This window comes from Silene latifolia, chromosome 6 (genome assembly GCF_048544455.1).
Source record: "Silene latifolia isolate original U9 population chromosome 6, ASM4854445v1, whole genome shotgun sequence".
NCBI lineage: Eukaryota > Viridiplantae > Streptophyta > Magnoliopsida > Caryophyllales > Caryophyllaceae > Silene > Silene latifolia.
This window is the reverse complement of record NC_133531.1, coordinates 5,103,617-5,175,167: the sequence shown is the minus strand read 5'-3', so window position 1 is coordinate 5,175,167 and position 71,551 is coordinate 5,103,617. Positions and strand designations below refer to the sequence as shown.

The 71,551-nt window shown below is 38.4% G+C and overlaps 4 protein-coding genes and 2 long non-coding RNA genes across 7 annotated transcripts; all 6 read left to right on the top strand.

Moving 5' to 3' along the window:
• The first annotated feature begins 6,612 nt into the window (after positions 1-6,612).
• Positions 6,613-8,799, top strand: LOC141658494 (uncharacterized). Its single transcript, XR_012549281.1, has 3 exons — positions 6,613-6,769; positions 6,867-6,975; positions 8,746-8,799. It is a non-coding gene; the product is annotated as an uncharacterized LOC141658494 (long non-coding RNA).
• Positions 8,800-12,606: 3,807 nt separating this feature from the next.
• On the top strand, positions 12,607-15,093 carry LOC141658493 (uncharacterized). Its single transcript, XR_012549280.1, has 3 exons — positions 12,607-12,763; positions 12,861-12,969; positions 14,736-15,093. It is a non-coding gene; the product is annotated as an uncharacterized LOC141658493 (long non-coding RNA).
• Positions 15,094-18,976: 3,883 nt separating this feature from the next.
• LOC141586111 (ferric reduction oxidase 2-like) lies at positions 18,977-24,728 on the top strand. Its single transcript, XM_074407243.1, has 7 exons — positions 18,977-19,228; positions 19,470-19,575; positions 19,961-20,146; positions 20,265-20,499; positions 21,552-22,120; positions 23,025-23,731; positions 24,326-24,728. Exons 1-7 carry the CDS (start codon positions 19,078-19,080, stop codon positions 24,463-24,465), a joined length of 2,094 nt encoding a protein of 697 aa, XP_074263344.1. The 5' UTR covers positions 18,977-19,077; the 3' UTR covers positions 24,466-24,728.
• A 4,870-nt stretch (positions 24,729-29,598) lies between these two features.
• On the top strand, positions 29,599-39,093 carry LOC141586110 (uncharacterized). Of its 2 annotated transcripts, none has more exons than XM_074407241.1 (14): positions 29,599-29,882; positions 31,156-31,214; positions 31,574-31,682; positions 31,818-31,927; positions 32,007-32,075; positions 33,195-33,779; positions 34,383-34,912; positions 35,012-35,076; positions 35,817-35,896; positions 36,131-36,235; positions 37,078-37,217; positions 37,307-37,435; positions 38,014-38,166; positions 38,646-39,093. In XM_074407241.1, exons 1-14 carry the CDS (start codon positions 29,702-29,704, stop codon positions 38,788-38,790), a joined length of 2,460 nt encoding a protein of 819 aa, XP_074263342.1. In that variant the 5' UTR covers positions 29,599-29,701; the 3' UTR covers positions 38,791-39,093. The 2 variants fall into 2 exon arrangements, with proteins under 2 accessions (XP_074263342.1, XP_074263343.1); XM_074407242.1 differs by having other exon boundaries at positions 29,868-30,657; positions 30,958-31,214.
• A 5,768-nt stretch (positions 39,094-44,861) lies between these two features.
• On the top strand, positions 44,862-49,347 carry LOC141586109 (putative E3 ubiquitin-protein ligase RHB1A). Its single transcript, XM_074407240.1, has 5 exons — positions 44,862-45,101; positions 46,707-46,809; positions 47,872-48,298; positions 48,408-48,517; positions 48,956-49,347. The coding sequence occupies exons 2-5, from the start codon at positions 46,744-46,746 to the stop codon at positions 48,989-48,991; spliced, it is 639 nt and encodes a 212-aa protein (XP_074263341.1). The 5' UTR covers positions 44,862-45,101; positions 46,707-46,743; the 3' UTR covers positions 48,992-49,347.
• Positions 49,348-51,154: 1,807 nt separating this feature from the next.
• Positions 51,155-54,076, top strand: LOC141587384 (protein DETOXIFICATION 34-like). The gene is made up of 5 exons (XM_074408862.1): positions 51,155-51,466; positions 52,162-52,787; positions 53,332-53,388; positions 53,533-53,771; positions 53,934-54,076. The coding sequence occupies exons 1-5, from the start codon at positions 51,155-51,157 to the stop codon at positions 54,074-54,076; spliced, it is 1,377 nt and encodes a 458-aa protein (XP_074264963.1).
• The last annotated feature ends 17,475 nt before the right edge of the window (positions 54,077-71,551 follow it).

Here is a 71,551-nt window from a genome sequence, read left to right as displayed (position 1 = left end):
GCTGTTTCTTCATAGAGGCTCGCCGTGGCGTCTACCACTTGGAGTGACTGCGACGGCGTCAAACCTCTTGGGGTGATTGCCGTGGCGTCTACTACTTGGGGTGACTGCGACGACGCCTTTGTTTCTTCGTAGAGACTCGCCGCTCTTGTCGGTATGACAGTGTGGTGACATCACTTCGATAAAGATCTGCCGCTCTTGTCGGTATGATGACAAGTGTGAGTCGGCGTCTGCTTTTTTCTTTCCTAGTGACTATGGGAAGAGCGAACATTCTGATGGAAGGCTTGGATGATTTTTCATTTAGGTAAAAACATGCGTCGGGGTGCCCACAACTGTTTTGGACACCTCCGCCGCTACATAGATTATTCCCGAGATTACCGGGCGTCCTAATGGCCTAGTCACCACTAGTTACATCCATGAGGTCGCCCTCCCGTTGTAAGGATAGACCTTCCCCTTTTTCTCGATTTCTTTGCGCTTTGAGGGATTGCATGTTGCATCCTCCGGCGCTATCCGGACGTTGACCACCTCGTCATTCTCGTCTTTGGAGACGAGCTTATGCGCTTCCCCCCGGTCCGAGACATACATCAGTGTTAGGGCCCGGATGGACATCACTGCGTCAGCCTCGCTCAGGGTGACTCGGCCTATGAGAACGTTGTAGGCGGACGAGCCGTCGATGACCACGAACTCGCTAGGACATTCTTAGCCGCTTTCTTTTCGCGAACGTTACGGAGTCCGATCGATCCCGTGGTACCAGGCCGGCCCCGAGAAGTCAGTATAGTGGGTTGGTGCGGGGCTCAAGTCCTTGACTTTCAGCCGAGGCCGAGGAAGCACTCCCGAACATGATGTTCGTGTACGCGCTGTGTCAATCGGCACCTCTTGACCAGGTGGTTGGATATGTCCAAATTGACTACAAGTGGGTCGCTGTGAGGAGCGATGACTCCTTCGTAGTCCTTCCTTCCGATGGTTATATCGGGGATGTTGGAAGCGGGGATCGCTGTGTTGGGCACAAAGTTGATGGCCTGATATAGCTCGTTCGGTGTCGTTTGTGCCCATGAGCAGACCCTCCGTTCTCGTTGCCCCCGATGACAACATGGATCACTCCTATCCGTTCGAGGACGGATTTCTTACCCGTGTCCGCCGGCGTCGGTCTTTTGGCCTTTGGCAACGTACTTTGCCGAGGCTCCCCTTCCGGATCGGCTCTTCAATGGCATTCTTTAGATGCCGGCGATGTTGGTTAAATGGCCGGTGTGGCCGTGGTACTCACAAGATCGCTCGTGTCACCGTCACTTTTTGGCTTGGGGGTTTCTCCCACTTCGGCCCTCGCTTTTGCTCGGGGCAAAGACCTCGGCGGGCGATACGACGAGTGGGGTTTTATCACTATACCGCCTCTGGTGGTACGTTCCCGAACTCCACCCGGTGCCCGTCGAGTCCTGTCTCCTGGCAGGTTTGTCCGACCGTGACCTATTATTCTCACGGCGTCGTTCATCGGACCGTGACCTATTGTCGTCACGGCGTCTCTCATCCGGATTATCCCCCCGGCGGCTCTTCTTTTCTGAGTGCTCAGCCTCGCTGGGGCCTACCCAGGTCTTGTGGTAGTCCTCCACCTTAATGGCTTGGTCGGCCATCTTCCTGGCGGAGTCTAGTCTTTGGCCGCCGCACTTGATGAGCTCATTTTTTAAGTCCCCTCTCGGGAGACCTTTCATCGCCGCGAAGGCGGCGATTCGCTATTCGGATCCCGCACTGCCGAACTTTGGCGTCGAACCTCTTCACATAGCTTCGGAGAGTCTCGCCTCCCTCCTGCTTGATAGTCAGGAGGTCCGATGTTTCGACGGCCCTCCTCTTATTGCAGGAATACTGGGCCAAAAATCTTTCTCTCAGGTCGCCATACCCGTATATCGATCCGTCGGGGAGTCCTTTGTACCAGCTTTGTGCCATCCCATGCAAGGTTGTGGGGAAGACACGGCACCAGACCTCATCAGGCTGTTCCCATACCGACATGTGAGACTCGAAAGCCTCCGCGTGGTCGGATGGGTCGCCCTCTCCTGAGTACGATATGGGTGGCAATTTTAGCTTAGTTGGCACCGGGATTTCTAGGACGTAGTCGCTGAGGGGCTGTCTGACCACGTGTCGAACGGCACGCGGCGATCGGCTCCTCACGTCCCTAGTTCGGCTCCTCTCCCCGTGGCGGGAAGGACTTCTTCCCTGACTCTGGCGAGTCGGGCTTCTTCTTCTCCGACTCTGATGAGTCGGACTTCTTTCATTTCTCCGGGGCAGGCCTCGTGGCTGCTGCGGTGACGCTGTCCTCCCGCGAGCGCGGTCAGGACTTGTGTCCACCACTTGCATTCTGGGCTCTTCCGGCGTTTTGACAGGGCCAACTTCTTCTAGCGCTCCATTCAAGTCTCTTGGAGTCACATTCTGGGCCCTGGTCTCCTGTGCGGGTTCCGCCGCTCTTGTCGGTGTGACAGTGTGAGCCGACGTACTACCAATGAGGTCTAGAAGTTGCTTTAGTAATGCCACGTCGACCACATGTCCCATGAGGGTGACTTGGTTGGCGGGCAGCGGCGCATCTGGTGTTATTGGCATCCCGAACTCCGGTTGGATCACTCCGCCGGTGGAGGGCTGCATGACTCCAGAATTGTTGAAGGTATCATCTGGGTGGAGGGGCTCGTCGGTCACGACTGCGTCTTGTTGTTTCGACATTTTCTTAGCTTTTTGGGTGGGTTTTTGTTTTGTGTTTTTAAGGGATTTTATTAGCTTTTAGTATGCTTTTCCCACAGACGGCGCCAATTGTTCCGGGTGTAATTCCAGAGCAAGTATAGTTACCACCCGTGGCTTGTTGAATTATGTCTTGAGTTAGATTCTCCCTTGGTCTTAATCGTTCCTCTCGGCCTCTCCTGCAACAATGAACGAACTGAGGGCTTGGCTTTGAGCCAAGCGTACCCACTCCGACGCCCAAGTCGGAAACTTAGATGTATAAGTTGTATGCTAATTGGCTAGGAGTATATTGTAGAGAGAGATAAGGAAGATTATACCAGATGAATAGTGTATTTAGGTTAAGTTGTGTATTTCTGGATTGGATCCTTTCCTCAATGAAGGTTGAGGAGTATTTATAGACTTCACATTTTGTCACGTAGTGGCCAAGTGGCCAAGTGGCTAGCAGGTGGAAAGACGATCTACCCCTCGGCCGAGGGACCTATGGCAGGCCGGCGGGCCCCGTTGACTCACCGCCGAGGGGTCTTGGATATGAGTACGCGGTATGTGTTCCGGCCGCGAGTTGTCATGCCGGACCCAGTTGGCAGGCCGATGGGCCGCATCGGCTAGGTCGTCTAAGTCGTTGACTTGCTGTGGATATCTTTGACCTTGCTCAATATGTTGACTTGGTCAGCGGTGCAGAATATGCCCCATCAATGATAATTGTTGTTTTACGTAACATCATTCAGTTTTACGTAGTTGTTGTTGGTTAAAATAATTTAGACCCATAAAGGTCTGTCTCGGTTATTAAGGATGCATTTTGGTGAGCTACACCATGTTTACAAAGAGAGCGTTTTTTATTGAATTAAAACCAATTGTACTCGCGACAATGAAAAATCAAAGTACATATTATAACTAAATCACTTAATGTTTTAAAAGTTAAATTTTTACGCTAAAAGCACTAATAATTCATTAATCAACTATACCAACCCTGATTTTTTTTTTCATCAATGATTAAACATAATTGGACTTTTTTTTAACTTAAGATTATATTTTTACAGATAATCCTAATAGGAGCCCGTGCATCGCACGGGCTTTCCAACTAGTTATTGAATATTTGAGAGTAACATCTTAGCAAACCCTTGACTAGGGATGGCAACGGGTTGGGTCCACCCAAATCCAGACCCGGACCTGGAATGCCAACCTTAGACCCATACCCGACCCAGGCCCGTCAGGGTCCAAAATCAGCAGACCTATACCCAGACCCGACGGGTTTGGATCAGGTCCGGGTCTACCGCGGGTCCAATCTTCAAGAAATTCACTAACAAATACTCAAGATAAAATCCCCAATTTCCACAACTAACAAACCTTAATTTATCAAATTTCCCTAAATCGCTCAATTTCATACCTAATTTTGACAATTTCACTCATATTTATACAAAATATAAACCTAATTAAAGTGCAAAATCAAACAAATGAACAAACAATAAGCAACTTTGATGCAATAAGCTCCTCTTCAACAAGAATTTCTCTGTCGCCCTTGTCTTCTCCTTGCTTCTTTTTTTCATTCTGGATTGAATATGACAGTTTTCTCATTTTCATAAAAGCATTTTGTGTATCAGTGTATGCGTTTGATTGAGGGTTAATAGTAATTTGGGGAAAGACTAGAATAAAGTGAGTGTGGTGTTTTTCTGGTTTTGAATTATTTTAAGAGTAGACTTGGGTTTCTTTATGAAAAATGGGTGTATAATTATACGCGTTTAAGACTTTCAGTGGTTTAGTTTTAGTTTTTTTTAAAGGGTCCAGGGGTCGGATCCGGGTCTCCTAATTGGCTTTAGCGACTAATTTTTGAGCATTAGCGACTAATTCAGTTGGTCGCTAACTAGCCTTTTCCTTGTAGTGCTTACTCAGACCTATACCCAGACCCGTTTTATTTCTTGAAGACACATACCCGCCCTATCAGGGTTGGACCCTAAGGGTCTGGGTCGGGTCCCCGACCTGACTGCCATCCCTACTCTTGACATATTCATATATTACCTCCAAATTCTCATAATCTGCCATTGATTTATATCTGACAAGTGACAACTAGGTGCTAGATTTACGGATAAAAACAAATAATAATATCTACAAACTTTCTATTCTTCTGTTTTTTTTTTTTTTTCAAAAAAACAGACAAAAAATAAAAAGGGATAAAGCCCAGACATGCAAGATAATAAACAAGATGCATGCATGCTTCTCGATTACGTTCCTAAGCAACACCACATACTATCCAAAATTAACAATTTACCTACTTGGATCCATAAATTCAAGCTAAGAAATCATGAACAACAATGATGGAAAAACAAAAACGTACTATATGTTATCCGTTAATAAGCCAGGCAGAGATACTAAGAAAACAGTGCTCTTAGATTCTTATCTTTTATTTATCTACTCCATAATGCAGACAATTAGAGGATAGACAAGACTATCCGTTAATTAGCATCCGAGTCAGTTCATATGCGACTAGATTCAAAATTTCTGCTATTTAAATACAACTTTAGATTGTTAGAAGTGAGATATCGAGTATTAATAGAATAAGAATATATTTTGCAAATGAACTGATTAAACCATAGAAATAATACAATGGCAAACATATTTTAGTAAATATTACAAGTATATAATATGTAAAATAGAAAGGTGAGATCTTATCTGGATAATAGATGGACAGTGGACAGAAAAGAGACTAGTCGTGGCGTGATAAAATCACTGCCCTAAAATTGTATTTGCCCCGCTCGATATACACGGCCTTTTAGCAACCAACTTCCAAAGGTTACACGACTTTCAAGTCTAAGGCGTACGGCAAAGACTCAGAATGAGAATTACTAACAGAACGTTGCCAAATCGGCTATGAATGAAAAGTATTATTAAGGTAGAAGTAGATTGAGAAGAGTAGATGTGAGAATCTGTTGTATGTAGAAAATGGCATAAACATGGAGTATTTATAGGAACAATTAGTCTTGCTATAGACGGGTATATCCGTCTATTGCTAAAGACGGGTCAAATACAATGAAAGTGGTGACATTTTCTACCCACCACCCCACTTGTTGTTTGTCTTACTAGGAAAGTGGTATTGTATTTGACCCGTCTTTCATTATAGACGGATAGTTTAGTCCGTCTATAATGAGAATTTGTGTTATAGGAATAGAAGGAAGGATCTAGAGGTGTATTAAATATGGTCTTGTAATTTGTTTCATAGAAGACTACACAATTAGCATTGAGAGGCCAATAATCAGTTTAGAAGACCGAGTAATCCGTATGGAAAAATCGTGATAATCAGTATAGAAGATTGAACTATCAAACTTGAAAATTGTGCAAAAACCGCATAGAATTCCATCACTTCCAACAATCCCACCAATTATACCAATGTGTGATAATAAGAGTTTCTTTTGAAGTAATACTTCCAACAACAACTACTCGTGATGTCTTGTTTGTAACGCCCCGTAAATTTCGGACCGTTAATATGTTTCGAAAATAATTAATTAATCAAGTAAAATTTGACAATAATGTATTTAAAGTAAAAATAATTCAAAGAAATATAATTTTATTATATTTTGAAGAAAAGTATTTATTTTGATAGTTTTGAAATGTTTAAAAATAGTTTAAACCGTGTAAAATCTTTTATTTCGAAATAAGGGCGTATCGGGGGAAAATGACAATTCGTTTGAACGTTGGGTAAACGAATTTGGAAATGGGTCGTATGAATACTCAATTTTATTGTAATCTCGTGTTTAAAGACTTTGGACTTGACGGAATTTGCGTTTGACTTACGGATTTAATTATTATTGAAACGAGTTAAAACCGACTCGTAAAAATCCCGACTAAAAATCCCGCACTCCCTTTTCCTCCTTTCTTTCTCCCTTACGCGGACCACACTCCCCCTTTTCTTTCTTTTTCTGGTTTTGTTCATATCATCATCATCAACATTTCACTAAAACACCATTTATATAATTTCAAGCTCAAAATCGACGTAATTTCTTCGTTACTAGTCCGTTTTTCGCATAATTTACCTTTCCGGAATCCCCTCGACGCGATCTACAACTTGGTACAATTTAATTTCAGTTTTCATTAAGTTATTTTAAGACCAATTTTCGGAAATTCGGTATTTTTGCTTAATTATCGTGTTTTAATTGTTTATTTAGGTGAAGGATTGGAAGACGAGTTCGGGGACTCGTATATTGTAGAGGATAGCGGCTAGTGTCGTTAGGGTTTGGGTTTTCAAGGTGTTAATTGCTCTTTTTCTAGCTTAAGGTAACATATTTCGAGTTACTCGAACGATTATCGTCACAATCTTTGTTGTTTTGGATGTTTTGTGATTTTTGGTTTAAGTAATAATTTTCACATGTTAAAATATGGTTGCATGCATGCTTAATTTAAGCCTTTTGGTTAGTTTAAGTTAGGATATTAGTAATGGAACGATTAATTAATGATTGGATGATGTTAAAACGAGTTAAAATGAAGAAAAAAAAACGAAAATTAAGAGGTATAGGGTGACGGGCAGCAGTCGTCAGGGCAGGCCCGTGGCAGGGCCCACGGTTGGCTGGTCGGTCCGTGCTTGTTTCGCGGGTTTTCGTACAATCTTGGTCTTTTCAGGTTAATTAATAATAGAATAGTATAAGTAACAAATGGTAGTATTTTGAATTGAAGCATACTAGTAACAAAAATTATGTTAATGAAAAAAAATTGTGCTTATATTAATAGTTATCACATGTTAGGATAGTTTACCAAATGAATTTGTAAATAATAGGCTCAGAATGAATTGTATAGGGATAATTGTAATGCTTTGTTGATTGTGCCGAAACCTGAGCCTTAGTCCCTTTGATCGATGCGATGTCGATTAATTGAGTGATTGGTCACCGCAATTTGACCCGCACTGTCCGCAGGGCTGGGGTTGCGGGTAAAAATTCGGTTGAATGAATTAGATAATCGGCCCTTTTCTTGTTTTAGGCCATTTATTATATCTCTATTTCACATGTGTAGTTAGTTGAATTTAAATAGCTTCTTATTTAGTTAGTTGAATTTAAATAGCTTCTTATTTTGTAGTAATGGCCCTAGTTTCCCCTAAAGCCTTAAATATTGTTACTATTGTTAGAATTAGAAATTAGTATTGAATACTTATTGAGGATTCTTTGGGATTGTATCTTTGTAAATAGACATTATAAGCCTTTCACATGATAGAATGCTAGAATTTATATTGATAAGTAGGACTTTTTGCCCTCTTAAGGTTAAGTGGATGTCTTACTTGACTTGTGTGGTGAGTCATGTGTGGTGTGGGCTAAAATATTCAAGCTGGGACTAGCTGGGACTAGGTCCTAGGTGAGTATTTCGGCCTCCATCATAGATAGGTCTTTATAGTCTTTGACGAGTATATGTTCACTGCTTGATAGCCTTTGTGTTCCTGACTAGTGGATGTTTATCCAAGTTGGGGCATGACCTCGTACTTATTTTGATAGTATGGGGTCGGCTTAAGTACTAGCCAACCCTTCGGTGGTGTCCTTAGGGTACTCACTTCACTTTGTTTTAAAAAAAGTTGTGGGTCTTGGGTGCGGTGGTGTGTATCCGCATGTCTAGGTCTGTGCAGATTTTAGGCTAGGGTTGTGTTGTCTCTTGGCCATGTTTTCTTAATAGTAAATCCGAGCCAAGATACCGGTTCGATTACCTTCCCTACCTCGTGGTATAGACTCGAGTTACAAAGTGACTATTGACCGTGCTAAGAACTTATGCCTGTCTTTGATATATTGCTCTTTCTTGTATGGTGATTTTATGAATCGTAATAGGTGAGATGTAAGCGGTTCTGATTGATAAAGTTTGGATTACTATTTGTTATATGATTCACATGATAGTTTAGTTTGGTCAGTTTAGGGGTCAGTTGTTAGAATACATGATAAGTGAATGGTTTATCAAATTGTTTACATGTTACATTACATGTTACATTAATTTTGACGATTCGTGGCTGGGAGGACTCGAAGTTACTCCCCACTGAATTGTGGCTTTCGTGTTTGTATAAAATGCGATTGACAGGTTGTTGATGCTTGGTTTGGGGTCACAGACGAGCTAGTGAGCAAGGAACCTTGGACCTAGTTTGGCTTTCTTTTGTAGAAACCTTTTATTTTTTTGGTTTTGTATATAATTTGAAGGGACATATATCTCCCTTTTCCATTTTGGGTTTGTATCACTATATTTCCGCGTCTTAAGTTATGTATGTAAATTAGCTTATCAGTTGTTGCAGGGTTTTTGACACTCTTCTTGAGTTGGATTAGTTGTGAATGGTTTAGGAAGAAAGATTTTTGAAATTGCAGGTTTTTGGACTAGTTGAACCATTTACAAACATATCCTACCAGTTTTTCTGTAGAATTTACGTATTTAATTAAGGCTAGAATTAAGGGTGTCACAGTTGGTATCAGAGACTATTGCTCCCGACGCACGTTTGTGCACCCCACTTAGAATCACTTGACCTTTTAATAATAAACTTGAGAGAAGGGTAGGATGGGTAGATTTAGGATTTTATGTGGTAGTCTGTTTGTGATTGCTAATTGTTAGGTACTAATTGATTTTCTCTTTTACAAGTTGGCTCTCCAATAAATGTAGATAATGCTATCTTACCTTAATCTTCCAATCTCGTTGTTTATTCGTCTTTTTAATTCCTCTTCTTTCGCCTTGGTAACTACTCTTCTATTCTTTCTCCCGATTCATCTTTGGTTCATTTTCTTCTTATAATAAAGTCCATGTGGACACCTTCCTTTTATTCCGCAGGATAGTTTCCTTGTTCAAGAGAACCCGGTTTTGGAGAATATATCATTAGAGGGCGTGAACGAGTTGGGAAATTGATTGTTTAAGGTTTGAGTTGTATAGGAAAATATAACTTGGGATCCTTTGGTTAGTCTTGTTAGCTGTACTTAACATGAGAGCCTAGTGAGTTGAGAAACACCTTGGGACTTAGTTCTATTGAGAGCTTGTTTGTTATAGATGTTTGAGCATGGGTACTACCTTAGCACATAAGATGGAATGAACCTGAGCTACTTCATTTGAGAGTCTTAATGTTTCTTGTGGAAAATTTAAGGAATGATAGTTAGCCCTAATCCTTGTAGGCCTTGAAAGGAATACAATAGGACATTGACGTTGCTTAATGGATTGGTATCGTACTTTGGAATTAGTTAGTTTGTTAAACCTTTTGAGTTGACCAAACCTAGTATAGAGTAGCCTTGTTGACCTTTCGAAATTTGAGAACACGTGGTTGACCTTTTTAATCATATCTGAATTTGGGAATTTTGGTGGAATGTTGTTTAATGTAGTTCGTGAGTTCAAAGATGTGATTCTAATTTATGGTATTGGAGACTAGAAGTACTAAGTCGTGAGATGAGGGAGTAAACAAGCCATGGTACTTGGGGATGACATAGTAAGTGAAGTTCGATGATGAGAATGGTAAAGGAGATACTTTGGGACATAGATGATAACAAATGAATTGGTGTGGTGAATTGATTTTGGCTCTTAGAACCAATTGAGTTGAGGAATACCTACCATTGTGGAGTCCTTGTTAGTCATATAATTTGGTAGACTTTTGGGGGCTTTGTTGAGCACCTTAGTGGTGTAACCTTATCATATCAATCATAAGCTTTGATGAGTGTTTAGTAAGCGGTAGCCCTTTCTTTGTGCCGCTTCTATTCTCTTTTCCTTCTCTTTAACGTTCGTTGAACCTTGTTTTTATGCTAATTCTTACGTATCTTCTTCTTGCTCTAGATATTTTCTTAACTCGAATATCTCTTGTTTTTGTCAACCGTTATCGTTACGGTCTGACTCCTTAGTTTCCTAACTTGACTGGTTCATGCACCCTTTGAAAATATTTTACCATTTCTCTATTCCTTTATCACTCCTTATCTCCTTAGTATAGTTGATACCTTATTGACCATGTTTACGGAGTTAGTGAGAGGTGACTTGAGGATATAGGATTGACTAAGTAGTCGAGATTGTGATTGGCTTCCATAATCACTTTGGAGATGAGGGTTTGATAATGTATATGTTACCATGTGAGAAATGTTAAATGTGAGTTTATTAGTTGGTTTTAGTGAGTGATATTGATTACTACTTGAGGTATGGTATGAAAGAGAGAGTAAGCTACTTTATTGGGAGGTTTTTAGCGCTTGTTTTGGAAACTAGAAAGGGTAATGGTATGGTTGACACCAATTGTTAGGCTAAGGAACATAATTCCAATGTATGGTTTTAGGAACTCTGAAGTGATAAAGTGTTGTTACAATTATGACCTTGTTCCTTGAAAATTTGATGGTAAGTAAGTTTAGGATATCAAATTGGAAAGAATACTTCTTGGGGATGTTGATGACCAAAATGGATTGGTGATGTGATTTGGTATTAGTTGGCTCTTGAGAGTTCTTGAGTTGAGAAAGACTCAGTGTTGAGAAGAATTTGTTAGCCCTATAGATTTATAGACCTTGATGTCGCATTGAGTACTTGAGATGATGGGATGATGTTGTAGCTGAGTGTAGATCCGCTTTTGGTAATCCTTAATAAGCAAAAGGATAGAAAACTTGAGATCCTATTGATTTTTCAGAGTTTGGGGTTGATATGTTACTACCTTGTTTTGAAATAAGAATCTTGTGGGATATTTGAGGAACTTTCTCTTGGAGTTTATAGATTGATATTGGGATTCTTGATTGAAGGTTTACTTTTTGAAGAAACCATAGTTGACACTAGTTGGATACGAACATAGCTTTGTTGGAAGCTTTGACCTTAGGCTTGTGGAAGTTGTTTCTGAATGTTTTAGGATTTGGAACGATGAGATCACGCTTATAGTGGAATACCTCGTTTCAGGGAATAGATTAGGATGAGGTAACATAAGCAATTGAGGAAACCCTTGGGAGTAACGTGATTATGAGTTTTGTTGTTAAGAAGTTTTTGGAACCGTTTTGGGTGTTGTTGTAGTTCGTGACAAAAGTGTTGGGCATTTCCTTGTTGTCTGTTTTTCCTTCTTCCTTGATCATGAGCGCACGCTCATATCTCTTTTCCTTACTTCATCATACTCCTCTCATAAGTTTGATGTGGGTAACCTATGAAACTCTGTCTTTGACACCCATTTAGGTTCGACTTCAATTCTTACCTCATGAAATTCATACAAAGACCTTTGATTATTATTCTTATTATAGAACTTTAAACTAAAAGTTTGAAAATGCTTGTATGATTTTCAATGGTTTTAACATTAGTGAATGTTGAATCTCGTTGTTGGTGACGTCCCAATAATGGGTTTTCTCATTTATTGGTGTAGAAATATTTTTATATCTTGATATGAATATGGTTGTTCTTGTCTGATCAACAAGAGTATCACCGTTTCATTGAAAAGATACCTATATTTTCTTATAACTATAATTTCTCCTTCTAAGTTTCGAGGACGAAACTTTTTAAAAGGAGGGGTGATTGTAACGCCCCGTAAATTTCGGACCGTTAATATGTTTCGAAAATAATTAATTAATCAAGTAAAATTTGACAATAATGTATTTAAAGTAAAAATAATTCAAAGAAATATAATTTTATTATATTTTGAAGAAAAGTATTTATTTTGATAGTTTTGAAATGTTTAAAAATAGTTTAAACCGTGTAAAATCTTTTATTTCGAAATAAGGGCGTATCGGGGGGAAAATGACAATTCGTTTGAACGTTGGGTAAACGAATTTGGAAATGGGTCGTATGAATACTCAATTTTATTGTAATCTCGTGTTTAAAGACTTTGGACTTGACGGAATTTGCGTTTGACTTACTTGATTTAATTATTATCAAACGAGTCAAAAACCGACTCGTAAAAATCCCGACTAAAAATCCCGCACTCCCTTTTCCTCCTTTCTTTCTCCCTTACGCGGACCACACTCCCCCTTTTCTTTCTTTTTCTGGTTTTGTTCATATCATCATCATCAACATTTCACTAAAACACCATTTATATAATTTCAAGCTCAAAATCGACGTAATTTCTTCGTTACTAGTCCGTTTTTCGCATAATTTACCTTTCCGGAATCCCCTCGACGCGATCTACAACTTGGTACAATTTAATTTCAGTTTTCATTAAGTTATTTTAAGACCAATTTTCGGAAATTCGGTATTTTTGCTTAATTATCGTGTTTTAATTGTTTATTTAGGTGAAGGATTGGAAGACGAGTTCGGGGACTCGTATATTGTAGAGGATAGCGGCTAGTGTCGTTAGGGTTTGGGTTTTCAAGGTGTTAATTGCTCTTTTTCTAGCTTAAGGTAACATATTTCGAGTTACTCGAACGATTATCGTCACAATCTTTGTTGTTTTGGATGTTTTGTGATTTTTGGTTTAAGTAATAATTTTCACATGTTAAAATATGGTTGCATGCATGCTTAATTTAAGCCTTTTGGTTAGTTTAAGTTAGGATATTAGTAATGGAACGATTAATTAATGATTGGATGATGTTAAAACGAGTTAAAATGAAGAAAAAACGGAAAATTAAGAGGTATAGGGTGACGGGCAGCAGGCCGTGGCAGGCCCGTGGCAGGCCCACGGTTGGCCCGGGTCGGTCCGTGCTTGTTTCGCGGGTTTTCGTACAATCTTGGTCTTTTCAGGTTAATTAATAATAGAATAGTATAAGTAACAAATGGTAGTATTTTGAATTGAAGCATACTAGTAACAAAAATTATGTTAATGAAAAAAAATTGTGCTTATATTAATAGTTATCACATGTTAGGATAGTTTACCAAATGAATTTGTAAATAATAGGCTCAGAATGAATTGTATAGGGATAATTGTAATGCTTTGTTGATTGTGCCGAAACCTGAGCCTTAGTCCCTTTGACTGATGCGATGTCAGTTAATTGAGTGATTGGTCACCATGAATTTGACCTGCACTGCCGCAGGTCAGGGGTTGCGGGTAAAAATTCGGTTGAATGAATTAGATAATCGGCCTTTTTCTTGTTTTAGGCCATTTATTATATCTCTATTTCACATGTGTAGTTAGTTGAATTTAAATAGCTTCTTATTTAGTTAGTTGAATTTAAATAGCTTCTTATTTTGTAGTAATGGCCCTAGTTTCCCCTAAAGCCTTAAATATTGTTACTATTGTTAGAATTAGAAATTAGTATTGAATACTTATTGAGGATTCTGTTGGGATTGTATGCTGTAAATAGACATTATAAGCCTTTCACATGATAGAATGCTAGAATTTATATTGATAAGTAGGACTTTTTGCCCTCGTAAGGTTAAGTGGGTGTCTTACTTGACTTGTGTGGTGAGTCATGTGTGGTGTGGGCTAAAATATTCAAGTCGGGACTAGTGGGACTAGGTCCTAGGTGAGTATTTCGGCCTTCATCATAGATAGGTCTTTATAGTCTTTGACGAGTATATGTTCACCGCTTGATAGCCTTTGTGTTCCTGACTAGTGGATGTTTATCCAAGTTGGGGCATGACCTCGGTACTTATTTTGATAGTATGGGGTCGACTTAAGTACTAGTCAACCCTTCGGTGGTGTCCTTAGGGTACTCACTTCACTTTGTTTTAAAAAAGTTGTGGGTCTTGGGTGCGGTGGTGTGTATCCGCATGTCTAGGTCTCAAGATTTTAGGCTAGGGTTGTGTTGTCTCTTGGCCATGTTTTCTTAATAGTAACCGCCGAGCCAAGATACCGGTTCGATTACCTTCCCTACCTCGTGGTATAGACTCGGGTTACAAAGTGACTATTGACCGTGCTAAGAACTTATGCCTGTCTTTGATATATTGCCCTTTCTTGTATGGTGATTTTATGAACTCGTAATAGGTGAGATGTAAGCGGTTCTGATTGATAAAGTTTGGATTACTATTTGTTATATGATTCACATGATAGTTTAGTTTGGTCAGTTTAGGGGTCAGTTGTTAGAATACATGATAAGTAAATGGTTTATCAAATTGTTTACATGTTACATTACATGTTACATTAATTTTGACGATTCGTGGCTGGGAGGACTCGAAGTTACTCCCCACTGAATTGTGGCTTTCGTGTTTGTATAAAATGCGATTGACAGGTTGTTGATGCTTGGTTTGGGGTCACAGACGAGCTAGTGAGCAAGGAACCTTGAACCTAGTTTGGCTTTCTTTTGTAGAAACCTTTTATTTTTTTGGTTTTGTATATAATTTGAAGGGACATATGTCTCCCTTTTCCATTTTGGGTTTGTATCACTATATTTCCGCGTCTTAAGTTATGTATGTAAATTAGCTTATCAGTTGTTGCAGGGTTTTTGACACTCTTCTTGAGTTGGATTAGTTGTGAATGGTTTAGGAAGAAAGATTTTTGAAATTGCAGGTTTTTGGACTAGTTGAACCATTTACAAACATATCCTACCAGTTTTTCTGTAGAATTTACGTATTTAATTAAGGCTAGAATTAAGGGTGTCACATTGTTAAGGACTTGAACCCTAGACTAACTGAGATGTTCCTTAAAGGTCGATGCTCTTTTCTTAATCTGATTCGATGTTAATTGCCATTCTTTGAATACTTTATCCATAGGTAAATTAACTCGTTCTTGGTTAATCGCCCTTAACCACCGTCGTTTTTCAACCGTTGTTATCATTCAATAACAGCCATGCAATCCTATATGTTCTAGCTTCGACATTGTATGGTAAATTATTTTGCAGAAACTATAAAATGTAGTGTAGCTAGTGTCATACTCCGTTCCGGTTAATTGTTGTCCTTTGATTTTGGCACAAAGACAAAAAAAAAGGTCAATTACTAAATGACAAGTTGATCAAATTGAGTGTGGATAATCAAATTGCTCATTAAATTCATTCTTAATATAAAAAGGATAACAATTAATTGAAGCATTCCTAAATAAAAAATGACAACAAATTACTGGAACAGAGGGAGAGTTTACCGTTAATATCACACTTAAGAAATGGACCAACACACATAAATTTGAGAGTAACACGAGCATAGCACGCGAATAACAAAAAGCACACGGACCCAATATGTGTGGAACATAAAGGGAGTAAAGTCAAAGTTAAATTAGTATCAACCACGTACATTCTAAATCCTCTTTGTTTCTCACTATATAATCATTAACATATTATCCCTATTTTTAACGCCATATAGCTTTACTGATTCAAGTAACCTATGCCGATATCTAAACTCGACATTACACGGCCTCTAAAACGTACATTTTAGAGCTGGCAAAGGCTGACACAATTCGAGTACCTAAATCTGAACCGCCAGAGAACCGGCTGATAGAACCTGAAAATTGAGTGAACCGAAACTGACCCGACTCCACCCGAGTTCAAACCGAAACCAAAAACTAACTTATTTGTCCCTACCTGAACCCAACCTGAACCGAGATTTATATTAAGAAACTTTGAATTGGTGAAAGAACGTGAGCCAAAATGATCCGATTTGAATAACTCGGTCCATATCCAATCTGTACTAGCACTTTCCGTAAATTATATATCATGAACGTCAATTTATATTTAGTGGGCAAGTACTCCATCTCAATTTGAAGGATGATTTGGTGAGTTAGTGACTAGTCGTAGAACACATTGTGTGTGGAGCTCAGCATTCCTATTCAAAGTGATAGTATCTCTTTAATTCCTCCAGTCCTCTTCATACACATTGATACCTAGTTTTGCTTTTCACCCCTAAACATGATACTAGTAGAATCTATTGGAGAACGGCAGAACGCTATTCTTACACTTGTGAGTTTATGATAAAGTCGTGATAGGTGGTACTCATTATTCGGGTTCAAATTCCGTTAGCAATAATAAAGCAGTAAATAAGAACAATAGATATAACAAACAAATCAGAGCGCATCATGTTCACTTCAACTTAAATGGGTTATTTATCACTCCCCCAATCCGACCCCAACCCTATTACACAATCCAAACCGTCATGTGTAACAAGTTTACATATAAACAGTTCATTTTTAATCCATTTAACTCGTTAGAGTTTAAACTCATTAACCTAGCTAAACTTTAGAGTCCATTTACCAAAAAATGATTAAAGGCTAATTTTATTTTGAAGCAATATATTATCGATTTAACCTAACAAAATTATGAACTATTTAAATAAATGGATTATTTGTACATATCGGGCTCGTGTTGAAATTCCTCAACCCTAACCCAACGTCCCAACCCATATAAGCTTCGTGTTGTGTACGCGTGTCAACCTAACAGCATAAATGTGTCGCAACGTCTTGATCCTAACCCCATACGGTCGGTGTCGGGTTTATACATGTCTTATATTAGGTATGAGTCAATGATTGTAACCGCTAGATAAAACACATTTTCCTTGCAATAATCGTCACTATTAAAACTTAAAAGGCTTGAGGTTTTACCTCGAGCAAGAGGAAAGCGAAGAAAAAGACGTTTATTATGAGCGAAGCGAGCATGAAATTTTAGTCAAATTAAAAAATTGGCAATTAATTGCTTTTAAACATGACATATAACATTACGCATTACAAAGAAATTAATTACATTTAACATATTATATTTTGTGAATGTCAACGGCTCAACGCATCATAGGTGGCTTATTTAACTTTTTTTTTCTTTTTTTGGTAAAAGAGAGCCAAAAGGACGTTTTTGAGCTGACGGGGTTCAAACCTACGCTAAAATCGTTAATACTATTTCGCACGACTTTACCAACTAAGCCCTCATACGAAAAAGCAGTCGATCTTATTGTAACATTTTGGTAACAGATTGACTCAAAACCCAAAAATGTCATGATAAATCATGCATGTTAAACGAACCATTTTATCGAAGTTTCGAGTAATAGTCCCAGTTGATTCTTAGCAAATAGGAGTATATACTCAATTAAACAATTGTTATGATTAGCTATCTAGATATATTGATGATGAATTATATTTTCTAAATTGAGCTCATCAAACGTAAATAAATGGATTTTCATGCCATTCATCCAAAATGGCAGCATGAATTACGCTAACACAACACCATGGGAATGTGATGAAGTAAGAAAATAGTAGTAAAATATGCACCACAAAATCTAAAGTACAACAAAAGTTTATAGTTTGACTAAATCACAGAATGTCAACTTATTATTACTCCACTTATACTCTATATATAGAGTAACACGTAATCTTCAAGGAATGTTATGCTACATGAACCATGCCTTTTAATAAGACGTAGCAATAGTAGCATACGCCATACACTATCTCCAACTTGTTACTTTTCTAGCCTAATCTTACATATGCATGCACTTATTTCACTCTCAATAACTTTTATTAAAAGCTAAAATAAAACAAAATAAGATGGCGTTACCTGGTGGCCGGTATTTAATCTCAGTATAATTACCACGTGTAATATGATAGGTCGCACTGAAACGAATACAAACATGTAACAGATACATGACACGACATCTCATGAGATATATGACTCGAGACACGTTATTTAAATTTAATAAAATTTTATAGTTATGATAAGTATAATTTTGTTTTAGTAAAAGTATGTATATTGAATATTAGAGAAAAATTCAAATTATATATGCTAATTAATTAAAACCTAGCGCTTATATTAATAATAATTCATATTCCAACATATCCATAAAATATGTCATATACACAAAAGATAATAATGGTTTTATCACGAAAGGTATTTAAATTACATCAGATAGATCTATGTCTCGAGTGCCTAAGGAATGTCTAAGCATTAAAAATGATAATATAAAATTGCACACGGTATGTTAAGTGATCTGATACATATTTTCAAGTGTTGCGCAAGTGTCGATGTCTGACACGAAACATGCTAAATGGTAGAACTGTCCATACTTTCCTAATGTAAGTCTATTAAAAGTTAAAACAAATGTCTCTACATAAAAACATGTGAAAAGGCGGTATTAAGTCTCCATACCTCCTAGTGATGCCATATCTAACGTACTTAAATATGTTCAGTCGATTTACCCACCCAATAATTCTTAATATAAAATCTTAACAAAGGTATAAAATAATAATAGGAAAATTCGCTGCCCCAAAAATTTAGTTCTATGTTCGCCCCTGTGTAAGTATCATTGTTGGACACGAACAAGCTAGACAATAAAAGTGTCCGTGCTTCCTAAGTAATGGAGTATGTAAGTAAGCTAGCTTGTCCATTAAAATGATCCGACTCTATACAAAAACATAAGAAAGGGTGATATTGAGTCTCGATACCTCTGAGTAACGCCATATCTAACGTACTTAAATATTTTAATAGAAACTTGTCATAAAATATTGTTACCTTTAATTCTGTATATCCCGCCCTCTATCCCTATATAAGTGGATCTTTTGTGCAACTTTCTAGGCACAACAAAATCAAGTAACAAACACATACACACAAAACCTTAAAATTGTGTAAAATTTGAAGGAAAAAAAAAAGAGCAACATATACAAATACAATGGGTGCAAGAAAGGCGATCATGGCGACCGTTGTATTAGTAATGTTAGGTTACTTAATTATGTGGATTATTATGCCTACTAATCTTTATAGATACAATTGGACACCCAAAATTAAAGCTAAGATGACTTCTACTTACTTTGGTACTCAAGGTATGTATTTTCATCTTCAAATTTCGATTTTGTTTGTTGTATAACGACCTTATAATGCTTATATGTGCATGTTATTTGTTGCTATTGTTTAACGAACTTAATAAAAGTTGGAAAATTTTAAGGAAGACTAACCGATAATTTAAGTTTATGAGTTTGAGTAGTAGCCTAGGATACTAATTATGAGTTATATTATTACCTCTGATCTGTTTATTCATTTGTTTACCTTTGATTAATTTTACAGCTCAGTCGATTTTGATTTATACGTTCCCCATGATCCTGGTCGCGGTTTTGGGGTCCGTGTATCTTCATTTGGGAAAACAGCCTCATGGTGAATACGGAGTGATCAGGTAATTAAGGACTACGTACTCAAGTCCATCTCCTCTTTGAATATCTCATTGAGTGATGGAGTCCGTCTCATTCAACTAGTTATTTACGTTTCATAACTAAAATATTTTTTACAAAAGAATAAAAACGTAAACACCTAGTTAAATGAAAGGGTTCGGAGCTAGAATGTGTTATTGTACAGTTTTTTTTTTTTTTTTTTTTTTTTAAGTTTAAGTAGATGTAAAATTCTACTAACATACACTATATAAACCTAGTTTTTATTCTATGTTCTTATTATCTTATTGTATTGTAATGATGATAACATAATATTAACGCTTTTAATAGTGTTTAGAAAACGGATACGTTCATCTTAAGAAAGATAATTGATTTATGTTTTGGACGTAACAGGAACGCTAAAAAGAGTAGCAAAATGGCCATATGGAGAAGACCAGTGATAGTAAAAGGACCCTTAGGAATAGTGACAGGGATAGAATTGTCATTTCTCATAATGTTCGTAGCTCTACTCGCTTGGTCCTTGTCGACCTTCTTGCATGTTGGTTACGGTCGTCTCGCTCCTGACGTCGGTGAAAAAAGGTGAATTATTATCACTAAATTTCATTTATAAATAAAATCGATTCAAATCATTTAAATTCGATAAATTTAGGCTGAAATCGGTGTTTTATTAGGAAATAATTTATGTACATGCATGCAGGTGGCTAGCAAAGTGGGAGGCGACGGTATTTAGGCTAGGGCTTACCGGAAACATATGTTTGGCGTTACTATTTTATCCGGTAACAAGAGGTTCGACAATATTACAAATGTTTGGGTTAACTTCAGAAGCAAGTATCAAGTATCATATGTGGCTTGGTAACACCCTTATGGCATTTTTCACTTGTCATGGCCTTGGTTATCTCTTATTCTGGGCCGTCTCTGGTCAAATCTCCGAGGTACTTTACTTTTTACGATAATTTATCTCTTATTTGAAATAAGGCTGTTATAAATATATACGAATATTTATGTACAGTTTAAGATAAATAACACGTAACTGTCAAAAAATGATTTAAAAACCGTCTTAGAGTTCTCAGAACCACAAGATATTATAAAATCTCACAATTTTCAGATAAGGTTATTATCATTAAATGAGGTGTATCAGTTCTTAGTATAAATATAAAGTTTTTATTATGAAGTGTTTGTCCTGGAGTGACATCACGAGCTAAAAACAATACTCCGTACTTTTCATGTCCGAATAAATAGTTTTCTTTTACTTATCTGATAATAGAAAAATAAAGCAAACGTAAACTATTTATTCAGTCGGTGGGAATAAATATATGTCTAAATCAGTAAAGGTATGTATGTCACTCCTATAATATTGCGACGTGGATGGTGATTGTCATTTTACTCATTTAAATTCCTCAACTATTATAAGATGTGACCGTTATGGAACTTCAACTGATTTTTAATTGTTGGCGCCGAAATAATACTCGTATTTTTTAAATAGATCGAAGAGCAATTTCTGTGGTTTATTTTTAAAGAGAACTAACACTAACACACCCATTTTAGACTTCTAAAAGTGCAACATTCACCCTTTTGGAATCCTAAAAATTGAAACTAGTGGTCCATTTTTAATACAAATATATATAAATAAGTTCTTTTTTCAACTTGCTAGTGTAAAATGATACGATGATTATATATACGGTTATACAAAGTATAAAACAACTAAGTAAACTGACTTGGTTGACGAAGTCATTTGAGTATAATTATCAATGTTTTTAAAACATATCAATTTGAACCGCCATGGTTTACTTTCGTAATTTAACTAAAATACATCTCGCTAAACTAACCTAAATCGAGACAAAATTTAAACCGAGACAAAACAACTATATATGTTCGAATTCAAACATAGTTAAATATAAATATTTTTCTATTACATATTCATGGTCAAAGTTTTACAACTTTGACGTTAAAAAGTCAAATTGACATATTACGATGTTTTATACAGGCACTAAAATGGGAGAAAGTAGGTGTTTCAAATGTAGCAGGGGAGATAGCTTTACTATCAGGCTTAATCCTATGGATAGCAACATTCCCTCGAATTCGACGAAAAATGTTCGAAGTCTTCTTCTACACACACCATCTCTACATAATCTTCATGCTATTCTTTTTCCTACATGTTGGCATTTCCTACGCTTTCTACATGCTTCCAGGAATCTACCTCTTCATCATTGACCGTTACTTACGATTTCTTCAGTCGAGACAACGCGTTCGTTTGCTTTCTGCTCGGGTTTTGTCTTGTCAAGCAATTGAGCTTAATTTCGCTAAGAACCCGAGTTTGAGTTATAATCCTACAAGCAATATTTTTATTAATATTCCCGCGGTTTCTAAGCTTCAATGGCATCCTTTTACTATTACTTCTAGTAGTAATTTGGAGAGTGATAGGCTTAGTGTTATGATCAAGGTTGGTGGGAATTGGAGTAGGAAGCTTTATGATGTCGTCTCGAGTTCGTCTGTCGATCGCCTTGAAGTCTCTGTTGAAGGTCCTTATGGCCCTGCTTCTAACCATTTCCTAAGGTTTGTCATCATAAACTTGCCTCACATTTGTGTTTTTAGTACTCTTCCCGTGCAATATATGCACGGTATTTTATAAAATTTTACTTTTTTTTTAGTATATTTCGTATTATTTATGGATTTTAAATTGACAATTCACTTATTTTTTATGTTTCTCATCACTTTATTTTGATTTGAGCAATAAAGATTAAAATTGAAAAAAGTCATAAAATGAGTATTTTAATGAAAATTTCTTTTTACCAAGAAATTAATGATGTTATTTTAGAATATTTTTACTATTAACATTTTTTGTGCAACTTCTATCATCAAAAGTAAATGAATTTTCATCGTACAATTATTTTTTTTTAAAAAAGTATACAGTTTTTTTATCATATAATAATGGAGATAAATTTATGTAGAATGTGAAATAATATAGAATGTTTTAAATATTAAATTTATTAAAAGATTGTGCCATTAATCGCCTACCATACCTATAATATATGCTAAAAATAATACGCTTTATTTTAGTAAATATGATTTAGGCGGGAAAAATGAGTTTCACCTATTCTTTTAGTAAACAGGCAATTAGTTACGTTAAATTTCAGCAAATGTCAACTAGCTTAATTGTAGGATCGTGAGAGCTGGTGCTCATGACCTAAATTCAAATCCCGTTAGCATCCCAATTCCTGCTAATGTAAATGTCATCATATTCTCGATATTGATCTGAATTCTATGTGGTAACAGCCAGGGGCGAGGCCACACTCGGCTTCGGTGTAGCAGCCGCTACACCAAAAACAAAAAATTCAGTTAGAATCTCGTGCTTTGCTACACCAATATTTACTGTTTTCACACTAATTATATACACTTTACCTTGAGTTTATATTTTGCTACACCAAAATTATAATTCTGGCCTCGCCTCTGGTAACAGGTACGAAACATTGGTGATGGTATGTGGAGGAAGCGGAATAACACCATTCATCTCCATCATTCGCGATCTTCTCTACGCAAGCTCAACTCTCAAGTCTCAGATGCCGAAAGTCCTTCTCATTTCATCATTCAAAAACTCATCAGAACTATCCATCTTAAACCTCTTACTCCCACTCTCAAGCACAAGTTACGACATTTCAAGGCTAGACTTACAAATCAAGGCCTATGTAACAAAACAAAAACACGAATCCCTAGACCACCTGACCCAACCGCAATGCACATGGTTCAAGCCGCATGTTAGTGACGCGCCCATCTCCCCAAGCGTAGGCCAGAACGGACATCTATGGCTCGGAGCAATAATCGCGTCATCTTTCATTAGTTTCCTTATTTTCATGGGAATTCTTACAAGATACGTAATTTACCCTATCGACCATAACACGAATAAGATATTCTCAACTGCGGAAAGGACGATTTTGTACCTGTTGATACTATGTATTTGCATAGCAATAACGTCGAGTTTTGCTGTGGTTTGGAATAAGAAAAGTAATGGCACGGAAACCAAGCAGATAGTTAACTTAGAAGGGGTAACTCCACAAGCCACGCCTGGGTCACAGTACTATAATGCTGACAGAGAACTTGAGAGCCTTCCTCTTCAGTCTGTTTTCGAGTCTACTGAAGTTCACTATGGCGAAAGGCCTAACCTTAAGCGTAAGCCTGTTTATCGAAAACTCTTGAATTATTATTATATCAAAAGTAGTAGACCTGACAAAACTGACCAACTCATATTACTCGGAACTGTATCTAATAATGACCTGAATCTGTAATGGCTAATGACCCATCACTACAAGAATTCTTGTTTCGGGCCACTAAACAAGGCGACTGCTGGAAATAGTCGCCAGTGACCTGAATCTGTAATGGCTAATCACTACAAGAATTCTTGTTTCAGGCTACTAAACAAGGCGACTGCTCAAAATAGTCGCCAATTTGGCAACTACAAAAAAAATCAGGCTATTGAAGTCAGTCGCCAATTTTCTTATTTGGCGACTGTTTAGTCAGCCGCCAATTTTAGGGACTGAAATCAGTCGCCCGTATTCCATTTGGCAACTAATGCCTGCGACTGGGTTTGGGCGACCATTTACAGTCGCCAATTTTGATTTGGCGACTGTTTGTAAGCAGTCGCCAATTGAAGTCGCCCGAAACAGGAATTCTTGTAGTGCATCTCGACTAACCCATTTGTCGGATCTAATTAAAAAGTATAATAGCGAAGCTAAAGCGGAATTAATTTGTTTTGTATTATTGCAGGTTTGTTGTTTGATCTAAAGGAGTCTAATGTAGGAGTCCTAGCATGTGGTCCGAAAGGACTGAGGCACGAGGTTGCAGCTATATGTGGATCTGGTTTAGCAGACAATCTGCATTTTGAATCAATCAGTTTCACCTGGTGATTGATACTTACATTTCCGTCTCGAAATTACCTGATTGACTACTGAAGGTTTATATAAGGCCTGAAATTCTCAACTTGGAGCTTGTACTGTTTTTTGGGTTAATATTTGTCGGACACCCATCGGCCATAACGTATCTGATGTGGTGCGACGAGCTGATTTTCAGAATTTACGATTCTCGTTTTGTTTTTCCGATTCCTGAAACTATACTCCCCTGTGTATATGAGTTGTGAAGTAATTGCGTGTGAAAGGGTATACAAGTGTGATTTGCTGTATAAGAATTTCTAATCAATATTTGTGAATGTTGAAATTGCCATGGATTTACAGTTTTTACCGGATTCATAAACTCAACAATGTTTTTCGACAAATTTACTAGATCAAACAATCCAAGGTATAACAGGGCGGCGTACCAATGACAGTAAAACAGGAACTGGCGCAAATGCAGTGGCATGACAGTAGTTAAATAAGAATGAAAAACAAACTGTATCTACCTGCATGTAAAATGTTCAGTTCTTTCTTCGGCGGGTGGCAGCAAGGGGGGAAACCGGAAGCAAACCACTGCGAAAAACTTGAAATAATGTAAACATCAGTCAAGTCAAGTACAGTCACTGGGTGATTGTTTATATAACCTGGAAAAAAGAAAGCCCTCGTGATACGGAGTAAAATCGTTGTTGTGTTTATAAGGCGCGCGTCTTTTCTTTACGTTGTACGCGTCCTGACCACCTGTCATCGACGCATCTGGCACCTTTATAAACTGAGACCAAAAGGATCGAGTCTGGATTGGGAGAATCACTATCAAAAGTTAACGTTTAAACAGTTGATTGAGATTCAATCAATGATTTAACATTTTAATACGTCCTTTCAACCTTTTCGGGCTTCAAGAATAACAAGTCTCTTAAGAGACGCATACAATCTCAAAGTTTATTAAAACCATATTAGCATAAGATAACCGATTAACCGTCTCTATTATGCTAATTAATTTGCGAAAAGATGAGAAACCAAAAACAAGAGCCCATTTTCTCTCCATTTCCTAAAAAGAAATGGAGAGGCAAGTTCTTATTAACGGTCCGGATCGTATTTTGACAATATCTAACGGTTCTAAATTTACGCATAAAAATAAAGGAGAATGAGGATGAAAGGGAAAATATTATTTAATGAGATTGTGAGAAGAAATGGAAAGAATCCATTTCCCAAATGAATTTTTTCTTAACATAGTAAACAAACAAAGTCGTGACATGGACCGCGCAATTAAGCACTTGGACTAAATTGACACAACAATTTTGAGTAGTGACCCACAAAATCACTGGTTTTAGTCTAGTGCGTACACTTGTTCACTATGAAAGTGCAGAAATGTAGTCCACTTCCAAGAATTATGACACCTCCTTTCCCTGTAGACTTCTGTATTAAGGCATTTGGTTGTACGTGACAAAAGTTTTACACCAAATCTCATTGAAAACGGCACGTATCCGTCACTTTGGAGTGACGGATACCATTTTCTCTCACAAATGACCCAAATAGAGGAGAGGGGGAAGCACATGGAGGTGCCCCCACCTTGCCCCCCTATCCGTTTTGTGAGTGGCATTACCCGTCACTTGCTCCGACCCGTCTTCAACAAGACTAACTGAAAGTTTTATGTCCGGTTTTCGGTGCATAAAAAATTCATTTTTGGTTTTTGATTCGGTTTGATTCGGTCTTGGATTGATGCTCAATCCTAAATTCGAGTAGTAAGAGATCTTATTTTGATTCTCACCCGCAATATAAGACCATCCCCAAGCAAGGTCAATTGCTAGGTCATGACCTTGCTTGGTCACACTAATCACTAATTAACCAAAAAAATTTGGTGACCTTTGGAAAGAGGAGGTCAATTTGTGACCTTAGGAGGTCAATTTGTGACCTTTGGTGGAGTAAATTGACCCAACTCATGACCTATAGGTGGCGATATGTGATTGGTTGACAATATTAATAATTAATAAAAATATATATATATGAAAATGTGATATAATGTGAAGAGATTTAATTGGTTGGAAAGTAAAAAATGATTGGGTTGATGACCTAGGTCGTGACCTTCTGCTTGGGAGGGTAAAAGTAGATCAAGATAAATAAAGTGGATTAAGAGTAAAACCGAGTCGCGACCTAATTAGCGCGACCTTTGCTTGGGGATGGTCTAAGTGAACTCATTTAAACAAAAAAAAATAGTATTATTCTCTCTGTTCCGATCAATAATTTACAATTACTTTATACATGACTATTGAAGTAAGGAGAGAGAAATGAATTTATGATTATTAAAAAAAAATCAAAAACAACTTGAAATGACGAGGAAATGTAATAATCTTCACTCCCTACCTACATGGGTTGGCACAAATTGGTAAAAAAAGTTGGAGGTTGTGGACAAATTGGTAAAAAAAGTTCCACTTTGGACAAACACAAATTGGTAAAAAATAAACAAAGAGGTGGACAAATACACCAAAATAGTGACAATCCCACTAATTAATGTGTGCTTAAAAATTCAATTTCTTGACTGTATACTCCTTCGCGTGGCTCCGTTATCATTTGCGTTTTACGCGTTTGTCAATCCTCACTTTTTTTCGTTAATAGCTTTAGTTACGTATTTCTAAAAAATTTAAAATTTCGATCATACACTCATTAAGACAAAGCAAACAAAATACGACCATGCAAATTATTAGTATGTCTAATGAATGAGAAATATTGTTTTCGTGTTTGAAATATTTTGACTCGTGTATAATCATGACTTGACCTCGTTACGTATTACTAGCTCGATATATATTCTCGTCTCGTCTGACTCGTATTTACCAACCATACTTTCACCGATTTCTATCGATCGAACTCAAATCTAATACATAGGTATGTTTACCCCGTCTAATTCTTCATAATTCTTACACCAAAACTAAATTACCGCAAAAAATAAATAAAAAATATATGTGGTAAAATTAATTGACAAAACAAGTTTATTTTCAATTGCCCTTATTTTTATTTATTTTGAGTGAAATTAGCTTAATTAGCCACTTTTAATTAATTAGTGATGAGAAACTTCATTTATCCACTCAAATGGCAAATTTAGGAGTATTTGTCCAATTCTTTATTTCTTTTTACCAATTTGTCCAAAGTAGAACTTTTTTTACCAATTTGTCCACAACCCCCAACTTTTTTTACCAATTTGTCTACTAGTAACTAGTAAGGATTGCATGGGCCCGGAGGGATTCAACCCCCTCGTCATCAAAAAAAAAACGGATATTTCCCATGGTACCCTCGAACTTTGGCAGATTACACATGGTACCCCTCATTTTAAGTTTCTACATGTGGTACCCATGTATTTACATTTTTCTTTCCCAATATACCCTTGCCAGACTTCTGTTATCACGCCGTTACTATTATTCACTTGTGACTCTTTTTTTTGTTATTTAAATCCTTATTTTATCTAACAAACACATCTCAAGCCTAATCTCACTCATCCTCTCTACCACCATCACCAACACTACCACCACACCATCACCACCAAACTCCGACAACGACCACTCCCCCACCCTTATTTCCGCCCTAGTTCAATCCGATTCTCGCCCTATACCTCGCCTAAATCAACCCTATACATAGCCACCAAACACCATAAATCTGCCCTGAATAACCGATTAACTTCAAAGCCCAAAAAATGGCCTTCACACAAACACATTCCAGCGGCAAAACCACCGTGTTTCAAACCCACATTGGCCCCCTTCAACGCGCCTCATACAACCCTTCGAGCCACCGGCACAACCGTCTCCCTTTCTGCTCTCATACAGCCACCAGATCTGCCTCACCATCTTCCCACAACCAGCTTTAAACACCCCTCACCACACGCCCAAAACAACCCCACATTTTCACCCTTTTTCGGGCTTTGAAGTTGAATTGGCGGGTTTAGGGTAGATTTAGGTTGTTTGATTGGTGGTTGTGTATGGGGCTGATTAGGGTGAGGTATATGGCTGGAATGGGTTTGAACTAGAGCGGGAATAAGGGTGGGAGAGTGGTGGTTGTCAGAGTTTGGTGGTGGTGGTGGTAGTGGTAGAGGGGATGAGTGAGATTTAGGCATTTAGGCTTGAAGTGTGTTTTGTTAGATTTAATAAGGATTTAGATAACAAAAAAAGGAGTCATTAGTCAATAATAGTAACGGTGTTATGACGGAAATCTGCCAAGGGTATTTTGGGAAAGAAAAACGTAAATACAGGGGTACCACATGTAGAAACTTAAAAAGAGGGGTACCATGTGTAATCTGCCAAAGTTCGAGGGTACCATGGGAAATATCCGAAAAAAAAAAAAAAAAAAAAACTAGTAAGGAAAGTATAAACTATTGACTGATATACCTTTGATAGGAAAGTATAAACTATTAACCGGCAGGGGCATGGAGAGAGTACTATATTGGAAATAATTGCTAAACCAAGTCGGGTTTCCGTCTTACTAGACTTCCTAATGTCTCACACTTCGTAATGTGAATATTGCATTTTCGAATCAGATTAGGAAACCAGATCTCTTACATTAGTACAAATAGACATCCGTATTTGAAAAAATACGTCTATATATATTTCAACACAAATTCTCATTTAAGATGGGTATATTCATCTTAAGCTTGAGACGGATCAAATATTACACATAGGACATAAGTAGAATGTATTAAGAATGACAAAAAATGTGTCCCATATATACAAATAAAGTGATATTTAACCCGTTTAATTCTTAAGACGTCTTAAGTAAGACCTGATTTGATTATTAGTTTCAACTTTCCATAAAACATAAATTCTTCACACTACCAATTTTATAATCTAATTTTTTCTTCCTAAATTCCCTCAAACAAGTCCACCAAATACTCATAGAAAATTCAACAACCTCAATTTTCTCCTAATTTAATTACTACTACTCCCTCCATTTTTTAATATATGACGTTTTGCTTTTTCGAGGCGAACCATTGACTTTAATATTTACAAAAATATATTTGGTAAAAAATTATAAAAATTATACCATTAAATTCCTTATGAAAAATTCTTTCATATGAGTATACATATCACTATATTTAAGCATATAATTTGAGAGATATTGAAGAGAGAAGTGTGTGTCTCGAAATGTGAGAAAGTCATATATAGAAAAATAGAGGGAGTACTAATCTCTACTTAACAATTTGAACTTCACTAAAACACTCCCTCACATAATAAACCCTCTTCTTTCTCTTTAAACTGATTGCAGAAATTAATGAAACATGGTTAAACATGTGAATTTCAGATGGTTTTATGTTAATTTATGTTTAATATTAATATTATTTCTGGGTTCCTATGATTTTTGTATAGGGGACCCACTTCCTCCTTATAATTCACTAACAATTTCCAGCTTCAATTACCCTCATACTAAGCTTAACCCTTTTGAATGGCGTTACATTAGAGGTTTGATTATTCTACCCTTTTTTGTTTCGTAAATAGTTGTGTAAGGCGGTCTTATACAAGTTTATTGTAAAACGGGTTACTCCCTTCGTCCCAGTTATTTGTTTACCTTGGGAACTTTTACACTAATATGGGCATGACTTTCTTGTGATTTGGATCCGTTTTATACAATATTTGTGTAAAATTGCCTTTTAGAGGACTATTTTTGTTTATGTTTATATGAGATTGTTTGAGTTATAGCATGATTATGTCTTTTTTTTGAGTGTGTTGTTAATTAAGTTGTAATTGTAATTGATGTTTATGGTTAAAGTGAAAAAGATTAATGCTTTTTAAAGTTTGTGATGTTCTTTTCAGTTTAAAGTGATGGGATCATGTGTTTTTGTTGAGTGTATGTATTGCATGGAGTTGGGGAGGAGAAATGAAAGAGGTATTAGGAATTTAGGATGGGGAAACCCGAACCGCCATTGGTTAAATCAGTTTGCTGTTAACTTGTTTTGATACTCTAAAAAAGGGATTCTGCTAATAAAAAAAAAAAGGATTTTGCAAATACATTGATGGCTTCCCTATGAAGTTGCTATCTTGAGGTGTTTTTTGTTGAGTTGTCGACAGCAGACCCGTAAAGCAGGTGTGGCAAACTGTCGACAAGTTAAGTGAAGTTTCATCCTAAAACGGTTGGTGATCTGTGCAGACACTTAAGAAACCTCGATAATTTTGAATTACCTAAAATTGTAATATTGTAATATGTGCTGAGTTTTCGAGTAGAAACAGAAGATTAAGGGTGTGTTTGGATAGTAAAAGTGGAGGGAAGGAGAGGGGAGGTGGAAGGAGGGAAGGGAAAGGGAGAGAAGGGAAGGGGAGGGGGAATGGGGTGTGGATGTTTGGATACAATTTCCCTCCAAATCTTGGCTATTGTGGAGAGATTTTGACTAGGTTTGGAGGAGGGAAATTGGATCCCTTCAAATCTCTCACCCTCCATTTTCCTCCACCCCCATTTGCTATCCAAACAAGGGATTTTAAATCACTACTCTCCCTCCCTTTCTTTTCCCTCCAATTCCTTCAATCCAAACACACCCTAAAGCTCTCATCTTTTGTTTAGAATGAAGCACTGGATGTAGTCTCAATAGTACTCAATTCTTGATAAAAATGCATATGTTCCGAGTGGAATGGTACCCTGTTGTTAGTAGGCTACTAAAGCAGGCTAAAGGGCTAGTACATCAGTACATGAACATATATCTTTTTCCAGGTTGGCAATTCTTACTGATTTTTTGTTTTGCAGTCGATTTGCCACCATGGTTCTCTTCACTGTCTCTTGCATTGGAGTCAGACGTCGACCTTGTAAGTATGTAGAGTACTGTAAGTCTGCTATGACGCAAGCTCTCTGATTTTGCTCTTTTTGTCGGATCTTGGAAGATAATTCATTTGAACAGTTACGTACTGGACTACTGGTCATGACTTATGACTGTATAAGAAATTTGATCCTTGTCTCTTTGAAGTTTGAATGTGACGAGTTTGTGAGATTTTGAAGTATCCTAGGTTCCTCAAGGAGATGACCCTTAATCTTCAAAGCCCTAACATAATTTAACCACAGACAATAGTTACTGGTCTGACCCGAGTTTTGTAATTGATTATGAGATGTGAATAGTTTGTATGTTAGTACTCACTAATTAACAATACTCCGCGCATAACTTTTGCAGACCCCCAGAGAGGTGGAAAAGATTTCTAAGGAGAAGCTGCCACTTGTATGCTTTAGGGATGGAAGTCTTCCATTGCCAGATTTCCCAAAGAATGCCGTAGACCACTTAGGTGAAGGCCTGCTATTCAATGCATTTACTATAGTTATTGTCCTTTTCGTCTGTTTATGGAGTGCTACAAATTGCCGTCGGCTTGTATCTTTTTTCCATTTGTGTTGAAGGTTTGGCAAATGATATCCTGGTACAGATTTGAGTTATTTTTCTAATGAGACGGTAAGAACTATTGAAGGCCGGGAAGACGCCGAGCGTTGCTACCCTTTGCAGAAACAAATATTCTTGAAGCTGACAAACGAACAGGTTTTAAGATCTTGAGCTTTGATGTGTAAGCATATAAATTCTAGACTTATCACTCTGACCTTTTAGTCTGTTTTTGCAGATAACCCCTGGTGTCTGGTTTGTCGGAGTTTTCAACGGAGTAGGTGCTATGAGGACTCAAGCAAAGATGGTAAGTAAATATGCTGGATTGAATGCTTATTTTATTCAGAGTTCTCTTTGAGTTTTCTCTAAAGTCTAACTCTATAGAAGAATTTGAGGGGAAAAGGGATGGAAGGGAAAATGGATCCTTCCATTCCTTCCTATAAGGCAAATCAAAATCTCTTCATCCATTCCTCCCCACCTTCCCTTCCCTCCTATCCCCTCCCGTCCCCTTTTTTACCCAAGCATACCCTTTTATATGGACCTTGAGCCATTAAGGTAGAATTAGTGGTGTCTCCAACTCTCTCCAGAGTTAGTTGGCTAATCATACTCACTTTCCCATCGTTGATAATCATTATGTTAACATACGTGTATGGTCTATTCATTGTTGTTTACTCATGCATTCATGCTGCTTTTCATTGTCCCAATTTTACAAAAGCCGCAATCATTGCTTGCTTCTTTTTCTGGATCTTATTCACGGCCAGTGTTCACCGGAACGGCTAAACCAACAAGGTTATGTTTTCTGAAAGCTGCATATGATTTATGTTGCTATATCTTATGAATAACAAAATCTAAGATGTGTAAATGTGCAAAACAATTATGTCCTGGTATCCTTAAATTATTACGTGACGATTATAAAACCCTTATATAATAGATGTATGACTAATCAGCTACCCTGCTAAAAATATTATTTGAATTAAGATAATAATCTCGAATTAGAAGAATTCTACGCTATAAACACTAACCATACGAAAAACATGAACATCTAGAAAATTAAGACTTGAGCCATCTGGAAATTTGAGGCTACTCATGATTTAATTTCTGGTGTATAGCAGCATTCATTGTTTCTGTGGCTTTCTTTTTTCTACGGGTTTCTTACATAGACGGTCTCACGCATGCAAGTATGACAGCAACCCAAATACTCCATATTCATTTGCCACAGTCCGACCTTTTTTGTGAGAGAGATTTTGAATTTATGAGGCAGCAACCCAAATACTCCATATTCATTTGCCACACTCCATATCATTAATAGGTTGATCTCTCACGTAAGACCGTCTTATGTAGTTATTTATGGGTTTCTTATTATCATATTGGAAAAAACGTACTCCGTGGCAAAATCTTCTAGCAATTTATACTCCTCTGTATACAGGTTAGTCGAGGAACTCCAGTCTCCTTCTCTGCAAATGTGAGTGTAGAAGGATGTGTGCTGGCAAACTTGTGGGGACAGTTTTGTAACCAGAGCATCACAGCACTTTCATGTTCTGAATCTCATTCTAATTATAATTCTCCTTCGGATTCCTCAATCCGGGTTGTAGATGATGTAGCTTGTAGAAGTTCTGTTCAAGATTCTTGCCTTGGAAACAATAATACGATAGTATATTCCTTGGAAGTTATTGGCACGCCAGATCACATGTCCATCTCAGCTACCGACATTAATCTGAATGGAACTGTAAAAGTTGGTCAGTACGGTTTAATGAGTTATGCTCGTTATGGTGCAATTGCTCTGGCGGCCATACATGACTATTCTGGTGACCTGAGTAAAGGCCCTCTAGTGATCCCATTACCAAAGATGGGAACTTGGTATATCACTATTCTCCTTTTTAATACAACCAAAGGATTGGATGGTCTTCAGGATAATTCTGCAACGGTTTGCTATTCCCTAGATTGGCAGGTGTCTAAATGCCCTTTTGGAAAAGCGGGGCCTAACTGTTCTTCAAACTTATACACTCTTCAGGTTGGGATTCTATTCTCTTGTACTTATTATCAGTGTTACCATTGTCCATTTTACAGCAATGCTTGCATGAGTATGGGCTCTATTCGGTTTATTTTCATTTACGCATGCTTTTGAAATTACTCCTTTTATTCATTTGGAATTCACTACATTTTCCCGTCACATATTTTTCGTCTCCAACAATCTTGTGCCGAAAGCAAATGTAGAGAAAACAGGTGAAAGGACTAGTAGTTGATAACTTAATGCTCCATCTAATTCACTGATATCTTCCTGCGCTATACGTACAAGAGTTAAGAAGTATGTATTGAAATACCGATGTTCCTATTTTTGTTCTTCTTTTTTGCATATCAAGGAGGAATATAATGTATTGGTCCGTAGGGAGAAGAAAAGAACAAAAATACAAGTATTGGTACTGCAATTCCACTTCTTAGTTTTGTGTAAATACAAAAGTGGAAGGTATTTATGAATTCGTAATTTACACATGGTGTCTCAGTGGTTTGTGCTGATTTTTCAAATTTACTCTTAAGTCTTAATCTATCACATTGACTTATAGTACATTCTATCATTTGAGGAATAATTTTCTAATGGACTGAGAGTTGTTTACAGACAGTGCCGAGGCAAAATCCATTTCCATTTGAATCTTATTATGTGCCACCGGATGGAGATGTGCGATCAGGGAACTTTCCTCTTGAACCCCTTTTAACCAACTCTTCATTGGAAGGCATGTTAGGAGAAACTTGGACTTACTTCGTATTAGACATTCCTCGTGGTGCCGCTGGAGGAAACCTGCACTTCAAATTAATATCTGACAAAAAAGTTGGCTTTGAGATATATTTGAGATATGGCAGCCTTCCGTCTGTTAATGTACGGGATTACTACTATATTAATTCGACCAACAACAGTGATGGCACAAGTTTTTTTGACCTTTCTAATTCAACCAAAAATCCGGTTGATTTCTATATCTTATATGCCCAAGAAGGAACCTGGAGTTTTGGCCTGAAGCATCTGTATTCGACTGATACTGCACCCTTTGAGCAGGCAAAAATGTCTGTTTCACTGGAAAGGTGTCCTAAGGGATGCTCTGGTCATGGTTCATGCCAAAATTTTGTTGATGAAAGTGGCTTGACGATATACAGGTAAATGCAGTAGTTGCCTTATTTACTTTCCGTTTGTAATTTTGAGTATCTTCTCATTTGTTATATTATCCATTCTAATTGATTACTTGCATTTCTTAGCTTTTGTACCTGTGACAAGACACATGGAGGAATTGATTGCAGCATTGAACTTGTAACACAACAGGGTATACATTTAATCTACCTTTTAATTTATGTCACTTCGACACCTTACTTCGACTGCATGTCGCATTTCCGATACTCCAACATTCTGAGACGGCGTGACAATTTGACATCTCAGCTTGGTCCAAAAACATGTTTTTATTTCACAAAGTAGTCATGTTCAGCACACCGACACCATGTCTTGTCCAACCCTTGCAGCCGAGTCGTATTAATATAGCCATTCATAATAAAACAAGATGTCTCTGCAATTTTGCATCCTAGGCCTTGTTTTAAACCTTCTTCCGTAGAGTGACCGTACAGCTAAGTTTTTCTTCATTTTTATCCTGATGTGAGCTTGAACTTTCAATTTCAATTTTATCCATTGCTTATAACCAGAGATGAATCCTGCAAGTTACATAAAGCTTGTAACCCATGGAGAATCCCTAATTTTGCAAGTTCCTCTCTAATGCTTATTTATATGAATGTTCAGTCGGCATTACATAAAAAAGTTGATGTTTGGTATTCTCCATCATTTTAAGACATAGCAAATGGTGATTCTGTGTGCTATTTTGAGAAATTATGTGTTGCATATGTCATTATGTCAATTGATCAGTTGAAAGAATTTAATTCTTATTATGATATCCCAACTGAAGTAGATTACCATGAGAAATTATGTGTTGCATATGTCATTATTTCTTGGTAGAAGGAAATGAGTTTGATGTGGATACATTTTGGGGCACGCAATATTAACGTTAGACTGGTGCAGGTCACAAATGGCAGTCGATTTCGCTTATTGCATCAAATGCTGCTGCCATCCTTCCTGCATATTGGGCTCTCCGGAAGAAGGCAAGTCCGAGATATGGACACATGTCAGTCTGACTGATACAACCACCATAGAGACCTTGTTAATATTGGGCTGATATTATGGAATAATATACCTTTCTCTCATATTTCAAGAAATTATATACTGAGCTAGTCATATACGAAGTATACAATAATATACTCCATATTAGATTCTCAAAATTTTCAAAAGAATGGCTATATTTCTGCGCACATAATTAAATCAATTTGTTGCTGCAGGCATATGCAGAGTGGGTTATCTATACGTCAAGTGGAATTTCTAGCGCGCTTTATCACGCTTGTGATGTGGGAGCTTGGTGTGTATTAAAGTTTACTGTCTTACAAGTAAGCAGTGGCTGGCCCTGAAAATTTGGTTTCTGATGCCCCCTTGAAAATATTAAGTTATTACCAATGTTGTCAGGATCGGGATTCTACCTTGAATCGATGGGGAGGGTAGAATCGAATCGGTAGAATCGGATCGTATAATCGTAAGATTCTACAAATTCACTAAATATAGTTTTTTATTTGGTAAAAATACATAATTGAATATCAAAACACTTATTTATACCCAAAATATTGATAATTAATTAGTTTAGTATTATTTCATGAACATGTTTCTATAAATGACATGAAATTTGGATTTTACGATGTCGTTATATAAAAATTTATTTTAATATGTTTACTATGGAGTTGGATCGTAGGATCGTAAGATCGTAGAATCGTATTATGATCCTACCTCTAGAAAATTTCAAATAAATAGGATCGTAAGATTCTACAAACATGATAGAATCGTAGGATCTGGGATCGGACAAACATTTTTGGATCGTAAAATCGTAGAATCATAGGATCGAATCGAGATTCTGACAACAATGGTTATTACAAAAGATATACTACTGCTCCGTAGATTATAAATACTTGTATCACAAAAAATGTAAAGTTGGACAAAAACGATTTGTTGATTTTCGTTGTCCATCTACATAGATTCGCCAGTGCACATAAGAGAGTACTCTTATTTCTATGTAATAGTCATGTGACAGTAAGCATAAGCTACCAGTATTTTACTATGTTTCTGGGTCAGGATACTGTTGCTGCCTGGTTTAATGCTTTTCTTGCAGAACTGGAGTTGATAGTTTACATATGTCGAGAATTGCCCTCTATTAACCTGGTAATTTACTGTGTGGTAACAGTTCATGGATTTTTGGCTGTCTTTCATGGCGGTGATCAGTACATTTGTGTACTTGACTGCTATTGACGAAGCTTCAAAGAGGACGATTCATGCAGCTCTATCAATTCTAACAGCCTTAATGGCTATAACTGGAGCTACCAGGTAGAAAAAAAAAAGGATTAAAAAATAAATCCAAGTAAGATACACGTAAGTGCATACGTATTCTGACATCGCTGAACATTGTATTGCAGGTCAGCAAATCTATGGCTGGTGATTGTGATCGGGGCCACGGGTTTGCTTATTGGTTGGCTCATAGAGTTTTCTACTAAATACAGATCTCTTTCATTCTCGACAGGATTCTGCTTGAGTGCACTTTACAGGTGATTGACATTCAATATCTTGAACTTCATCTCCTTTCATATGTATGGGAGAGAATTGTTTTTTGTTCTTGTAAAGGGACCCAAAAACAACTTTTTGAGGACGAGGGGTTTTGATTTTTGAATCCCGATTGAGTATGTACCCACGCAATTTTTTTAATTTTTACTGATACATACTGGTATAATATATACGAGTAGTATATATGGAATGGAGCAGAATCAATGCAATTTTCGACATAATTACTGTTGTGGTTCATGCGCAAACTGCCTGTGTGTTGTTAACAACGGGGATAGGCTACATACATCCGACTCACTACCCTACCCTACCCTGTTATTTACAGGAGCCCTTGAGAAATTAGTGTAATATTGTTATATGATATACTCCGTACTATTAAGTACCCGATTTTGGGTGTATGATATGTAGACTACTATATTTTTGTCATGGTTATATGCTTCTTAGAGTTCGGTCATTGTAATCTCATGTTTATATTAGGTAGATTAATATTAATATTAAATGATTTTTGGTTTAATACGTGTTATACTTGGTCGAGTTGACTTATACTTCGCTTTGTTAATTTCAGTTGGGACACGATAAGAACATCACTTCACAATGTAATCAAGCTGCTCAGGGAACGATTTCGCTGGGGATTTATGCTTGGTGGTTTTATTGCACTGTCAATGGCTGCCATTAGCTGGAAACTTGAAACCAGCATAAATTATTGGATTTGGCACAGGTATTCCTCCCCTGACGATGCATACTGCATAGTGCTGCCTTTTATTTCACGCCTTCCCAGCAAAAAGCACCAACGAAAATATTAATAAAACACTTCACTAATGAGGGACTTGAGTTTTCACTAAAAAAATACTCCTTAATCTTTTGGTTTCACTGATCTCGCTAAAATTTCACCGAGTAACCCCGAGGTTTGACCTATTATCATTTTTGGTGACGGGTACCGTAAAATCACCAAATATTTCATCCAAATAACAACTATTTTTAAGCATAATGAACAATTTTTTGCACTAGTTTTGCTAGTCGGGCTTCTAGTGCAACTTAGTCGACTAGCTTGTGGATAATAACTCAAACCTATCGCAATTTGAAATTAATGAAGCCTCCGAACACCAAATTGAATTAACTCAAACCTCGGAAAGTAAAATAAAAAGTTTTACATCATTTTTAAATACTGACTTTTTGGTGCTAAACCTTGTCTTGCAGCATTTGGCATGTTAGCATATATACATCTTCGTTCCTCTTTCTATGTTCGAAGGTTATACCTTCCACGACAAACACTGACAACCAGAGACCACAAACTGGAAACTATGAACTGAGTCGACAGGATTCAATTTCACATAGCGTCTAACAATAGGGCATTATTCCGAGCCTTTGAAGGGGAGGCCGGAGTTGGCACATGGACATCGGATAAGAGAAGTGTAAATAATTTTGTAATGTACAGAGCAGAGCACATTGATGAACGGTAGCATCTTTAGCCTTTTTATTACCGTTTAAACCTAGGAATGGAGTATGAAAAGGCGGAGGCTTAAGAGTCTATAGTAGGTTCGTATTCTTGGTGAATCTCGTGTAATTGCACTTGGTACGGCATAGAACTACAAACAATAGAAAATAAATCATCTAATTATTGTATAAATCTTACAGTTTGTGTTAATGCATAAATGTATTTCAAACCTAACGCGTGAATGGCGGCCCTTCATAATCTTAGGTGGCTCTAACTCTGATAACCGGTCAGCTACCTCTCAGTTACCTTTTTTTTTTCTTTTTTTCTTTTTTTTTTCTGAAGTGTTAATGTTTTGTATACTTCTCTCATGTAAGGCTGTCTCGCACGAGTCATTTACTCTTGTCATCTTATATGTGGCTTGATGGTAAGTAAGTACAACGGTCAATGGTCTTACACCGAGATTAACAAATAAAGATCCGAGTCATGAGGTACTGTGACTTGGGTTTTTACCCGTTTGTGTAAGAAATAGATCGTTTGAGGTGTACGGATGCCTGAAATTTAAAATGTAAGGTGTAGATTTGCGGTAGGGTGACACGTGGAGAACATAGATTGGTAATGATAAAAAGTACCGTTTAAAAAATGGCGGGAAATGAAAATATACAAAGAACAATTGGTCTCCCTTGTGACGGGTTACCATTTGTGGCGGATATTTTGTGAGATAAAATGGTAACAAAATGGGTTAGTGGAGAAAGGGGACCACATGAATAGTGTTGCAGAGAGAGAAAAAGTGGGTACATTGTGAGGTAAAGTGGTATCCGTCACAAGCTTGTGACGGATATGTCATGTCTTCAATGAGAATTTGTGTACAAAGAATATGATATGTGAGTTGCTTTCGGTTAAAGGGAATGTGGAGTCTTTTGTCAACAGAGGTATTTTGTTTTGCACTTTTGCAGGGATGCCCAGATTTTGTTGGGGTAACTAGACTATTAGATTCGTGATGATCAATTTGGACTTAGATTCCTACGTCCAATTCTTTTTTCACAAATTCCCGTCGTAAACGAACACTATCTGTCTAAAGTTGAAAATGGATAGTGTCTCTCTCACAAAATGTAAGTGGGTGGAAAATAGATACCCCACTTGTCCTTCCACTTGCATTTTGTAAAAGGACCACTACCCGTCTTCAGCTTTAGATGGATAGTGGTCGTCTACAATGAGACGAAGTGTACTTTTTTAAAGGTCATTTTAATTAATCATACGATATATTATATACGACTATATGAGTACGGGTATCTGTCTTGGTGGCTTTTAACAAAGAGGTCGATAAACCAGAGTAATATACTCCGTAAATATAAATAAGATTTTTCTAACATGTGCCCTTAGTTAATAAGTTAAGTATGGAAAGATTTTCAACATTATACCACTAATTATGGTAAATATGTGTTTTATCTCTAATTTGTCATGATATATTCCCAACAAACCTTCCCTAATTAGCTTATTATCATGTGCCCTTAGGGCAATCCGATATAAATATTAGGGTAATGAAATCTGAAATTTTAGGTGTTTCAGTCATAGATTACATTAGTATCTCATCTCGAACATTAATTTTTGTATTGTTACGTATACTCACGCAATTAATCATAAAATCTGAAAAAGATAGTCTAATCTAACATCAAATTATCAAGATATTATTAGCTATGAGACTCATAAAATGTCTTTGATGATGTTTATTTGGAGTATCAAAGTTGTCCTTTTTGATAATGACATTTAACAGATACTTTGAACTATTAAATAGTTAATACTACTCGTGATATTTCAATTAGGTATTGATTCATAACTTATGAAATTGATCAAAGATTCTAATTGGATTCAAATATATGCATGTCATTTTTGTAATGTTTAAGTTACATTTGTATATTATAATGGTGTTAGAAAGAAGCACGCAATTGTTTTCCAACTCGATAAGAAATAGAGTAGGTATTCCTTAGATGGTATGTCCGTTTTAAGATTCAAATGGGTTAAATAACGTCCATATGCCATATGTATAGACGAGGACAAACTTTTTATTATTTTCAATTAGACCTGGCAAAACTGACCTGGCCCGAACCCGCCCCGTACCCGACCTAAGGACCTGCATCTGAACCGAAACCCCAATAGACCCGAACTTATTTAACGCGACTCGAATGTTTATTATCGGAAACTGATTGTTATCCCCAAATAACTTGAAAACAACCAACCTGTAAATGACCAGACACGGCCTGAATTCTTGCAAACCTGATCAACCCGAACCCGAATTGACCCCAACCCAACCCGTTTTCCAAGTCTAATTTCAATGTGTTTTGCTTGTCTTATACTTCTACTTCTATATCTTATTTGAGTAGTCTTAAGTTTAAACTAATTTGTCCTTTTATTTGTACTATTGATAAGAAATAATGTTGTATAGAACATAAATAATTAATGATTGGACAAATTTATGACACTAGCTAGCAGCCAATTATTATCTTACAACGTATAAGTATGTTTGTATTATTGTCTTACTTATTATGTTTTGTTTTCCTTATTTAGATTATAATATTTTCCTGGTGCTTATCATTTGATTTGTCATTTTCTTAATATAGTCCACAAAATCAATCATAAATTGTGGGTTATCCAAATGGTGGAAACTTATTGAATTCGATATGATTGAGGATTTGACCTGTTCACAAATGAAAAAAAAAACATTTTTTTAAAAGAAAAACAGGTTCTTATATTTCAGAATGTAAGGATACGTACCAAAAGTGTATGAAAAGAATTCGGTAGTGCATGCAAAAGATTATTTAGCAATAACTGTGTAATTTAAGCTCCCTAATATTTTATTAATTTTTATTTTTATTTTTGAACTTTATTATGTTTTAAAAACAATATTTTAGGTGACACTTGACTTTTTTTTGTTGAACCAAAGAAAGCTATCAAATGCTCTAGTCTTCTTAACAACGAAAAATATGATATTTTAAGTAAAATCTTTGAATTTTTAGAAGTTTACCGTATTATGATAAATTAAAAGTTTGCCGCCCTTATAATTTTTGCCATTACCCTAAGTACTAAAAGCCTGCATATTATTATGTCGTTTTTCGTAATTGACATACTAATTAAACTTAAGACGAATTAAGGGGGTGTTTGGTAAACAGTAGATTGGTGAATTTTTAGCATATTCAAGCCTTTTAGCATGTTTGACTCACCAATCTACTAATTTACGTGTTTGGTAAATGGTATATTGAAACGGTAGATTGAAGAAATCTACTGTTTTCTAATATGCTGCTCCACCCAGCATATTCATATTAGTAGATTGGGAAAATTGAATCTGTCAACCATTTACATATAGATACAACAATCTATTAACCTAAATCCGATAATTACCAAACACTTTTATTAAATCTGCTAATTGAAACATACTGGTCAAATCTGTCAATCCAATCTGTCATTTATAATTTGCTTGATTAATCTACTTCTGCTATTATTAATCTGCTGAGTACCAAACAGGGCCTAAATATATACCAAATTAAATGGCAAGTTGTCTAGAAAATGACAAATGTTTTGTTTCTATTTGAAGTTAGAACTATGTACTCCCTCTATCCTAATAAATCACATTTACTTTATTCAATTAGTCTCACTATAGACAGATATATCCGTTTAAAGTCCGTCTAAAGTGAAAGACGGGTCAAATATGCTTAAAGTGGTGACATTTTTTGGGTCACACCATGCAAGTTGTTGCTTATCTTATGCTTAAAGTGGATTGATATTTGGCCCGTTTATAACTATACTATATATTGATATCTCCCGTCTATAATGAGAATTTGTGTACTTTATTATGTGAAGGGAAATAGAGCAAACGTATACTATTGATTGATTAGGACGGAGGAAATAGTAGTATTGGAAGAATACTTCGTTTTAAGCAAGACTTAACTGAGTCAAACTATTATATACGAGTATATTTAGAGGTGTTCAAATGCGGGTTTGGGCCGGATATGGGCCGAGCTCATGTTACATTTTTGGCCCACGGACAAACGGGTTAGCGGTTTGGGACGAATTAGTGGGTCGGACCTTTATATTTTTCTTAAAATCCCTTATCCATACGCGCTTATTTAACGGGCGGGGGATGGATCAGGCCAAATGAACGGAACCACCTATAAAGAGGTATAGAGTATATGCTAGTTGAGCATCGAGGAAAAGGAAATTGAACCAAAAAATCAAATTAAAGAAGAACAAAAAGGTCATACTAAAGGCGTGCCAAAAACATGTTAGGTTGCGTGTAATAGCACCTTAAACACGAAGTTTGAGTAATAAAGTTACAAAGCATAGCATTTATACCCAACAAAAATATTAACTTAACAAGTAGGAAAACGAAAAAGATTGGAAAAATGTACTCCGTAAATACTTTTCTACACCATCCAATGTATTTCAAATTGGTATAAATTATAATCTATGGGCACGAATACGATTGAATTTCCTTACCGAAGTTTAATTACCCGAAATATAAGGTTAAGTCGAAACAATCTCTTATTCATCCACAATCGAAAAAAGGCATTAAGGTTAATAACACCAAAATTGATTATCTTTTAGAATATGAGAATTCTGGATCGATACTTTTATTCACAATAGTATATTGTTATTATTTGCAATCATTGTTAAAAATACCTGACATGTTTTATGTGACGCTTTGACATAACACTCAAAGTGTAACTTTTAATCAAATAACAATAACTTAAGTGAGATTATTATAAAATACAAATCAATAAAAAAAAATCCAGCAACATACTTAATCAATGTCTATGAATACATATATACTATGATTTCATACTAGGCTAGCTACAGTAGTAAACAAAAATTTCATGATACTCGAAATTTTGTCAAAGTATTGAGCCATTTCACATAATACTCCGTAGCTAATATACTATACGATAAATTGCAAAAAAGTTTTTCATTATAAAGATACCGAGTTATCTTTATAGCTCACTTTAGAGCTTAATTCTCAACGTTATTTCCACAACCGATTATATATTCATTTTTTTTTTTTTTGTAATTAACTTAATATAAATTATTTATCTTATTTGTTATTAGGAGTATATTCTCATTAATTAAATTTTAAATATGGAGTATTATATCACCATAATAATTAATACATGCATAAAATGGTCCTATAGTATGAATTGAAACAGTGGAAGTAAGAAAGGACAACTACTCGGAAAAAGCCGACATCATAAGGAATGGCTTTCTTTGTCGCCCACAAATCGATACTACTTCACTAAACAGTCCACATCTCCCCACTTCTTTTTAGGACTATTCATTTACCTCCATTTCACTTCTCCTAATATATACATAAAAAATTAATCTCTTTGACCCTCATCACAAACAACTAGTCTTGCTATAGACGGATATATCCGTCTATACTAAAAAACGTTAAATAAATAAAGTGGTGGCATTTTTTAAATTTCACCAACCCACTTGTTGTTTGGCCTATTAAGAATGTGGTATTGTATTTGACCCGTCTTTAATTATAGACGAATATATGTCGTCTATAATGAGATTTTGTGCATCAAAAATTCTTATTTAAGATGAGATTTTAAATTTAAAACGGCTTAAATAATATAAATAAAAAGAGATTTGTCTTATATTGACCAGCACAAGTATTTAATCGATCGTCTTATGGAAAATTAACTGAACAATCATCTGTTTAAAATACTACAGTATAAAATGGGCTAAACAATAGATTGATTTTAATACTATTATGATAAATAAAATACTCTTCCTTACATTTCAAAACATATGTACATACTACATAACTACACAAGTCTTTAACTTCAAATACAGAGTACAACATATTTCTTTTGTTTCTTATCACAGAAAATCTAAAACCGTCTCATGTAAGAAAAACGAAGAAATTTATCAGCTCAATTCTATTTTTTTCAGATACTCTGGCTTATAAGAAAAAAAAGTTATTTTGTGATATCTCACAACTACTTTTTCATTTTAAATTTATTTAAATCGATTGTGAAACGTAACAAACTCGAGAATATAGGGTCATTTTTGTAAGGTGGTTCAAAATTCCGTTTACATAACTTCCATTCACACGCAGAAAACAAACACAAATTCCTGAAATTGTAGTTCATCACTCTTCATTAAATTAAATTAATAACTTCCTTTCCTTCCTTTCTCTCTCTCTCTCTTCCCCAGCTATTCCTCAGGTAACTGTTAATCCCACTTTTTCCCCCAATTTTACCTTTCTTTCTCAATTCTAGGGTTCATATCTTATTTCTTCTTAATTACTATTGCGTATTAAATTAATCAATTAATTTGTCGTTTTGTTTTGGTTGTTGAATTATTGTTATACGGAATTGTCGCCGTTTTTTTAATTTGTTCGTTTTAATTCATAATTATATGTATAATTAGCTCGTTTACATTGTTTAATGCTTAATAATTGCTTAAATATGTGTTATACGACGTCGTTTGAGCTTGTAAATTAATTTGTGTTGTTATAATTAATTTGGTTGATGTTTGTTTAAGCTCAAGTTGTAGATGTTTATTGTATAATTTATGAAGAAATGTTTTGAGGAATGCATTTAATATACTGCATATATGATTGAAGTATATTTTAACTGTTTTAAGTATAGCTGTATAGATTGTAATTGGTCATGGTTGGTGCATGATTTATTTATGTATCAATTTATGGAAATGTTTGGGTAGTGTGAAGTGGAAAGAATTTGGGGGTGGAAATGTGAAATCTAAATCTGTGTTGTTTGTGTTTTGTTTGGATTTCGGTGCTGAATCATGTCGTATTTGTGTTTATTTGATGGCGTTTTGGGTGAAGCAAATTAGCTTGGGTGAGAACCTTAGGTAGTTTGATTTTTATTAGTGATGGGAACAGTCTGTGCTGGATTGGGCTCGAATTCTTGATTCTGTGTTTTGTTGTCATTGTAAGCAAGGGGGGCGCGGTTGACTAGAGAGAACTCTTGAAGTTATCTGAACAAGGAGGTGATTTGTGTTGTGTTCTAAGCAGTGTCGAAGCCAGGGGCTTCTTTCCGGGGTCCCGGGACACTGCAATCGGAAATTTTTTGGTGTATTTTTAGTCCAATCTTTAGATAGAAATAGAGTAAGTTTATATTTTCATGTGGAAATAGGTATTAGGGAACCCACGAATACATTTTTCTGAATCCGCTATTGGTTCTAAGTAGCTCATCTTGTACTGTTATTTCAACTGAACGATTTAGTTATGGAAACATAACCTTATTCGTTTGGTATGTACAAAAAGTTGGTGTGAAAAGAGGGAGGAATGCCTTGTTTATAAATATTAAATATGTTACTGTGGGAAGAAATTGGTTTTTGCTTCCCTATTTTCCTCAACTCTTGCCATAATATAAACCATAGAAGGGAAATAGGTATCCATGAAGACATTTACACAAAACCAAACGGGTTTAAGTGTGCATGAATGATTCGTTATGGTCCTTACAAATGATTAGGGAAGCCTAGAAAAGCATTTTAATGCACTTCTGCCACTGCTCAAAAGTCACACAGACCGAGTGTGTTGTATGTAATCAGTATTTTGTCACCTAATTTCCATGATTCCTTCAAGTCATCTCGTTCTAACCCATTTTCTCCACTATTGTCTGCAATACTTTCTAATAGCTTATATCAATTGAACAGTTCTTGGTAACTCTTAGTCTTAGATTGAATGTTTTCATAATGATTTGGTGTTGAATTAGTTTGTAATAAATTGTCTTAAGCCGAGTCTTAATTCGGGTGAGCTCTAATCGACTTCCTTTTTTTTGGTTTGCTCCTATGACATATGACAGAGGGCAATGTGATATGAAGAAATAACTTTGGAAAACAATGGGAGGTTGCTGTTGCTCTGCCAGAAAAACTCAATTACACCACGGAACACCTGTATATTATTATGTCAGTTTGTTTCTCTTTTAAATTTTCTATTTTCTAACCATTCTTCAGAGTTCAGTCTTAGAGCATTGTATAGGAGTCTATAACACATCTGAAAGGATGTGTTTGTATTTTGTTGATAATTACTTTTTGGGATATAAAATAGCAACTTACAGTATCTTTCAAAGTTACTACTGTGTATCTAGTGATGAATGATCTCTATTCTAGAGTACATCTTGGTTTTTTGAATTGCGTAGAATACGCATGTATTTGAGCAAATATACTTTTTCGGGACAGTTTGTACATGATTGAGATATATTTATTTAAGAATAGCTGTCTAGATAGTCCTTAAAACATTTCACTCTTATCATTCTGGCAATCACGTTGGAATTTCTCCTAGTTAACATCTGCTGGCTATCTGTATGTGCCCCTCTGTGCATGGTCACTATGAGGGAGGAGACCTTGATCAATGCAATTTCTTCTTCTTGTGACTGAAGAATGGTGAAGTCAGGTTAAACATCTTCTAGATGAAGCGATTGAGCACAGAGTAAAGGAAGCATGGCCTGAGAGTCTGAGACACATCTTGATGCAAATTTCAGCTGCTAGACCAGTCTGGAGAATGTTTACATCTCTCAAAGGACTAATGTGTCATCTTTAGATGTTCTATATTTATCTTATATGTTATGAGTTTCTCGTTTTAATATGGGGGTATGGCTGTTTACATCACGTGTTCCTTCATTACCTTGCCGTTTGCGAGATTCCTAGAGGCACTGTAGCAATGTTATTTGTAATTCCTATTTTCTATGAATAGAGGATGGGGAATTTTATTATCATTTTACTTCTATGTTGTTTGCGCGTCTTAAATTGACAGTTATAGCCCATTCTGCTATTTGCATGGATTAATTTTGTGTCTTGCAGTCATGATAGGTTTCGTAGTGAAACCTTTAACAAACTGATGATGTTTTTTTGTCTGTGTCATCATGATATCGTCAGTTGGTTCTCTGTTTTTGTTGTAATTGTTGTGGGAAGTGGGTTTTGTGATAGCAGGCAGTTACATTATTAAACTATTTTTTTGCCTTCATGTAGTGTCCACCGTCTTTGGAAGCACAAGAGAACTTGAGATCGTATGGTGGAACAGCATCCGGTCTTCCCACAGGGTTCTTGGTAGGGCTGAACTTGGACACATCGAGCCCTGATACTTTCCGTCCCCCTCCTGCTCCAATCCCATTTAATGTTCTTTTTGGACGTCCACAAACTCCAACTCATGTTCGTGGAAGTCAAGGACCTAAAGGCAACGTTGGTAGACAAACCCTAGAGTCTATAGCCTTCGGTGAAACTGCTGGTAGCTATGACAAACTTACCCCTGTTGGTCATGTTGGAAAACCGGAGGGAAAAACACTTGCTGATATCTTGCTTGCATCGCCAACTAAGTCTGACCAGGAAATTTCAAAGCGGGCTGAGGTCTATCACTCAGCCCAAGAAGAAGAGGAGGCATGTCCTATTTGTCTTGAAGGTATGAGTTCCTTTTCCACTTGAATAAAGAACGCTACTACATAGGTACATCTTCCGCACCGTTCTTCCGAAAAATAACTTACATTGTGAAATAATGAACTTCTGTGCAGAATATGACACGGACAATCCTAAGATGGTCACAACTTGTGATCATGATTTTCATTTGTCCTGCCTTCTTGAGTGGATGGAGAGAAGTGATTCTTGCCCAGTTTGTGATAAGGTCTGTCCTTACTAACAATGTGCATTCATCAGTTTTATTTATTTATTTATTTACAATAAATAGTTGGGCCTCAATCATCACCTTAAGGTTTTGGTTGAAATGGTTCATCTATCATGGTATTAGAGCCAGTGTGACCGTAGGTCACGGGTTCAAATCCTGGCAACCTCAAAACTCCTCAAAAAACTCGAAGTAGAAAACCCAACACACGGTACGGGGGAGCCGGTGCACAACCAACCACTCTTCAAGCCCAACGGGCATTTGAGTGAGGGAGCGTAATAGGAATATTTATAATAGTTGGGCCTCAATCATCACCTTAAGGTTTTGGTTGAGTTGGTTCATCTATCAGATAAGAGAGTTTTTACAATTCTTGACAGTGTTTATAGCTTCCATTTTCTACCAGAATATATAACTGAATTTCCGTTAACAATTATGGAACAGGAAATGATATTTGATCATCCAGGTGATCAACACTGAGGAAATCGTTTGATAAACAGATTAGTAGCTTCCTTTTAGATCATGACTAGTGGTTCATCATGGTGAAGTCGACAATGCATTATCAATTGTTTATTCAATCACAAGCTACATTCGGACTACTGCAAAGGGATGCAATGGTTAGCGCTTGCTGTACTGTCCTGTATTTACAAAAAAAATTATTTTCTCTGTACATAAAATCATCTTCCTGTCTTTTTTTTCCGTCTTCAAATTCTTTAGGTTGCTCTCTATCAGGGCCCCTTTACTTTGTCCTTCCCCTCCCCCCTTTTTTGACTGGTGAAGTTTCTATTTACAGATTGAATAGTTCATATATATGTGCTGTAACTGGTTGATAGTGCTCTTTTCGTCCCGTTTGTTCCCCTCCCCTTCTCCAGATGATACTCTGTCCTCCTCCAGACGACGCCTTGCCTTCTTTGGGAATGTCTGACTGCTTTCTGTAGTCTTTTTACCAGTTATTTACGGTGACAACTGTCTCATGTTTTGTAGAATTTCGCGTTTTTTACTTACTCTGTAACCTCATTAGCTTACGTTTTGCTGTTCTTTGGTTCAGTAAACAACTATGCAAGTTTGTTGCTCATATTAGTGTGCAAACAAATTGCAAGCTTGTGACTAACATAAGAGTATCAACTAAAATTTTAAAGAACTAGAAAACTCGAATGAAAACTCGGTTATGTCTTGTGTTACTCATGTACTGACTATCGCGGTAAAATGTTTCATACATACTACGATCTTACTCAAGACTGACGGGTGACTCGTAAGGTTTAAATAATAGGCCTAGCAAAGTATCTACTTTGATAACCGTATTGCAGAAAGTATATATCGAATATAGAAAGTATATATTGAATATATTCTCGGTTGCCATCACATTGAGCATTTAATCAATGAATCCAAATCCAAACGACACGGTTGGGCGGTTGGGGAAGGAGGAAACATCCTATGACAGATCTACGAAGCTCTGAATATTTTAGTCTGCTCTGTTTGCCCAAATCTTACACGGAGAATAAACTCAGATTTTCTCTGCGTTCCATATACTGCCATCAGAAGTCGGAACTTGACCCTCCAGTTTCCAGTTTCCAGTAGAAACAAGAAACGATTTTGAATCCAATCTTCCGAATTTTTCTCAGGTCTAATAAACATCGGTGTTAACTATCGACTCTTAGAGCCATATTCACGTCTTATCACCTATGCCGTAGAGGGGTGAGTACGATCAGTGCAAAACAGATCGCAAATTCAGGAAGTGGATTATACATCTGATATAGTACATCAGATGTTATAGTTTTTTAGCATTATTAATATAAAGTTTTTGAGTTTTAAACTAAAATTTTTGAGTTTTATTTTAAAGTTTTTGAGTTTATTTACTTAAACTTTAATCTCAAAAAGTTACATTATAACTCAAAAAAATTACATATAAGCTCAAAAAAAATTGATTTTTGATATCATAAAACTAAAATGTAATTTATAAACTCTATAATACTCGAAAAAAATACACAAAAACTCAAAAAGTCATTAAATATGATGTAGTACATCCGATGTACAATCCTTTTTCTCTCGCAAATTAGACATTTGCCAAATCCAGTTTATCTTCCTAAAGATGGAGGAATCCGTCTTAATAATAAAACAGGTTAAATATCATCTCACATCCATATGGCCATATGGGACAAATCCCATGTAGTTAGAACAAAATTTATCAGAACTAATTATTCACTTGAGAATCAAGATTTTTTCCGTTACTACATAGTAGTAGTACAGTACAAGTTATTGTAAATGCACATTAAAATCAAAATAAATTGGATGGAAATGTTACAAAAATCAACTTTATATACAGCATATGCATAAATTACAAACTGTACACAAATTTAATGCATGAGAATTGCAATTGAAACGTAGATATACTTATTATTAATTCTAGATAAAACATATTGCACTCTGAAATTATAATCCTAATTTTTATAGTCTTACAGCTTTGATTTCATTCAATTTTTTCGAAATTTCAATGCTTTGAGTCTAACAAAAGTCGTAAAAATAGGTAAAGAATTAGAACTTTCGACACACAAAGCAGGGGAGTTAGAAACTGGCAAAAATGCCTTCAACTCCCCTGCAGTGTCGTCGACCTCCCATGCACATAATGGCATGGAAGACGTACCAATGGACACACCACTAATCGGTGGAGAACCCACCGTGGTTGATCTCTACCCTACACCATTAGGTGTCATGGTGGCGAGGGGCGAGGAAGGAGGTGATTACCCTCCTATTAGGTCGTTTCGAGATATCGTGTCTGTGTGGAGGATAGAGTCTACAAAAATGTGGTTGATTGCAGGTCCAATTATTTTTAACATATGTTGTAATTATGGTACCAATTCTTTTACTAATATCTTTGTTGGGCATATCGGAGATGTTGAGCTCTCAGCTGTAACCGTAGCTTTTTCTGTTTTCGGAAGTTTTGTCTTCGGTCTCTTGGTAAGATTTTTAAATCTCCGCAATAATTTTATAAGTCGGTTTTTTTCTCCCGATACAGATCCTCTGTGTATGCGTTCAGATCCTCTGTGCCGCTTTTGTTTATCTTGTGTCTCACTACCTTTATCCTGTAACGCATCATCCTCTTATTAAATTTTTGGGATATTCTCCCGTGTACCCTTGAACTTCTTTTTCGTTTTCTAAGGTGTACCCCTCGTTTTTCATTAAAAAACTCTGACCGACAATAATTCTTTGTTACGAGCTCAGAAAACGATAATTTTTTTTTCAAACTAATTATCTCGTCAAGACCTTGAATTTGAAAAAAAAAAAAAATCACCGCTCTTTGAACTCGTAGCCGGCAGTTATGGTTAGTCAAAGTTTTTTTAACGAATAAACTTTGACCGACCATAATTCCTGACTACGAGTTGATACATCGGTGAATTCTTTTTCAAACTGAAGACCTCTTAAAGACAGTAAATTTGAAAAAAAAAAATATCATATTCTGAACTTGTAGCCAAGAGTTATTGACGGTCAAAGTTTTTTTGCAAGAAAAGAGGGGTACATTTTAGAAAATGAAAAAGTTAAGGGTTACACGAGAGAATATCTCAGATGTAACGCGAAAATGAGACGGGAGTCGGACTCTACGATCAGGAGATTTATTATAGTCTAATCGCGCTTTTAATGTTGACGATGCGCAGCTAGGAATGGGAAGTGCCTTAGAGACATTATGTGGACAAGCATTCGGAGCAGGGCAAATCCACATGTTAGGAATCTACACACAAAGATCTTGGTTAATCCTATTAGGAACGTGTTGCGCACTCTTGCCTTTATACTCAAACGCAACCTCGGTCCTCCTGGTCCTCGGCCAGGAGCCGAGAATTGCCGAGCTAGCCGGGAAATTTACCAAACAATGTATCCCTCAAATGTTTGCTTTTGCAATTAATTTCCCATCCCAAAAATTCTTACAAGCACAGAGTAAGGTAGGAGTTACGGCTTATATCGGGTTTGTGGCCTTAATAGCCCATGTTGGTTTACTTTACTTGTTCATTGAGGTGTTTGGGTGGGGCACCTCTGGTGCCGCTTGCGCCTTCAATGTATCGGCTTGGGTTGTCGCGTTGGCTCAGTTTGTTTATATGAAGGTTTGCTGCAAGGATGCTTGGACCGGGTTCTCTTGGCTCGCTTTTAAGGACCTTTGGCCTTTTGTTAAGCTTTCTGTTGCTTCTGCTGTGATGACTTGCTTGGATATTTGGTACTTTATGAGTATTATGCTTCTTACTGGCCAACTTCAAGACCCTGTTATCTCAATCGGATCGCTTTCTATTTGGTACGTTATTTTCAAGCCACTCGGCTAATTTTAATGTTGACGGGTTTCAAATTCAGGTCATGGGTAGAGCTGGCATTAGTACGGGCTGATCTGGCCCCGCCCGCCTTAACCCGTTATTTTATGCAACTTGGCCCGGCCCGGCGTTAACCCTGGCCTGGCCCGGGTCCTGAAATTCCAGCCCGGCCTGACACTGGCCCGCCATTTTAGCAAAAATATTTTTTTAAAAAAATGGTAAGGCCCGCCCGCCAGCCCGGCTCGGGTCCTGGCACGGGTCAAGCATATCCCAGTCCGGCCCGGCCCGGCCAAGCCCGAGTCTGATCAGGAGAACCCGGCCCGAGTACAGGTCTGGTCATGAGTATTACCGATCCATGACTTTATTTGGTACTTTGCTTTCATGCCACTTGGCTAATTTTAATGTTGACGGATTTCAAATTCAGGTCATGAGTGTTACTGATCCATGACTTTATTGGCTAAATTGACTCGATTTGAGTGATGATAAAATCGTTTTGACGAATTTTGGTAACGTCTAAAATTTCTTATGCAGTGTGAATATAACTGGATGGGAAGGCGTATTTTTCCTAGGAATCAATGCGGCTATAAGGTAAGCGAGCAGTTGGTCCCCCTTCTGACGGAAGAAAAATAACCATTTTATAATAAAAAGTAACCATTTGTTCTGGAGTGGTTACGTTATAGTTTCCGATTTGGGTTGTAAAGTTAATTTACTCGCGACTTACAACTGATACAGTGTTCGAGTAGCGAATGAGCTTGGATCAGGACATCCAAGAACGGCCAAGTTTGCAGTAGCCGTCACCATTGCGCAGTCGCTTTTCATCGGGTTCCTATTTATGTGTATAATCATGCTAACAAAGGACCATTTTGCCGTAATCTTCACAAACAGTAGAGAAATGCAAAGAGCCGTTGCGCATTTAGCTTATCTTGTTGGTATTACTATGGTGCTTAATAGTATCCAACCAGTTATTGCAGGTATTACTATAATAACATCGGTTTTTCTAACGTGTGCGATATAAAGTTCAATACCATTAGATAACATAAATTCATTATTAAACTAGATAAATAATAATTTCAAATATAACAACAAATACTCGCTCCGTTTCAATTTTTTATTTTTTATTTTTGAATTTTCAGGTGTCGCGGTTGGTGGAGGGTGGCAAGCATTGGTTGCTTACATCAATTTGTTTTGCTACTATGGTGTTGGGTTGCCTTTAGGGTTATTACTTGGTTACAAGACTACTTTAGGCGTCGAGGTAATAAATTTTATGACGGATTAATGAATTATCAATTGAGATGGTTTTATACTTGTATATACGGAGTATAATTATATGACGGATTAATGAATTATCAATTGATGTCCAACTAAAAAAGTTTTGAAGTTGAAAGATTAGAACTTAACTCGGTCATATCGACCAAGTGTTCGACTCCTCTATGGTTTTATTTCATGTCCCATTATCTTATTGCGTCTTACGAAAAGTTCCGTGGCAGGGCATTTGGTTAGGAATGATTTGTGGGACGACACTTCAGACAATTGTTCTTGTTCTCATAGTTCACAAAACAAATTGGAATAAAGAGGTAATTTACGTACAATTTTGTCATTAAAATTTCATATGGTAAATACGGTAAATGTACAAGTCGTTGAAATACGAAATTGATACAATTTTATCTTTGAAAATGGTAAATTTTCAGGTAAAACAAGCATCAGAGAGGCTTCGAGTTTGGGGAGGTCGAGTAGAAGAGAGTAAGGAAAGAGCGATGATTTCTATGGTTTCCGAGACGAAGAATCGACGTTACGATGTCTCTTCTCAGCAACTGTAGGATTTTTGAAGGGTATGGTAACAATTTGTTATCTCTGTTTAGGTCTAGAATTACGAATTTTTCCCCGATTATAAAACGGGGGTGTTTATTGGTCCTAAACCGGATTGGACGAGGCTAATTTAGTGGACCGAAAATCAAACAAGTGTAAAATGTTGGCCATGGACAGGACCATAATTTTATTGGTCTGGTCCAGATCGGACCATAAAAACGTATGGACCAGATCGAACCAGATCATATGGACCAAATAATAGTATATTTCTTTTAACTTTATTATTTCAACGATTATTTTAATTTATATTAACGTCCTAAATTTATTTTGTTAGAGTAGTAGGATATGTCAAAATTTATAACAAAGTAATATTATCGAGTAGGTGAAATATATGTAAGTGGTACAATTTTAAAATCCTCATTACAATTGTTTGGTTCATAGTCCAGTCTGCAGTCCGGTCGATTTGGTCAATGACCGAACCAAAAAACAAACTTATATAAATAGGTCGATCATAGACCGAACCAAATAAAATATGTGATCCGGTCCGGTCTTTAGTCAGGCCATTGAATAAACACTCCTACTTTAAACAATAGGTCTTGGTATAGACAGGTGGGGCGAACAGACGGGTAAAGACCTCTAATAAAATGGGTAGGGGGAACAAGGTGGGGCACCCCCATGTGCTTCCCACTTTATGGTAAATGGGTATTTTGTGAGGGGAAATGGTATCCGTCTATACGTATAGACGGATACTGTTCGTCTATAATGAGAATTTGTGTACTTTAAAATGAGGCCATATGCTACGAGCCTACGATTGTTAACGAAAAAGACTTGCCCAACCTCCAAAATCATAACTAGCAATAGACAACAACTACACAAAATTATTAATTACTCTCTTTTATAGTACACTTTTTCAAACTTACTCCCTTTTAAAAAAAAGTTTAAAAATTATACCCAGAAAATTGCTGAAATTTTTAAATTGCTCCCAAATCCCTATTTTTGTACATTTAGGACGAAAATGCCCTTGATTCTCATATTATTTTTTCATTCTTCTTTCTCTCCTTAATTTCCATTCTTCTTTGTCTTCTCTACCCTTCTCTTGCTTATTTGTTTTATTACTTGGTTCCTATTGATTAAGGGGGCTATAAAACGTCGTCGACGTTTTATAACAAATCGTCGACGCTTTTCATAAAAAAGACGCCTCCTACCCTTCCTCTTCCTCTCTCTACCCAATTCTCTCCCAAGCAAAAAACACTAAATAAAAAAAAAAAAGATGTTCTAACTCGACATCAACAAAACAACTACACGAGAAATCGACATCAACAAAACAACGATTCAATGTCAAACAACGAGCAATCCACATCAAATGCTAACAACGAATCTGAGGAACGTAATTACACAATCAATTTTCATTTCAATCGATTTAGTATGATAATTGAATTAGATGTTAAGTTGATATATTGAATTACATGTTAAGTCTTCATAGAATTAGGATGAATGTAACAAACACGCCCAAACCCGTCGAAAATAGTTGTAGTCGTGTATATGGACGTGCAAACTCAAAGTCCCCCATGGCGATGGACGTGCAAACTCAAAGTCCCTCATGGACTAGGACGTGTACATTCAAAGTCCGTCATGGACAGGGACTTTGAGTTTCAAAGTCTGTCCATGGTGGACATTGAAATTCAAAGTCCCTGTCCATGACGGACTTTGAATGTACACGTCCTAGTCCATGAGGGACTTTGAGTTTGCACGTCCATCACCATGGGGGACTTTGAGTTTGCACGTCCGTCACCATGGGGGACTTTGAGTTTGCACGTCCATATACACGACTACAACTATTTTCGACGGGTTTGGGCGTGTTTGTTACATTCATCCTAATTCTATGAAGACTTAACATGTAATTCAATATATCAACTTAACATCTAATTCAATTATCATACTAAATCGATTGAAATGAAAATAGATTGTGTAATTACGTTCCTCAGATTCGTTGTTAGCATTTGATGTGGATTGCTCGTTGTTTGACATTGAATCGTTGTTTTGTTGATGTCGATTTCTCGTGTAGTTGTTTTGTTGATGTCGAGTTAGAAACTCTTTTTTTTTTTTTTTTTAGTATTTTTTGCTTGGGAGATAATTGGGTAGAGAGAGAGGAAGAGGAAGGGTAGGAGGCGTCTTTTTTATGAAAAGCGTCGACGATTCGTTATAAAACGTCGACGACGTTTCGCAATCGGGTTGATTAATTCGGCTAATTTGTTGATTATTTTGTTATTAGATATGTTGTTGGGTTTAATTTCATCATTGAAAGGTTGAGTTTAGAGAGAGTGGGTGATTGTGGTGGTTGGCGGTGAAAGACGGTGATTGTTGTGGTTGAACGGTGTATAGGGATTAAGACAAAAGGAGAATAGAAAATAGGGAGACAAGGAGGAGAAGGAGAAGAAAATAAATCAAGGGTATTTTCGTCATAAAAGTAGAAATATAGGAATTTGGGAGCAATTTCAAAATTTCTACAATTTTATGGGTGTAATTTTTAATTATTTTTTTTAAAAGGGAGTAATTTTGAAAAAGTGCATTATAAAAGGGAGTAATTGATGATTTAGCCTAATTTAAATTAAGTTCAACAAAAATAAGTTAAGTTCAGAAAAGTTAAGTAAAAATAAGTTAAGCTCGGCAAAAATAAGTTAAGTTAAGCAAAAATAATTTCAGAAAAGTTCAGCAAAAATAAGTTAAGTTCAGCAAAAATAAGTTAAGTTAAGTTCAATAAAAATAAGTAAAGTTCACCAAAATTAAATTCAAAAAAGATAAGCTAAGTTAACTATATATCAAACTCATACTCGTTTTATAGTATTGACGAGTTTGAAAAAAAACGATTTTTACAAATTCTCTTGTACGAGTGTTTCATGTGCGACTTTTTTTTAAATAGTGACCAATCGCATATGATAATTATTATTTACACAAAAGTAGTCACTATCAGCCATAAAGTGGTCACGTTTTGCAAAAATATACGGGGATAGGACCGTTACATAGGATAATTCTCGTACGAAGTTTATTAAAATCAAAACAAAAAAACAAGACATTAGTTATTTACTCTAAACATTATACTTTAAAAAAAAGGTGGAAAGTGTTAAAAGTTATGCCTCAAATGTCATTTAAGTATCAAATGTCCATTATTGTTTCGACTTTCACACTTCATAATTTTATACGGAAGTACACTCTTGGGATACCTATTATACAACATGACGTGAATATTCTAGGGACAATAGATTCAGGCATGTTTGATAAGAAGCGTAAGATGGCTATGTACAAGGTGCAAAATAACATAGTCAAAAATATTTCGCGAGGCAATGGATTCGATGGTGTATGCTCAAATGAAGACGATGAAAGTGAAGAGGAGGATGATAATATGGAAATAGATTATTAAAAAAAACTGTAATACGTGATTTAAGTTATTATTCATTTAGTTCAAAAAAGTTAAGCTCATATAAGTTAAGTTCCGAAAAGTTAAGCAAAAATAAGTTAAGTTCAGCAAATATAAGTTAAGTTAAGTTTAGCAAAAATGAGTTCAGAAAAGTTAAGCAAAAATAAGTTAAGTTCAGTAAATATAAGTCAAGTTCAAAAAAGTTCAGCAAAAATAAGTTAACTTAAGTTAAGCTAAGTAAAAATAAGTTTTCGCAAAAAAAAAAAAAAAAAAAAAAAAAAAAGGTAAAAATAAGTCCAAAAAAACAGGGCGTACTAGCAAATAACAATCGATAACAAAAATAAGTTAGCCATGTTTTTACTTTTTATAAGCTTTTTGCATGTGCGTTTTTCTTGGTAAATTATATCCTACTCCCATGAGTAGGGAGTAGGATACTCTCATCATTTAGTTATTGGAAAACCATAAAATCAAAACTTAAAACCTTTAAAATTTAAATTTAATACATTTGAAAAATATAAAAATTTGTACCACAATTTATAATTTTCTTTCCTCTATAAATAGAGATCACTTTTGATATATTTTGGTGTTTATTTTGATTTTACTCACATATTCACATCACATAATTGACATATTCATAACAATGAGATATTCACATCACATAATTAATATACTCATCAGCTATTCATATTACATAACTAGCATATTCACATAGATTAAAAATTATATTCACAATGTAAAACTCACATACTCACACAACTAATATAGATATTCAAACAATATAATAGACATGTTCACAAATTAATTATTCATAAGAACAACAAACATTTTATTGAGTTATTCACAAATATTCATTTAACAAAATATACATATTCACACAATTTAACATGTGAATATGTCACTTAAATTGTGTGAATATATATTTAAATATTATAAACGAGTTTCAAAATATAGCAAATATGATTTATTTTATTGAGTAAAAAATATTATGAACATTAGTGATTTTTTGTTTTTTTAAAATTGGTAGTTAAATTAGAAAATAATCATTTTAAATATATATGCACCTTTTAATAACTACCCCACTAATTACATTACAAAAAAAAACTGATGGGAGTACCATGCACCATACTCTTGGGTGCATGGTATAAGAATTGGTTTTTCTTGGGGTCTCAGGTGTTATCTAGGTTGCACGAAAACGGACACGGACACGCGACACGCGACACAGCATTTCAAAAAAATTTGGACACGGACACGACAAAAAAAAAAAATCAATATACATATTAAAATAAAGGGAATTTGAAGAACATTATAACCAACATCTAAACTTTGGTCATTTAAAGGCCACAAAATCGTAAAATGACAACCAATATTAATGTCTTATACGATAAAAACTACAAATTTGCAAATTACAAACCCAAATTTAAATAAGCATTAAAGTCTTACAAAATTAAATAAAAAGTATCAAAGGTTACAAATTACAAACCCAAATTCGAGTCTAACAATACTATTCGCCATAGTTATCAAACCGTGTATTTTCCGCAAAATATATTAACATTAAAAGCCACCAAAAATAAGTTGGACAAACAATACTCACCAAAAGCTTTAAAAAGGGAGTTCACGGATCATCCTTTGCACCATTGTAATTATTCATTAAACTTCTTTCGGTAAGTGGGAATAATAGCACAGTTATTCGCTTTCGAAAATTACCCCGAAATCAAACAAACCCTAACTTTCGAAATATCAACAATCTCCAAATTTAAGACCCCCCAAATTTAATAACAACAACAATAATAATCATTATAACGATTGATTTTAATTAATTCGATTATTTAGAAACTTATTATTATGTGTAATATATATATATATATATATATATAGATATTAATATATAAATAAAACATAGATTGAGAAATTAGGTGAAAAAAATGAAAACCAAGATACGTGGCGGGCAGAGGTTGTCGGCAGCGAATGGGAGGCTCACTGCGGTCTGACTGAGGCGAGGGGAGACTGGAAGGCGTTGCAATGTAAGAGAAAAAAAGGGGAGAAATGAGATGTATGGGGAAAATGGAAAAGTGAGATGTGTGATAAATGATAAAGTAAGATTTTGATTTCAAAACTGCTTATTTGGTGTGTCCAGCGGACACGGACCGTGTCCAACCATGTTGGACCGTGTCCGACACGTTTTATTTTAACATAAAAACCGGGGACACGGTTCAAGGCGTGTCCAGAACGATTTCAGACGTGTCCTACGAGTGTCCGTGTTCGACACAGTGTCCGATACGGAAACGCTCAAAACTAGACGTGTCCGTGCAACCTAGGGTGTTAGGCCATAGTTACATGCAAATAGTTTCTTTACTCAAAAATTTGTTGTGAAATACAAAATAAGATGATAGATTCTTTCACTTTACATACATTATTTTGTCCACGTGTTAAATCTTTTTTTTTTAATCGTCTATTTTAATTTTATGCTCTTCCTAATCTCTCTCTTCTTCAATTTCCTCGCCAATTATTTGTCCTAATTGTTCCGGGTGTAATTCCAGAGCAGTTATTTGTTACCACCCGTGCTTGTAGAATGACGTCTTCAGTTGAATCCTCCTTGCGGTCTCCTGAAACGATGAACAAACTGAGGGCTCGGCTTTGGGCCGAGCGAACTCACTCCGACGCTCAAGTCAGTAAACTTAGAGAGATAAGTTGTTACTTGGTGAAGTACGTATTGTAGAGAGATAAGGAAGAGATTACCAGATGAATAGTGATTCTTAGGTTAAATTGTGGATCCCCTCCTCAATGAGAGTTGAGGAGTATTTATAGACTTTCACCTTTTGTCACGTAGTGGTCAAGTGGCCAAGTGGCTAGCAGGTGGAAAGACTGATCTACCCCTCGGCCGAGGGACCCATGGCAGGCCGGCAGGCCCTGTTGACTCACCGCCGAGGGGTCTTGGATATGAGTTCGCGGATGCGTGCCTCGGCGGGCTAGTTGTCCCCGCCGAGGCACAAGAGACAGGCCGACAGGTGGCGTCGGTTAGGCTGTCTAAGCCGTTGACTTGCTGTGGATATCTTTGACCTTGCTCAATATGTTGACTGGTCAGCGGGTGCAGAATATGCCCCATCAATTTGCCCCCAGCGTAGTCTATGCCGTGGTATGGGCTCCGATGTATGTTGAGCGTATATTCTGCGCAAGTAAAAATTTTTGCCCCGGCTTCTCCTACCCCGGCGTGGCTCTGCTTAGGCCGTACCATATCCCCCCTCTACATGGTTGTGTAATGGACATCCGATGTGGAAAAGAAAGTGGTGCTGGCCGGGACCGAGGTTGTGAGCGCCGTGTGCTTTTGATTGCCCCCAGCCGGTGCTGACAAGCTTGGTTGATCATGTGGCCGGCGGAGAACAGATACTTAGGAATTTGTTGAGGAAGATGAATAGGCAGAGAGATTTGAAGGGGCGTGTTGAAGACGCTTGGTCACTGTTGCATTGATTGACGTTCAATCAAGGAAACGATTGACATTCCGTGGCTGCATGCCTGACACGTGTCTGTTTGCTGATTGGCTGACGTTTCATGGGCTGTTCCTTGATTGGTCCTTCTTCATGGGCTTTTCCCTATAAATAGGGCAGTTAATCCCTGAAATTGGGCACCAATTTCATTTTCTCAAAAATTTTCTTCTTTCTAGCCCTCCTTGACGAAACTTCTCTCTAGCTTTCAGAATCATTACTCCGGCGTGGCATTTTTCTTCAAGGTAAACAATCAAATTTTCAATTTTTTCATTAAGTTTTCGTTGTGAATCATGTCTTCTGCTGATGCCGGTCCTAGTAACCGTGCGCCGGGGGGTTCCCCGCCGCGTCTTGATGAGGAGGAGATGCTAGATGCCATCCCGATAAGGTCTGCGGGCCCTAGGTCTCCGTCTCCCGAAGTCGATCCGAAAGCTTTGGAGGATTGGGAGGACGATGATGATGATGATGACGCTGGTGATGATGCTGAAAGGGCTCATCCTGATGAGGGGAGGCAGTACGTTATGGACCACGGCGAGGCCTGTAAGGTCCGCCTTGACCGTGTCTGGACCCATAAGTTCGTCAGTTGTTCCGGCGAGACATTTTTCGAGGGCCATTTCTACTTTGGCAGGGGGTACAAAATTGTTATCCCTGAGGAGGGCCAGGCCATCTGTTGTCCTCCACCGGGTTGCACCGGCGTATACATCCGGCACTTGGAGTACGGGCTCCGATTTCCGCTGAATTATTACGTCATGGCTATCATTAGAGCCATGAACGTCGCCGTGGCCCAACTGCACCCGTTGGCTATTAAAACCATAGTCGGCTTTGTCTGGCTCTGTCTCTTCAAGGGGGAGGTCCCAACGGTTAATTTATTCCGTCGGCTTCACCACCTTCGGCCGTCGTTTCCCGGTCGTGTCGGATGGTACAGCGTGCAAGTGGAGTCGGGTTACATCTCCGTTGATAAGCTTTCCTCCTGCAAGGACTGGAAAGATCGGTGGGTGTACGTTGAGGTGCTTGGATGACTATCCGCGCGCCCGGTCCTTCCAAAGACCAAGTTAATTTGCGGTGCGAGACTCGAGGCGGAGCATGACGGATGGGTCACCCGGAAAAGCTTAAGATGGACGCCAAAGAAGGTCCTCTCAATGAGGATGAGAAGTCATGCGATGAGGCTCTTTGAGACGGACAAGAGTGGGGTGTCGAAAAGATGGATTCCCCCGACGCAGATCATTCTTCGGGATGAACCGCTCTGCGCCATGTCGGCCTCATACCCTAGCGCAGGTGAGTGGGGTTGGTGTGGGGCCCATCTCTGCTCTCAACGTTTCTGTTTCTTGAATTTCGATTTACTTCTACTTAACTCTTGCTTTGCTTTCTTTGCACCACTTTGGACCGTACCTTTCTGAGGATATCCTTCGGAGGATGGGGTCGCACAAGGATAAGACCGTTGCTGATTTGCACCCCTAAGGCTCGCCCGTGATCGCAGGACGTCGCCGAATGATCCGATGGATCGCAGTGAAAGGCTGAATGTGGAGGCGGCCCAGGCGAGGGTTGCTAGTAACATGCCGCGCCGAACGCGGAAAACAAAATCTTCGGCGGCGACGGCGTCGACATCCGTTCCACCTTCCATCCCTTCACCCGAAGGAGACGGTGGAGATCGTTGACATTACCGATGGGGGGACTCGATGCGGAGGGATCTCCCTTATCCGTAAAGGAAAGAGCCCACCCTCGTGCCGATACTTCGTTGTTATCACGCAATCGCGCCGGCGAGGAGATGTGTCCTCCGAGCAAGAAGGCCAAGCATGGTACAGATATATCCCGTGGCTCGGACTTAGCCTTAATTAGGCGTTCCCGATGACAAGCTCTCCGATACGTCCATGTATACCGACACGGATGTTTTAATTGACTTTTTGTAGATCAACTGCGTCGGCGGCCGCCGTTCTCACTGTGCGCGCAATTGGAGAAGCGAACGAGAAGGCGGGTGATAGAAATGTCACCGTCGATCCCCTACTTCGAAGGTTTCCCCACCGAGCTTGTGGCGGAGGGGATGAGAATAGGCAAGAGGCTAGCGAAATGGACTCAGCTAGCCGGCTCCCACATTATGGAGCAAGAGAAGACCATGGTCAAGCGCCCACGCCGAGCGAGCGGCTAACGCCGGAACTCGACGCGGCGAACAAGGAGGCTAAGAGGGCCAAGGGCCGAAAGAGGCAGTCCGTGTTGAGAGAAAACTCAGGGAGGACGCTGAAAAGGAAGTCCTTGCTAAGAGAGCCAAGGCCGAGGCCGCGGCGGGCCGAAGCCGCTAAGTCTGCGGGAGATGCGTGACCTCGTTCGTAAGCACGCCGACCTTTACCTTACGCAGAGAACGACTTTAGGGCTTGTTCCGGGCCCAGGGAAGGTGGTCCTAACAAGGATGCTATCATCGCCCAAAGGGAGGAGGACATTGAGAGACTCTAAACCGTTCTTCTCCCTAACATGTGCACCCAATACCGGGACCTGGCCGAAGAAGTCGCCAGGGAAGTGATTGAGGAGCTCTTCCTCTTGATGGCTCCTTTCCGTGGGATGATTTGACGAGCTGTTTGATGACAAGCTCGAAGCTAAGGAGGAAGCCGCGAAGGAAAAGGCCAAGGAGGAGGTAAGGGTGAAGAAGGAGGAAGAGGCGGCCGCGGAGAAGGCGGCCCTTGCTGAGGAGGCTAAGGCGGCCAAGGAGGAAGCCGAGAGGATGAAGGCAGCTGAGGCTGCTGAGGCTGTGGCTGCTGAGAAAGCTGAGACTGCTGAGACAGCCTCTGGGTCGCCCATTAAGGACGACGCTGCTAACGCTGCTGATGGCAAGCAGCAACAGGCATAGGGAGACGGGCGGTTGTCACCAGGCTCACCCGGCGTCTCGGATAGCTTTAGCTTCTCGGGGGCCAATTATTAAGCCTTTCCTCCCTGCCATCTTTTGGCGCTTAAATGATATGTCTGTAACCTTTTGCCTTTCTTTTCCTTGTATTTTGTACAACTTTGGTAGGTTGTGTTTTGGCTTATCCTTATGGGGACTACCGCCGCCCGTATTTTCCTCACTTTGTAACCTGATCATTTTTAATAAGAGTTTGCTTATTCTGCCTCCGGCTTGGCCGAGGTCTTTTCTTGTCTTCGTCTGAGTTGTCTTCTTACGTCATTAATTGAGCGCTTCTTTTGTTTCTACCTTGGCCTGACCGGGGCAGTTAGAATGCGTATCTCAACTGTGTTTAACGTTCCTAGGGCGTGCTGATCGCTTTCGCGAGTATCAACCGCGCTGATAGTGACTGTCATGAGATCTGCTTCCTTATAGTGATTGCCGTGGCGTCTACCTCTTGGAGTGACTGATGCGGCGTCTACATCTTGGGGTGACTGCCGTAGCGTCTACTTCTTGGGGTGATGCGACGGCGCCTATTTCTTGATGGTGGATCGCTGTGGCGTCTACCTCTTGGAGTGACTGTCTGCGCGTCTACCTCTTGGGGTGACTGCCGTAGCGTCTTACTGGGTGATCTGCGACGGCGCTATTTCTTGATGGTGATCGCTGTGGCGTCTACCTCTTGGAGTGATCGCTAACTGGCGGCGTCTACCTCTTGGGGTGATCGCCGTAGCGTCTACTTCTTGGGGTGATCACGACGGCGTCGTTTCTTGATGGTGACGCCGTGGCGTCTACTCTCTTGGAGTGATCACGCGTCTACCTCTTGGGGTGATCGCCGTAGCGTCTACTTCTTGGGGTGATCTAACGACGGCGCTGCTTTCTTGATAGTGACTATGGAGGAGAATGAACACTTTGATGGAAAACTTGGACGATTCTTCATTAGATAAAAACGTGGGTCGGGGTGCCCACAGTTGTCTTGGGCACCTCCGCTGTCTATACAAAATTTTCCCGAGATTGTCAGTGCCCTAATGGCTCATCAAAGGTGCACCATCCATGTCTGTCAGCCGGTGTGTCTTGAGGGATCGTCGGACCGGGGAATGTACTGTATCTGGAAGGACTTCAATTTGGCGGTGTCGGCTTTCACCCTTTCCAGGTATCTTACCATCCCGTTATCTCGAGCCTCATACTCTCCACTGATTTGGTTGGCCACCAATAGTGAGCATGTTTTCACCACGACGTGTTCCGCTCCGGCAGCCCTAGCTAACTCAACTCCATTTATCACCGCCTCGTATTCGGATTCGTTGTTTGAGGTCGAGAGGGTAAGTTTCAAGGCGTGCTCAAACACGTCCCCGTTTGGGCTGGTGATAAGAATGGCAGCTCCTGAGTTGTTCGCCGTGGGGGACCCGTCAGTAGTTATTTCCCATACGCCGGGATGCGACTCTTCTTGGTCGGTCGGGGTTCCTTCAACCATGCCGACGTCGGTATTCATCGGGTCGCCCTCCTGCTGCAAGGATGGGCTCTTGCCCTTCCCTGACTTCTTCGCCACTTTGAGGGATTGCACGTTGCACCCTCTGGCGGATATCTGGGTGTTGACCACCTCGTCCTTCTCGTCCTTGGAGACGAGCTTATACGCTTCCCCCCGGTCCGAGACACACATCAGTGTCAGGGCCCGGATTGACATTACTGTATCAGCCTCGCTCAGAGTGACGCGGCCTATGAGGACGTTGTAGGCGGACGAGCCGTCAATGACTACGAACTCAGATAGGACATTCTTCGCCGCATTCCCCTCGCCGAACATCACCGGCAGTCTGATCGACCCCAGGGGTACCAGGCCGGCCCCGGAAAAGCTGTACAACGGATTGGTGCAGGGGCTCAAGTCTTCAACCTTCAGACCGAGGTTGAGAAAGCACTCCCTGAACATGATGTTCGTGTAGGCGCCTGTGTCAATCAGGCACCTCTTGACCAGGTGGTTGGATATGTCCAAGTGGACTACAAGTGGGTCGCTGTGAGGTGCGATGACTCCCTCGTAGTCATTCTTCCCAATAGTCATGTTGGGGATGTTGGAGGCGGGGACCGCTGTTTTGGGCACAAAGTTGATGGCCTGATACAGCTCGTTCAGGTGCCGTTTGTGCCCATGAGCGGACCCACCGTTCTCGTTGCCACCGATGACAACATGGATCACTCCTATCCGTTCAAAGACGGATTTCTTATTTGAACCGCCGCCTCGCCTCTTTTGGCCTTTGGCAACATACTTGCCGAGGCTCCCCTTCCGGATTAGCTCTTCAATGGCATTCTTCAGATGCCGGCAGTTGTCAGTAAGGTGACCGGTGTGGCCGTGGTACTCACAGTACTGGCTCGTGTCACCGTCTCCCTTCGGCTTGGGGGGCCTTTCCCACTTCTGGCCCTCGCCCTTGCTCAGGGCGAAGACCTCGGCGGCAGATACAACCAGGGGGGTGTGATCATTGTACCGCCTTTGGTGGTACGTTCCCGAACTCCCCCCGGCGCCCGCCGAGCGCTGCTTCCTGGTGGACCTGTCAGACCGTGACCTATTATTGTCACGGCGTCTTTCATCCGGGTTGTCCTCCCGGTGGCTCTTCTTCTCTGAGTGCCCAGCCTCGCTGTGGCCTACCCAGGTCTTGTGATAGTCTTCCACCTTGATGGCCTGGTCGGCCATCTTCCTAGCGGCGTCTAAGCCCAAGCCGCCGCACTTGATGAGCTCGTTTTTAAGTCTCCCCTTGGGAGGCCTTTCATCGCAAGGTCGCCACTCGCTTGCTCACTCACGAATCTGCTGAACCTTGGCGTCGAACCTCTTTACATAGCTTCGGAGAGACTTGCCTCCCTCCTGCTTGATAGTTAGGAGGTCCGATGTCTCCACGACCCTCTTTTTATTGCAAGAGTACTGGGCTAAGAAGGCGTCCCTTAGGTCGGCGTAATAAAGATACCGAGCCGTCGGGCAGCCCCTTGTAGACCAACTCCGAGCCATCCCATGCAAGGTTGTTGGGAAGACTCGGCACCAGACTTCGTCGGGTTGCTCCCACACCGACATGTACGACTCAAAGGCCTCGGCATGATCGGTGGGGTCGCTATCCCCTTTGTATGTGAACGCCGGCAACTTTAGCTTGGTTGGCACGGCGGTTTCAAGGACGTAGGCATTGAGGGGTTGTCTGACCACGTGTCGAACAACACGCGGCGATCGGCTCCTCGCATTCCTAGTCCGGCTCCTCTCCCCGTGGCGGGAAGGGCTTCTTCTCCGACTCTGTTGAGTCGGGCTTCTTCTTCGACTCGGTGAGTCGGGCTTCTTCTCCGACTCGCGAGTCGGACTTCTCTCACTTCTCCGAGGCGGGCCTCGTCGGTCTTGCCGGCGACGCCGTCCTCCCGCGGGTCCGGGAAGGACTTAGGTCTACCACTAGCACTTCGGGCTCCTCCGGCGTCTTGACGGGGCCAGCTTCTTCCAAAGGCTCCATTCAGGTCTCTTGGAGTCACATTCTGGGCCCGGTCTCCGGACGGGTTCCGCCGCTCTTGTCGGTGTGACAGTGTGAGCCGACGTACTACCAATTAGGTCCAGGAGTAGCTTTAGTTTCGCTGCATCGACCACATGTCCCATGATGGTGACCTGGTTGGCGGCAAGCGCGTATCTGGTATTATTGGCATCCCGTACTCCGGTTGAATTACCCGGCCGGTGGAGGGCTCACGCGACTCGAACGTGGACGGTATTATCTTGGCGAACTCGGTTTACGATTCGAATACCTCTTGTTGTTTTGACATCTTCTTAGCTTTTTGGGTGGGTTTTTGTTTTGTTTTTTTTTTGTTAGGGAATGAATGTGACTAGCTTCTAGTATCACTCCCCACAGACGGCGCCAATTGTTCCGGGTGTAATTCCAGAGCAGTTATTTGTTACCACCCGTGCTTGTAGAATGACGTCTTCAGTTGAATCCTCCTTGCGGTCTTCTGAAACGATGAACAAACTGAGGGCTCGGCTTTGGGCCGAGCGAACTCACTCCGACGCTCAAGTCAGTAAACTTAGAGAGATAAGTTGTTACTTGGTGAAGTACGTATTGTAGAGAGATAAGGAAGATATTACCAGATGAATAGTGATTCTTAGGTTAAATTGTGGATCCCCTCCTCAATGAGAGTTGAGGAGTATTTATAGACTTTCACCTTTTGTCACGTAGTGGCCAAGTGGCCAATTGGCTAGCAGGTGGAAAGACTGATCTACCCCTCGGTCGAGGGACCCATGGCAGGCCGGCGGGCCCTGTTGACTCACCGCCGAGGGGTCTTGGATATGAGTTCGCGGATGCGTGCCTCGGCGGGCTAGTTGTCCCCGCCGAGGCATAAGAGACAGGCCGACAGGTGGCGTCGGTTAGGCTGTCTAAGCCGTTGACTTGCTGTGGATATCTTTGACCTTGCTCAATATGTTGACTGGTCAGCGGGTGCAGAATATGCCCCATCACTAATAAATATAATTGTACATCTAAACCAAATATTAATGTTGTTTACAAAAAAGCCTAGGATGGTTAATATAATGGGCCTTTATTTTCATAATTATAAAATGACCATCGGTCTAACTTGAAGGCATAAATTAATGTATGTTATGTAACTTAATTATGTACTGTTGTAACTAATTAATTTAACAATAAAAAACGTGAGACGGTCTCATAATGTGAGACAGTCCTATTATATAAAATGACAACTCGTAAATTAACATAAGTGAATCATTTTTTTTGTATATAAAAGTGGACCGTCTCACGGTGTAAGATAATCATATTTTATAAATTAAAATTAACAAGTTGTTGACAATAACTTTAGCATAAATAATTTAATGTAAGTTTGTTTATAATTTCTGAACTTTTCTGATTTGAAATATAGGAGCTAAACTGACCTTATAGGTTATGAATTTTTTTGAACTGAACTTATAGAAACTGAACTTTTTTTAACTGGACTTATAGGAGCAGAACTTTTCTGAACTTATAGGATCTAAACTGAGTTGAATTTATAAGATCTGAACTTTTCTGAATTGAACTTATTATAAAATCTGGATTGAACTTAAAAGAGGTGACTTTAACTCCAAATGAACAGGACCTTAGTATGCTTCACGAGATTTATGATCTCATTTGTATTATTGGTGCCATGCGAGCTATTTTTGGTGCAAACCATCCGGTTTAATCTAGATTCTAGCCGGGTAGGACCATTAGGGCGGTAAAGCTCTTCTCATGAGTTTTAACATTGTCGCTGTAACACCCCCATACTCCAAGTGCCTTACCAGGACCACTCAGGTATAAGGATGCTACCATCTCGGTTACTCGAGACAATGATAATCATCAGACAATAACGAAACAACATTTAAATAGTATAACTTTATAGAAAGGTTACAATCCAAAACCAAATACCAAAATACGAATACAAGTTCTCAAAACCAACTGTCTAATCAACTAAAACTATCAAAGCTATAAAACATCGTCGACACAATGCGAAGACTTCTAATCGCCACGTGATGACTCATCCCACTATCCCATACGCGTCATATCATACCCGCTCAATAATCGCCACCACCCCGAATGGATCACCACAGCTTTTAAAACATTAAACGGGTCGATATTAATCACACAATTTATATAAACCAACAACACAAGAAACAAGCAGCTCACACGGTCACACACACAATCACACCCACTCCAATCAATCTCCGCACCGATCGGCCCACCGGACCACCACCACATGCCGGGGGACCGCAGACGTACCCACCAAATCCCCGCTCATCATACCGAGCGATAACCCTGTCCCATTAATGTGCACATCCCCTCCCGTGGCGGGTTCCACGGAGGGCGAAACTAGGGCGTGAAGCCACTCACGCAAGTGACTCCACTCAGCCGAGAACGCATCTCGAGAACCAGAGACAAACAATCACAACCATTAACCAGCCATCAAAACCAACAACCGGCTGGTTAATGGTTGTGATTGTTTGTCTCTGGTTCTCGAGATGCTTCTTCTCGTCCCCATCGCGTAGGTCCAGTGGATGATCGGTGACGGAGATTGATTGGAGTGGGTGTGATTGTGTGTGTGACCGTGTGAGCTGCTTGTTTACTGTGTTGTTGGTTTATATAAATTGTATGATTAGTACTAACCCTGTTTAATGTTTTAAAAACTGTGGTGATCCATTCGGGGGTGGTGAGCAGTTATTGAGCAGGTATGATATGACGCGTATGGGATAGCTGGGATGAGTCATCACGTGGCAGTTAGAAGTCTTCCGCTGTGTCAGACGATGTTTTATAGCTTTGATAGTTTTAGTTGATTAGACAGTTGGTTTTGAGAACTTGTATTCGTATTTTGGTATTTGGTTTTGGATTGTAACCTTTCTCTAAAGTTATACTATTTAAATGTTGTTTCGTTATTGTCTGATGATTATCATTGCCTCGGGTAACCGAGATGGTAGCATCCTTATACCTGAGTGGTCCTGGTAAGGCACTTGGAGTATGGGGGTGTTACAGCTGCGTTCCTAGGGCTCGAACACGAGACCTCTGATTAAGGTAAAACAACTCCTTGCCAATTGATCAAGTGCTCATGAGCATGCGAGCTACTAAGATGAGTGTGATATTAATTGTCATATTATGTGTGTTGCTTGTTCGATGACAAATCGTTTTTTTAAATTAAATGACTATGAGTGTGAATTATGATATTGTTTCCTTGTTTTTATTATGTTGATTATATGTTGAACATGATTGTTGTGAAGAATCACATGTTAGGTCTTCTTAAATCCGAAAAAAAGAGAAGAGTGTTCTACTTTATAATCCCGATTTGTAAATATCGTCGACGTTTTGGTAAATATCGTCGACGTTTTCATTCCAAAAGACGATAATGCCCTTTGCATAATTACACTATTTTCTCTCTCTAAACAATTTTCTCTCAAATTCTACTAAAAACCAACTACATTTCGATCTCTCATTGCATTAAACCAATTAAAAGATGTTAGAAATTAACGCACATCGACTAGAAAACTTAAATAAATTTAATAAATCGGCAAATAAACGTATTAAACACGTTTTTTTTTTAAATGAACAAGTTCATAGACTAAATGTTGAGATTCAACAATCGACTATGGACCAAACGTTGAAAACCAACGTTTGCCATGGTCTAAACGTGGGAAACCAACGTTGGCCGTGGTCCAAACGTGGGAAATCAACGTTTGTCGCG

What these genes read in the sequence shown, in the direction of transcription:
- LOC141586111 (XM_074407243.1), top strand. Translation starts at nt 19,078, where the DNA reads ATGGGTGCAAGAAAGGCGATCATGGCGACCGTTGTATTAGTAATGTTA. An exon ending in GCTTCTAACCATTTCCTAAG is followed by an intron (nt 22,121 to 23,024) that starts GTTTGTCATCAT and finishes CTCTGGTAACAG; the next exon opens with GTACGAAACATTGGTGATGG. An exon ending in CGAAAGGCCTAACCTTAAGC is followed by an intron (nt 23,732 to 24,325) that starts GTAAGCCTGTTT and finishes GTATTATTGCAG; the next exon opens with GTTTGTTGTTTGATCTAAAG.
- LOC141586110 (XM_074407241.1), top strand. Translation starts at nt 29,702, where the DNA reads ATGGTTAAACATGTGAATTTCAGATGGTTTTATGTTAATTTATGTTTA. An exon ending in TGAGGACTCAAGCAAAGATG is followed by an intron (nt 32,076 to 33,194) that starts GTAAGTAAATAT and finishes CTCTGTATACAG; the next exon opens with GTTAGTCGAGGAACTCCAGT. An exon ending in TGCTTGAGTGCACTTTACAG is followed by an intron (nt 37,436 to 38,013) that starts GTGATTGACATT and finishes TGTTAATTTCAG; the next exon opens with TTGGGACACGATAAGAACAT.
- LOC141586109 (XM_074407240.1), top strand. Translation starts at nt 46,744, where the DNA reads ATGGGAGGTTGCTGTTGCTCTGCCAGAAAAACTCAATTACACCACGGA. An exon ending in ATGTCCTATTTGTCTTGAAG is followed by an intron (nt 48,299 to 48,407) that starts GTATGAGTTCCT and finishes ACTTCTGTGCAG; the next exon opens with AATATGACACGGACAATCCT. An exon ending in CTTGCCCAGTTTGTGATAAG is followed by an intron (nt 48,518 to 48,955) that starts GTCTGTCCTTAC and finishes ATTATGGAACAG; the next exon opens with GAAATGATATTTGATCATCC.
- LOC141587384 (XM_074408862.1), top strand. Translation starts at nt 51,155, where the DNA reads ATGGACACACCACTAATCGGTGGAGAACCCACCGTGGTTGATCTCTAC. An exon ending in GGAATCAATGCGGCTATAAG is followed by an intron (nt 53,389 to 53,532) that starts GTAAGCGAGCAG and finishes CAACTGATACAG; the next exon opens with TGTTCGAGTAGCGAATGAGC. An exon ending in TATCCAACCAGTTATTGCAG is followed by an intron (nt 53,772 to 53,933) that starts GTATTACTATAA and finishes TTGAATTTTCAG; the next exon opens with GTGTCGCGGTTGGTGGAGGG.